Raw genomic sequence first — 61,599 nt, 5'->3', positions numbered from 1 at the left:
ACCAGTAAACAGTAGAACCCACAACAACTAGCTGTATTTAACAAATCAACAGTGTCGAGGCTGGTGTCTCTAAATAGATGACACTCATCACTTACTTGCACATCTAACATTTTTATAAAGCATCTAGCATTGAAATTGGTCATCAATCTGTGTAACTTAAGCAAACAATGCTCATTGTCGAACTTAGTCAAGATATTGTTGTAATGAAACTATACACCAAGTGGGGCACAAAAAAAAATTACAAAGGCGCACATTTTGTTGTAACAGTGATTGCCTGCTACTCTTCCCTTTCAGACCTTATAAAAAACAAAAACGAACTTTTGGCACCGTGTACCTTGTAGAACTCGCCAAAGCTTTACAACTGGATGACTATAATTTGTAACATTCCACATGATATTCATCACCAAGCTCGAAAACATGACCATCATTTCTCAGCTTAGCCGTCCCATTAAGACCTCCAATACCCGTTATCGTTACGTTATTTGCGAATGACGGTGGGCAGTTTATTATTAAATGGTTCACTGCATATCGGAATCCATCTGTGTCTCATCATTTGAATCATTTTGTGAAATAAATGCGCTGTGTGGTTCTATAGATTTGGTCATCTTGGCTCAGTTTTCGAGGTTGGTGACCAAAATCAGACATGCCCACGCTGCGTGCTGAGAGCGACCCCTTTTGTCATGCCAGCTACGCTACTTCTGCAGTGAGCTTGAATGAGGCCAGTGGCAGTAGAGAGTTCAAACGCTGCGTTCTGAGAGTGGGCCCTTTTGCCATGCCAGCCAGTGGCGGCGCCAGCCGTCGGTGATTGGAGGGGCAAAGCTGGGGCAAAGTCCAAGTTTAAGGGGGCAAAGGCACGAGCTTCAACTAGGGGTAGGGGGCCTCCCTCAGAAAATTTTGAAAAACAGGTTGCCAGAAATGCAGCCTGGCAGTATTTCAGGCACTGATCGATGAGGTAAAGTGTCAAACGAACGGACTTGCGAATCACGACGAAGCCCACTCACGAGCGTCAAAGTAGAGAGTCCTCCCCCAGAAATTTTGAAAAATAGACTGCCGGAAATGCTGTCTTACAGTATTCTGTCAGGCACCGATCGTCGAGATAAATAGATCTGCCCAGATACCGTTCGTCGCCTGATCACTAGTTTATCCGACTAGAGAACAAAATGTCAAACCAACGGACTTGCGAACCTCAACGAATTCCCCTTGAGAACGCCAAAGTAGCGAGTCCATTGGGGACCTCGCCAAGAAAATTTTGAAAAATAGACTGTCGAAAATGCTCTACAACATGCAAGTTTATGACTGAGTGGGGATGTGGGATTTATTCACCGTAGAAGGTATTGATTACCGAAACGTATCACAAATACTTATTTTTATTTTCTAAAATTATTGGGGGGGGGGGGGGCAAACAGAGGGCGCCGCCACTGATGCCAGCTACGCTGCTTCCGCATTGGGTCGTGAGTGAAGCCAGTGGTAGGGAAGAGAGAGAGAGAGAGAGAGAGAGAGAGAGAGAGACGGGGTTTAGCGTCCACTCAACACAAACTACGTCATTTCGTGTTTAACATATGGTTTAATTTTGTTTCAATAATTCGCTTGATACCAAACTCGATCGGCACAGGCCCGTGCTAGCGGGGGTTGGGGAGCAACCCGTGGCAAAATCGACACCCTTTCCATTGGACGCAATACGAGGCCAACGACGAACATATCCATATCAGTATGGGCGCCCCATAAAGACGAGTGATATTGCCAATCATTACTATTATTATTATTTATCTTCTATAGCGCTTCAATATATCCGGTGATTTTCTAAGCGCTTACTGCATTGGCCGAGAAAGTTCATCCCGATTTTCCGACGTGGTTTCCTCTTGTCAGTGATGCAGGACGGAGGGCCTGACAAGGACAACTGTCTAGTCCTTCGGATGAGACGAAAAACCGAGGTCCCGTGTAAACATTGGAATGCACGTAAAAGATCCCTTGGCAGTTGGAATTCGATGTAAGAGTAGGCGATAGTGCCGCTGCCCGGGCAAAATTTCCCTCATAGCACACTGTATGGCGTATGCCCGTCTTCATTAGCCCAGTATAGGAGCAGAACAGTAGGACGTTAAACCTCATTTCATTTCATTTCATTTCTAAGCGCTTAACAAATGTAATAATATTTAAACAAGCGTGTTTTTAACTCCGATTTATAGGGAAAGATAATTTTCCTCTGAGTCTCTTGTAAGCAGGCACAGATAGTAAAGTAGTATCTGTGGACAAAAGAAGATTTGGTCTTTCCGGTTTGTAGAATGTGAATAATTGTTTCATGTAGGAGGGAGCAGTATCCGAAAACAAAGCTTTATACACATTTGATAGCACTTTAAAGTCGATCATCGCTTTCACAGGCAGCCAATGAAGACTTTTAAGAGCTTCTGTTACATGATCTCTAGAAGATGACTTGGCAACTAGTGAAGCACAGTTATTTTGTACAACTTGAAGACGGCTGAGGGAGAAATCTGGAATGCCAGCCATGAGTCCATTTCCATAGTCCAGCTGAGATATGACCAGTGCTAATACAACTGTAGCACACGAATCTTTAGTAAGATACCTCCTGATTCTGGATATTGGCTTTAAATCTCATGTACATTTTATTATTGTTAAAGGACAATATTGGTGTCAGTCATTATCACATATGTGATAGAACTAATTAAACACGTTCCAAATATAATTTTAACACAGAGATCATTGCTACGATAGCCGAGAAATACAGGTTTCCTGAATCGGAAGTGACGAACGCCAAAGGAAAACACGAGTCATATCTCTATATAACTGACTGATGTGACGAGTGATAACAGATACACGGCCGAATTTCTGCTCACTAATAATTCCTTCCATGATAGCTGGAGGGGGGGGGGGCCTAGACCCTTATCCGAAGGGAGGCGCGTCCACGGTGCCGTTCGCCGTGGACCGTCAAGTGTAGGTACATCGGCGCCCCCAGAAGCACTTGCCCCCAACATTTTTGGGATAGCCATGGGCCTGCAGCATGGTCTAAGTAACACCAATCATGACAGAATAGAGATGTATTATAGTAGTATAAATGATTTCACTAAGACCTATACAATACCAATTGGGACAACTCTGATAGCAGAGCCCATTACGTTTTTTCTAAAGCAAAGAAATTTCAACTAAATCAACCAATGGCCACAGGGCGCAAATGGAAAGATTACAAAATCATATTCTAACACACAGGAGCAAGATTCTACTTCTCCTGGTTTTTGTCCGCAGACGTAAAACACCAACCAGGGTGTTTTATTTATGCAGCATGCAATCGGCATTCATTTATGAATTCCTCCAAGTCTACGGCCATAGCTTTATTTACAGTCGATACTCCGGTAAACTTGTTGAATCATTTATGCACATAGAGACAGCAGTTCTAATTGCGGTAAGTTATTGCCAGGCTGCTTGAATGTACACAATGGACGTCATTTTATCCGGGTTAATATTCGTTGTAGTCGGTGCATATAACCTCCTAAATGTTTACAGTGTCAATGTGTTATAACATAATATGTCTAATAACTTGACTGCATTATTTAGCCTGTTTTTTTTTAAATATATATCCCGCTTAATTCAGGTTAATGTATTACAGACAGGTAAATATTTGATTGGGCGCTTAGCGTTTTGGTGATGTCTATTTTCAGGCCGGTTGGAAAGATCATGCTTATTGGGGATAAGATTAGGCCTGTTGGGTGAAGGAAGTCAGTTCCATATGTAAATTCCATCTATCGGGAAATTTGGGTTAGGGTTTGGGTTACCCACATTTAATTCGTGTAGTTTCTAACACCGTGTCTTTGAATTCCGGACCTATCTAACCGGCCTGAAAATAGTCTTCCCCCTCTTGTTTATCAATACTCGAAAAGAAAAAAAATAGCGTGTGTATTAATGTCTTTCGTAATACTGCAATCTAGACACAGCTACTTGAAAGGCATTTGCCAATTTTGCTCTACTTTCTCATTCTTCTTATTATAACGAGATGACATAAAGTAGGTTATTTGATCATAACCTACATACCTATTTTAATGTAATAGCTTGCGTTGTTAAAGGGGATTCTCTTGCAAACATTACCACCTCAATGCACGATTAGGTGTACGCCCTACATACAGGACACGGCCAACAACAATAATTGCATAGCACTGATCAGGTAGGCTAAAATTAGCCCATGGAGTCGAAAATTGTTTTAGCTAAGTTTGTCATATCAAATATCACATGCATTATTGGTAAATGTTGACCGACATACAGTGGTGTCCCTTTATAAATAAAATAAGTTATATACTGAACATGCGAAGTCGAATCGTCAGAAGCAGGTACAACAAAGCACTACCTATCTAGGCAATTCATATGCTGTAGGATGGCCAGAGTATAAATTATGGAAGCCTATAACTACCATTCATAATTTCTACTTTTCGCCTCTTCAGAACATGAAAGTCGAAAAGTCGAAAAGTAGAAGTTACGACAAAATGTGAGGCGACAAGACGGTATACAAGCCAGAATGCAAGTCGAAAAGTAGAAATTAAGAAAAAACGGGGGGCGCTATTATCGCGGTGTGTTATTTCTTAATTTCCTATTTTCGAGTTGATTTTGGCTTGTATACCGTCTTGTCGCCTCACATTTTGTCGTAACTTCTACTTTTCGACTTTTCGACTTTCGTGTTCTGAAGAGGCGAAAAGTAGAAATTATGAATGGTAGTTATAGGCTTCCATAATAAATAACCTTGGATATGCATGTTTTATACAATACCAATAACATCTAGTGTTGAGCATATTGATTCTTTTCATTACACACTAAAACGCAAAGGCGTCAACAGGGAAGGAAGGCATACGACAATTTGTTATACCAAGTGACAGTAAGATCTTTTATGATACATACAATGACTATTACAGAAACTTTAAAGACTTTAGTGATAAGTACAATATTAGTTTATTTAGTAATGAGGTATTCAATGGATTACAGTAAACAACAGAATACTGAATCAGTATTCAAGTTACATCATATGTTACTAAATAATAGCCAAGTGACAATTAATGAATATATAGATAGCCCTAAACTATATGGGTCTATTGGTTCCCAAACAGATAGTCCTCGTGATTGTAACTTAGGACTAACCACACACAATGAGGTGTGCTTGAGGTACCCACAAACCCAGCTCCGAGTACATCATTTTAATGACGGTAAAGCGTCGTGTTATGATATTGAATGGCAAGCTTTAAGTTTAGACGTAAAAGAGTTGAGGGATTGTTATAACCTAGGAACAAGTCATTGGTTTGGAGGATTTCAACATGTACGACAGCCATGGCCATTGGAAAAAATCGACATGGAGCAGACCCCTTATGCTTCAGCCGATTTGTTTTTTCACAAAGACAAAACTGTAGGTGGTGTTCAAGAAAGAATTTTCTTTAATTCGGATGGTTATGGTATCTTTATACCCGATGACGTGCCTTTGTACATGAGCATCAACGGATCTAACGACGGAAAGATATGTTTAGCTGCGAAACTCGATGAATATCCATACATAAATAACGTAGGTCCAACGAAACTTTCGTACACGATATGCCAGGCTTCAAATGCAAAGACCGTAAGACGCTTTATGTTGAAAAAATATCTGAAAACACCTATTACCATTCCAGACGAAACGTTATTTACAAAACCAATTTGGTGTACATGGGCACAGTATAATAAACAAGTAAATGAATCTGCTGTAATGGATTATGCCAACACCATATTAAAGCATGGCTTCTCTCATTCACAGATAGAGATCGACGATGATTGGACACCATTTTATGGAGATCTTGATTTTAACAAGAAATTTCCTGATCCCAAAAATATGATAAAAAAATTAAATGCTATGGGATTCAGGATTACCTTGTGGGTCCACCCTTTCATGGAATTAGGTTCTAGATCTTTCGAGGAAGCTGCCAATAAAGGTTATCTCATTAGGAGTAAGGGTGATAGTGTTCCGGCTTTAGTCAAATGGTGGGATGGAGATAGGGCAGGATGTTTAGATGTCACCAATCCCGAGGCAGTCGATTGGTTCATCAATAATCTGAAATATTTACAGACTGAATATGGGATAAGTTCTTTTAAGTTTGATGCTGGAGAATCGCATTATTTGCCGAGAAATTATGAAACTAAAGAACCATTAAAATCGCCTGAAGATTTTGCCAGATTATGGGCAACGGTAGCGTATAGATCAGACACAACCATCAGACACCAAGAAGTGAGGATAGCATGGAAAACACAAGATTTACCAATATTTGTACGTATGTTCGATAGAGCTTCGTCTTGGGATGACATGGCGGGTATTAAAACTCTTATACCCACCATGTTAACATTTGGTGTCATAGGGTACCCGTTTGTTTTAGCGGATATGGTTGGTGGAAACGCTTATGATGACTTAATTTCTTTCAATGGCGGAGCTTACCCAAATCGGGAACTGTTTATACGATGGATGGAGATTAACACATTCTTTCCAACCATACAATATTCAATAGCACCTTGGATTTATGATCAGGAAGTAGTAGATCTATGTAAGAAATATACACAGTTACATGAAGAATACGCACCATTAATGGTTAAATTAGCCAAACAATCTATTGGTTCGGGAGATCCTATAATTAGACCATTATGGTGGATATCGCCTAACGACCAAACAGCATTGACTATAGATTCTCAGTTCTTAGTAGGGGATGAGGTATTAGTTGCTCCAGTTATAGAACAGGGAAAGAGATCACGTGATATATATCTACCTAAAGGGAAATGGAAGGATGTTTTAAGAGGCGGTATTCAGGAAGGTCCTAAATGGTTGCTTAATTATAAAGTGGAATTATCGGAACTACCTCATTTCATTCAATTGTTATAAGCCAACCGAATGTATATTATAAATCATTAAATAAAAATAACAGTTATGGATATATTGTAGAAACTGTTTGAAGACTTTTAAAATGTTAGATTATAGGACAACAGTGTTTATGTGTCTTTCGTAGTTATTGAGACTTTGACATGTAACCGTCTGAGACAGATTAGTACAAATTAAGTCTGCATTCCAAGAGGCGATATACAAACCTTAAAAAAGAGGCATTCCAGATATAAGCTAGATTAATGACTTTACAATTTATAGTGATTTTTTTTTATTTATAGAAAAATAAACTTTTGAATTGATGACACATCTGATGTATAACAATGTATTTTCATTCTAATATAATCAAATTATAATTTACACTTTCAAGTCTTACTCTTTCTAGATCATCTGATATCATTTCTCATTTATACGGGAAGTTTACGTCAGATAGAGAATTAAGTGACTAGGATTTGAACCACCTTTTTACACACCCAAATTGAAACGTGATTATCATCAAAATTTATCATCAGACTGACATGAAATTCATTTCAAGTGTTTATGAGATACGGATTTCAGATATTCACTGTCGATTTACGGCCCTTGATCTTTTAGAAAAGTATTGTGGACACTCTGGGGCTAAGTTATTATCAAATGCACTATATATCTTCGAAAGATTAAATAGACAAAAATGTTAACATAAGCATATTATTTACCTCTCTCTGCTCTTGATCAGTTTTTAGTTTACAATGCTCCCATTACCCACAAAAGAATAAAAATGTGACAACATCTATATGGACTGTAGGTCGACTTGGCTGCTGTTGGCGCATAATTCATTGTGTGGCAAGCTAAGATTACTCCCGAATTTTAAAATTTTCGGTTAAAAATTTCGAAAACGTTTCTCGGGGTTTATTTTTCAAGTCATACATTGGCTTTTAAAGGTCGTAACTGCGATCTTCGTGGGGCAAATCATAGATTTTATGGGAGTAAAATTAAATCTGATTTTAAAATACGACCCCCCCCCCCCCCCTTCAGAACAGGTAAATGCTCTGATTCACTAACGTCAATGATCTTAGTCTATAATTAGAAAAAAATGCATATTTTGCTGGCACATGGTTGCTTATACTCTCACCATTCAAAGATCAGGGCTTGTAGCCAATGATATCGTTTGCCAGATGGCAGTAACCGGTTGTTATTTTTGTTTTTCATTCCATGAATGTTGCGTTCGTCAAACCCAGAAGTAGAGAAGTTTACTGATATTGTCTGATCAATCTCGCTCTACACCCTGTTTTATAACCCCATTATTTCTGCATGTCTTAGATAGCCTTGGCGTTAATTTCCATCCCAAATATGGAATAAACCTCTTTATTTCACAAGACTAGAGGAGGGAACATTACCTTATTTGGTCTACCAACCATAGGTCAATTAACAGATAGAACTTGATGGATATTTTGACAATGATTATGATTTTACCAAAATATCACTGTTTTTTATGTATAACTATACATTCTCGTTTCAAAGAACCAATATTGTCTTAAAGACCAAAGTGTTCCACTTTGGCATGACCATCAAGTCATGACCACGAGCGCTCGTAAAATTTCTTTCAATAAAATCTATTAAGCCCATGCTAAATATGCTTGTTAAAGTCTATTACGTTCATATACAGGAGATAATTAAATTCAGGGGCAAATCTTTCATCTTAAGCTGCTTCTGAATTAAAGAATAACCACAAATTACAAGTCATTGCCCATACTGTTGATCAGTTTGGAATCGGACTTGTAATTAGAAAGTAACTGATCATAGAGAACAGGTAAGCAAAATTTTGGTACTGATATTGGATACATTTAAAGAGAACCCGATATGTTTTTTCGCAGTTTGGTTTAAATCAAAATTTAACCAATAGTCTACCATATTCTTTGCCGAGGATGAAACTTTGTATACTTATTCCTTATATATATATATATATATATGGCGTCAATGGTCTAGACCAAGAAGTTTTAAAGCTTCTTGGTCCAGCCGGTAAAAAAATAAAAAACAACAGATGAGTGAAAATGCAAAGATGAAAAAGTTACAGTGAATTAGCAAAGGCGAAAAGAATAGAGTGGGAAAATCATAACTAGATTTTATACTGATAATTTTGTCGAGTTATTTCTGTTTTAATACGTATATTGTGATTTTCCTGGTGTAAAATATACATTATATGTCTATGTGATATTTACTAGTGAAAAATCTAAAAATCTCAATTTTTATACGCCCACATTGAAATGTGGTCGTATATTGTCCGTCCGTCGGTCCGGCGTCCATAATTGCTTGTGGACGCTCTAGAGGCTACAGTTAATATCCGATTGACTTTAAATTTATACACAGTGTTTAAGGCTATGAGACTTCCGATAATTACTGCCAGAGTTATGGCCCTTGAACACTTTGAAAATCCATGTGGACACTCTAGTGGCTTACTATAGTTAATATCCGATTGACTGTAAATTTATAAGCACTGTTTAAAGAAACCTATTGATTTTCAACTATTTTCGATAATTACTACCCGAGTCATGGCCCTTGTGGGCGCTCTAGAAGCTAAAGTTAATATAAATTGATTATGGTCATGAGACAAACAATGGAAACAAATTGTAATGTTTTCTGATAATTACTTCATGGGTAATTATCGGTACTCGTAATCAGATTTCCATGTGTTGTAAATGTTTTCATTACTGACAAAAGAAAAAATGTGTGACAACACTTCTTGACTGCCCGCTGTGGGCGTATGTTTCGTTGCCTGGCAACCTATCTTTACCATTTTGACTATGTAATTTTAACTTTGATATTACGATTACGATTCGGCGCCATACATAACTTCGCTCAGAATAAGATAATTTGAATGAAACTTTAAATGTGTCCATTTTCTTTTTATATCTATTTTTGAACTCTTATAGCAAGAACGGTCAGCTCTTTATCTAAATCTTACATAATGCATCTTTAAGTTATTTTCTATTTAGTGTAAATGGGTACATAGGCACCAATTCTGCCCGGATCAGTTAATGTTACTACGTCGGATGTAAACACCGCCATAATGATGTGACGTCGCACATTGACCTATACTGCGCGTGATCTTACAAGGTCAGTCTTCTTATACAGAGTTAAAAGAAGGCTTTCGCATTACCGCTATGAAACAGATTCCCAGCAATACTTGACCCTTCAAATCAGATGTTAAATCGGAGCGGTCCAGTGGTTGCAAAGCAGACATTTATATTTCAACAGCAAAACTGAAGATTACTATTATAGTTAGTCTGTGAACTCCTGTGGAAAAACACCGCGTGGTTAATTTATTCCATAATATTTGCAGTTATCATGCGTAATGTGCGGAAAGCACTTCTTGATTAATGTAACTGATACGTTTTGAAGTTGTGCGAAAGTTGTGTCGCTACATTCAGCCGGTTTTGTTTATTTCGACAACACTGTATAAAATTATCTTATTTTGAAGCCAATACAGACATTTTAATTAAAATACACAAAATGAGTTTGCAAGGTGAAACAAAGGGATTCCAATCGTATAAAAACAAACCCATCTGACATAATTTAACATTTTTAGCGACATTCTTGTGGCTACTCGAATCTATAGATGTACTGGGCCCCTTAAGGACACCAGACATGGAGAAGAGTAGACTGGCAAAGTGTGCTCTTCAGTGATGAGAGTCGCTTTCATCTTTATCACGCTGATGGCCGTCAACATGTGTGGAGACGTCTTGGGGAACGTCTTGCAGACTGCTGCGTCTTCGAAACGAATCGATGGGGTGGGGGAAGTGTAATGGTGTGGGGAGGCTTCACATTTCATCACCGGACCGCCCTACACATTTGCAGGGGTCGCGTTAATGCTGTAGCCTACCGTGATGATGGCCCGTGGAGGACACACGCGCAACTGACATCTGTGTCGTACTTTTGGTTTTGACCCCTCTGACTTTGTACCTTTGATTACAGATTAAACATCCATAAGTGTACAAATGTTTTGTTATTGATGTGTTCCCATTTGAATATTGTTCACATTAAGAAGCAAACTAAATAAGATATGTTTACAGGATCATTTTGTTATACGAAAAACTAAATGATGCGTTTTCAATGGCGCTCAGTATATTTAGTTCTAGAAGTTAAACAGCTATGTTAACCATGTACTTTTTAAAAAAATGAAATGGAAGGCACCATGACCTCATGATAGCGTGTATGCGTAGATACGCTGAATATATATTAATAGATAATTTCACAATATAAACAAGCGGTTGGCATACACGATACTACATTTTCGATAGATTGAAGGAGAACATGGACAATCAATAGGGTTGACCCTCTCAATATCCCAATGCTTCATATTGAATTAGAAAAAAAAGGTCTTAAGGACTGTCTAGACGAAGGTATTCCAGTTTTTACCAATATTATTAATTCTTGTATATCATCCTCTACTATTCCCAACGTTTTCAAACAAGCTTATGTTACCCCTTTAATTAAAAAGTCTACACTGGATCCTAATGTTTTTAAAAATTACAGACCTGTCTCTAACGTAAGTTTTATTTCTAAAATATTGGAGAAATGTATTGCTTCTCAGATAAAGGCCCATCGAGATGATAACTGTTTGTATGAACCATTTCAAAGTGCTTATAAACAATTTCACAGTACCGAAACAGCTTTAACCCGGGTTTCAAATGATATTTTAATGGAAATTGATAATAGAAAATGTACATTTTTAATTTTATGAATTTATCTGCTGCTTTCGACACGGTGGACCCTTCCATTCTTCTACGTAGACTTCAATTTAAATTCGGTATTTGTGGCTCTGCATTAAATCTTTTAGAAAGCTATCTTGTGGGTAGAAAACAGTGTATTTTAGTTAATTGTAAATCGTCGCCTGAATCTGTTTTGTCATCTGGGGTTCCCCAAGGTTCTGTTCTTTGTCACCATTAGGTGATATTGTCAGAAAATATGGTCTCAGCTTTCATTTGTATGCCGATGATACTCAATTATATATTTCATTTACACCTAATTGTCCAACTTCTTTCAATTTATAAAAAATTGCAACTTGAGAACTGTATTAGTGAAATTAGAAAATGGATGTCAAAGAACTTTATAAAATTGAATGATGATAAAACCGAATATTTGTTATTAGGCTCAAGGCATCAATTAAGTAAATTTGACATAACCCCCCTCTTGTAATTGTGATATATTTTCATCTTATTCTGCTCGTAATGTTTGATAGTTTCATGCTTATGGGTGCTCAAGTAAATAATATTTGTAAAATGTGCTATTTTAATATCAGGAATATAGGTAAAATACGTAAATGTGTAACTGTAGAGGCCACTAAGTCACTTGTTAATTCTCTGGTCACTTCTCGATTAGATAACTTTAATTCACTTTTAGTTGGTTTACCTTTAAAGCTTATAGATAAATTACAAAAAGTACAGAATACTGCGGCTAGACTTGTTAGTTAACTAAGAAATGTGACCACATAACTCCTGTTTTATATAATTTACACTGGTTACCTGTTAAATATCGAATTGATTTTAAGATTTTATTACTTACTTTTAAATGTTTAAATAATTTAGCTCCTGTTTACCTCTCAGGTCTTTTAGAACTTTACACACCTGGCCGAACATTACGTACATCAGATAAACTACTTTTAAAGCCCAAAACTGTTCAACTAGTCTCTTATGGTCAGCGCTCTTTTATTTATCAAGCACCTGTTTTATCGAATAATCTACCATTTAGTTTAAGATGTTGTACATCTGTCTATATTGTACATCTATCGCTATGCCCTTGAACATGTTATATGAAAGGGCGCACTATAAATATACTGTAATAATAATAATCATAATAACATTAAAGTGTCTGGCGACGGCTACCTTTAAACCCTCCTGATCCAGCATGTCAATAGCTCTGTTCCTGTTTTCTTGTGTAAGGCGTGGCATTTTTCCGAAGTGATGAATGTTGAAATTTTGATCTGTTTTTAAAGGGCAACAGTGCAGGGAATGCACGTGCAAACCTTTTGACATGGGACTGCTTAAAATCGTGAAAAAAAAACAAGTGTTGCGTTTGCACGAACAAACCGAGAACTGATATTGGGTTCAAACCCAGAACTCCACAAAATGAGACCCATCACAAGAAAAGGTTTACCGGAATTATTTCATGAATTAGGCATTTCGTTTTTAATGGCTTTAGAGTATATTTGCCGTACATATCACTGTAACCCACCAGATATATTTACCAAAACCTGGCAGAAAATGTTAATTCAAACCCTCTTCGTCCATTCTTGACCAAAAAATCAACAAAAATGGACATGCAAAAGGGGAGAAAAGAGACAGAGAGAATTGCAATAAAAAGACAAATTACAAATTGTGGTGAAATTTAATGTTGGTCTGCATCCATTTTACTGACATATTGAGAAGGAGTTATTTGCCCATTATTCGATTATTTCGCCATGGATTGAACATTTGAGAGATTTTCAATTTTACAAGAGCCTGTGGTCAGGAAGGTGGGTTTTTTGTCACTTAAATGATTTATTCAAATTCAGCCATTTTATAATTATTCATTCTTTCATTAATAATGCATATTAACTTGATATTATAAGGATAAAAATAAAATCCATGTTCAGAAATTAACAATTAATGTATTCTAAGTTTTATTAACATAAGTATAATAACAATATTCACTGATTATATAATAACATACAAAAAACATTACTCTATTCATATAATACATGTAATAATAACTCTATTTAAAAAGAGCACAAAATTGGGCCAAAGGCCATTCTTAATTACATTTTGCCCTTTGTAATAAATTGAAATTAAAATAACATAAAAACATATCTAGAAGTGTTTTCAATGTTGCATATCCAAATGCCAATATTTGTTTTGCTTCTCAGCCTTGAAGTCGCTTTATTCCAATGGTTCTAACACAGCTCGTATATTCATGGCTGTGTTAATGGACATATTTGATCGAGCATCGGTGGTATTTGTACCAAGATGTGGTAATATAACACAATTAGGTAATGATAAGAGTGGGTGATTAATGGGTAACGGTTCTGGGTCAGTTACATCAAGTCCTGCTGCAGATATTTGACCTTCTTTCAAAGCGTCATATAAATCAGATTGCTGTAACAAGGCCGCACGAGATGTGTTGATCAATACAGCACTGGATTTCATTTTACTGAAAGCCGATTTATCAAAAATATGTCTTGTTTGTGGAGTGAGTGCACAACATACACATAGAAGATCAGATTCCTTCAACAATTCTTCAAATGACACTAATTCTGCACCTACATCATCAGCAAAGGCAGCCTGTGTGACGTCATAATAGATTATTCTCGAGACACCAAATGGTTTGAGACGACGCGCAACACCAAAACCAACTCTACCCATTCCCATTATACCAAGTGTACGATTCAATGATTCAGTTCCCAGTATCCACATTGGCTTCCACTTTCCCCACTCTCCGTTCTTTACAGCTTCAAACCCTTAAAAATATCAGAAAATAGACTTACAGAATGTAAAAGAATAAAACCAAGATAATCCAATTTTAAATATCTGTTGGAGCAAGATTTAAAAAAGAAGCAGATAAACTTACCTTCCAAAAGTCGTCTTGTTGTCAACAGTAACAAAGCAACAGTCAGTTCAGCTGCACTATCAGAAGCAACATCTGGTGTATTAGTAACTTGGATACCACGACGTTTACACTCTTCAAGGTCAATATGATGTTGACCAACTGACATAGTAGCTACTACCTTGAGTGATGGACCTATAAAACAAAATTCAATAGAAACTGTTATTTATTTTAAAATAATGTCTGACACCTGTAATAGTACTACTGCTATAAATAAAGGGAATAAAAATCAGATTTAAAATATGTCACTAGTTTACTAAAAGCCCACTTTTATTTTGTTTAGGTCTGAAATTATTCATGTCCAATCATGATTTCAAGTGTTAGCTTAATATCTAATCTGCCGGAAAGAGTTTTACCAAAGATCTGAATAAAGCCGTGAAAAACAAAATAATTGAGTCATCAGGCATTATAAAGTGATATACAAGAAAAACTATTATACTATTGTATAAAACTATCTATACTCTCAGAATTGTATGCCTTCATTAACGTGGGTATAATATGAATCTACATTCATAAAACCTTTCTTGTGGGTTCGATATTTGGCAGACATATTTAGTTGTTGAAATTATAGGGGATTAGGTGGTTTTCTTAACCCAAACGAAACAGCATATCCCAAAGCAGGCTATACCATTCAATTTGTGATCAGCATACCCCAAAGCAGGTTACACCAAGATCTCAAGATCTTAAACTCTGTGTATCAATCTGAAGTCAATCGGATGATAACTTTAGTCTCTAGAGCGTCACTAGATTTTTCATAACTTTAGCAGTAATTATCGGAAATCGTTGAAAATCAATAGGATTCTTCATCTCATGACCTCAAACACCGTGTATAAATTTAAAGTCAATCGGATATTAACTTTAGCCTCTAGAGCATCCGCAAGATTTTTTGAAGTGATCAAGGGCCATAACTCTGGCAGTAATTATCAGATATCAATAGGCTTCTTCGTCTTATGACCTTAAACACTGTATATAAACTTAAAGTCAATTGGATATTAACTTTAGCCTCTAGAGTGTCCACAAGTGTGGATGCTGGACCGACAGACAGACGGACGGGGGACGACAATATATATGACCACATTTCAATGTGGGCGTATAAAAACGATCAGGGTCACATCGAACCATGGCTCTTCTGAAATGGCCTCCCGGACAAGTACGTCCATCGTACCCTTTACTTGACCTTAACTTGGCTGGTAAAAAAAATGATTCGTATTAAACATCATTTTGAAGTTGTAATTAAACCCACTAGTTGTTCTGTTCGCGTCAAGCATTCTCGTCCAAAAGTCTGTTTTGCCTTTTATATGAAAAGACAAAAATGTCACTTAGATGTTCTTCCTCTGAACTCTTCGAATGTATTTAAAACAAAAAATCACTTGACAAAAGAGGTATCGCAGATTGCGTGTAATTATTGGGTCTTGTGTGTTAATTATGCAGACTGTGGTAAAAACTTGTGCAAGTTTTGAGCTAAATTTAACCATTTTCACTGCATCTGTCTAGCATACAATAACTCAAATGGCATGGTACCTTTTACGTTAATAGAATTCAAAGCGTTGATTGGCTGAGGCATGATCGCGATCTACAAAATACCATTGGTGGATTTCAAAATGGAGTTGTACTTGTGATTAATAGGCCTATAGTTAATAACTGAGAGTGCAATCGTATGGATACATTGCCCTGTGAATTTCAAAACGAAGCTGGGATTTTCGGAAATTAATTGTATCACCGAGACGCAAAATTCTGAACAGTTTTTGCACAACAGAAATAATATTCGAAGATAAATAAAAAGACATGGTACTATCTGCCGATAATTAAACTGATGTGGGTATGGTTTGTTGTTGATAATAATTTTGGGTATTGTATAAAAAAAAATAATGTTATATACTTATTCAATGATTCAATGGCCTAGGCTATTAATTTTGATGAGGCAAATGTAAAATACATCGTCATTTACGGATTTACATCGGCTACAGCAGATTGTTGAGGTTAATTGACAGGACTGCTTAAGTTCATCAGGAAATATTAAAGGAATGTCGTTCTTTTTGTTCAGCACCTGTGTTCAAAAGAAATAATCCCACCCAACTTTCTAACCAAATTATTAATACAAGACAGAAACAAAATAACGGACTACGGGTGTACTTATGTTTGTAAACGCCCAAGCAATAGCTTATTCATACACAAAATCTGAATTGTCGTGAAAGAGCCAAACACCATTTCGATAGACAATCCTTGCCGAGACCCCCTTATACGAAATGATCTGTCCCGATAAGTGATATAATTAGCTGCCATTTTTGTAATTTTCGATGTCCAAGTGTTTGAGGAGTTCAATTTTACAAAAGAGAACTTTTTTATTCGCTGGGATATTTAGTTATACAATGGATTTTATTTAACCGAAGGTAATTTCAAACACACAGGTAAGTTTATAATAACCAAAGTCAAGTAGTTTGTTCATAATCGAAGAAATCTGTTTAAAATTTACGATGGTTCAGGCAGTAATTGAATTATTTTTATCAAATACATAATTTTGTAGACACTTCATTGAAAGTTGTAGATAGGCCTACCTGCTGCATCTAGTATACCAGCATCTATATTGTCACTTATAGTACAGAACAAGGCTGTTATACCAACAACCTTTTCTCGTAATGCTTCATATGGTATTACATCTTCACTATCCCACACATCTACATCATATTTATCTTTTATGATATCTATACCCTCTTGTGGTACTATTCTCGTAACATATATTTTTAACTTCATTTTTTACCACGTTACCTGAAAATATGCACAGAAATGACAATTGCAGTCATCGTTTTGTTGAAAGTAACCCAAATAAAAACAGCTACAGTATTACTATATTATATGGTAACAATAACAATCATCGCTGTGTTTAAAGTACCAGTATCTTAATCCTGATCACTAGATTCTAGATAGATTTACATTTACAGACTAAATTTTTGTTATATAAGAAAACAGAAACCGTACAATATTTTTTATATCATAGCACCATTGCCTTTATTTGTACAACTGTAGTATATGTATATTTACATTCTGTTTAACTTAAAGTTACAGGAGCTAAATCTCTAATATTTGGGACCTACAAATTGATACAAATGGGTCGCAACATATATAAAAATGTAATATGAATGTAAATAAACTGATTTACATTCAATCGTTTCCGTTTTTACTGTAATTTCAAAGCAGTTATGTTCGGCGAAATACGCCAGAAGTCTCAATCGGATGGCAATCTCTAGCGACTGGTTATTCCAGTCTATACCGATATTATTTATTGTGCATACTCTCCAGATAAGAATATGGGATCACCGTTTGACATGACTTGTGGAATATGTCTAACTGACTCTAACCTCGTTCTTCGGGTCGCTTGTTACAATTGCGCTGAAAGGCATTATGGTACACGATTCGTGTACCAATCATAAAATGTTTATTTTGTCATAAATATTGGATATCAGAAGCCCATCTTTTTCGGGTAAGATCACAACACCAATGTTGATTAAAATTGACAAATAATTTGTGTTTTCAATGTCGAAGGTTTTGGATGATACTGAGTTAGAGACTTAGCTATACTTTAAGTGAAAGTCCCAGTGATGTTAGACATGGCACCCTCAGCAATAAAAGTCTAGCCTCTTACTAGCGATGCTAAACGCCGCTAGGAGCGCTGGCTGTACTATTTACAGACATCACAAAAAGTTGACCGAGAAAAGTATACGTCGTGTTACGCCTTGTCATGAATATTCAAAGTGTCAAACATTGACCACGTGATGTTTACCATCGAGAAAAATAGATGAACTTGCTGTCGAGTAGGATTTTGAGAAGCTGAGGTAAGATTTTCTGATATTTTTCATGAATTGAAAATTTGAAGTTGAGAGAAATTTTCGAAAAAGGCCCTCGACGCTCAAGATTTTGGTATATTTGGAAAGCCCAATTCATTAACTACTTAGTTTGACCATTTGTTAAGTCCGTATCCCCCGTAGGAATTCGTAAAATGGCTGAAATTGAACCGCGTGGAATTAAAGGGAGGTAACTCGTGGTTGATCAGGGTTCAGACCATAATTAACCCCCCCCCCCACACACACACAGACTTCAGTGTAAAAAAAATGATGTTAGATTTGGACACGGTTTTTTAATATATTGAATGTTACTAAAGCTACCAACCAAACTTTAGCCAGACATTTCACTAACAAAGGATAAAAATTGTGAATGTTGTTGACCACCTTGGATTTTTTTTTCAGGAACTGTAGCTGAAGAAGTAAGCTACATAATATATACTCATCCAAATCCAAACATAGCCAAAGGCGATCCCTGATATTACTTGGTACAACATAAAATAGACAAATGATGATGATATATAGGCCTACTCATACAATTTGCATGAGGACTATAAAAAGGGGGGCTTGAAACTGACTGTTTCTCAGCATTCTCAAGAAAGTCCATAATTATTATAAGTTTGGTATGAATCATAGAAGTTAGTTTAATTTATTGTTTGAAATCAGTGTTAGTAATCTTATTTTTGTTATTTCAATATTTGTGATAATATTTATTTTATTTTTAACATTTTCTACCTGAAAGAAGTGGCCTGATGCGTCAAATGTTTTTGTTTATTTTGAAAAATATCGCATATGAATAATGTGATTATTTTATATTGTTATTATTGTTTGTTTTTGTAAGATACATGTATTAGAAATCTTATATTTGTTGATAAATGTGATAATGGTTTCTTTTTTTTTTATCATTTATTTTAAACCGGTGGGTGAACATTTTTAATTTCATATTAAAAAGTAACAGATATGAATTTTGATCTTATTGTGATTTTGTTTTTAATATTTTTATATTTTTATGACATAGATAATGTCTCGGCAAGATGTATCACCATCTGAATGTTTATATTGTTTTTATTTTCATGGGATAATGTCTCAACAAGAAAGCTAGACTTCTACCACTGATATTATAATATAGTATATCGTAATGCACATGTATCACAAATTAATTTTTTTAATACTCTTTCATGTAGATCATATCTTACTTTTTATAAGCTTACCTTTTAATTTGGACTCTTTTAAGATATTCAAATGTTTTAATTATGTCTATTAATTATGTCTGTTTTTATTTGAAATTGTAGTGATGTTGATCACAAAAATATAGCTGTTATATAAATCATAGTTTAATTGTTAATTTTCATTCCTGAAACAAACAATTTCAAATTGATGTACATGGCAGCTTCTAAACAACTAAAGCAGTTGGCGTGGCAAAGGCGGCAAATCTGCCAAAAGCTTACAGGTTTATTTCTCATTTTGCCACACACTTTCATGATTTTTAAAAATATCCACAGTATACGTTAGTATAACCGGTTTATAATTGTTGTATGACTGTGAATGGCCAGTGGTCAATGGCCTCGGAACCAGTAGGTGCCCAATTACATACATAAACTTGTTTCTCTTCGACATTGACATCATACAGTCAAAAATTGTGATTTAAGGTGTTGTCATGCAAAAAATAAATAACAGAACAGACTGAAAACACTTTTATGTGTGCTTAATCATTAAAAAATAAGCCTCTGTATTAATGTCAAAGCGCTACAATTTAAGTACACACAAATTTGAAAAAGTTTTTGCTGTGATTTGTGCGAAATCGGCACGGATCCCAACTTTGAACCTCTGTAACATAAAAAGTATATACTAGAATATTATAGCGACAATTTGGCTTTATCAAGTACATCTAGATCTTTAATTAGTGCAATTTTCATAGACCTATCTTGTATAGTTACTGAGATATTGGCTTCGGTCACTTTATTGCGGTTTTTAAAAAAAGCCGTTTTTTAGCGCCTCTGGTTTGATTTCTTTAAAACGCTATAACTTTTTTAATTTTCAATATTTTTTCGAAATTTTTTCAGATTATTCATTCTAGATAGTTCACAATTGCAGTATCGTTGTCATTTTTGAGTCAATGGTTGTATCTGAAAACCCGTTGGCAATGCTACTCTTACTTCATTTATTAGTATAATTTCCGCATACAGTATAACATGTATGCGGAAAAAATATTACCTGTTCTATAGCAAATTAATAATAAACATATTTTTCGATTCAAATTCTGTGAAATTTGCTTTCTTGCAGTTCTGATTCTGAGTGTGATTCATGCTGCTTTGTAATTTTCGTTGCAATTTGCAGTACCGTATATATAATGACAACACTATTAGCCGACTAACATTGATCAGTCTCGATCATCCAACGATTCGTTAACATGAAAACATAATATTACCAAATGTACTAGCTATATATTCAACCGCAACGATGCTTGAGAGAAATCTTCAAAGTCGTTGTTCACGATGACAGGAGACAGCAGAAACTTTAATAACTGACGTCCTTCACCTTTTATCAAGGCTGTTATTGTTATGACCTTTTGAGGACGATCCAATATTTAATATCCATGTTACCCGTCCAAACAAGGGAATTAATTCCTACCAGTTGGAATGAAACCACTAGCCTATTCATTATCTATCTTCTATATATATACTATTCAAAAAATGTAGGGGATATTTGATTTTTAAGTGTTATTAAAGTCACCTAATGAAACTGACGAAGAAACAAATGACAAAATGAAATGAAGTTCACATTCATCGATTTATTCCAAATGATCGTTAGACTAAGTGAGGCACAGACTGACCATTATAAGGGTAAAATGATACGCGGGGTCAAACAGCAAAGTTACCACAGCATCACAACCAAGTCAGTAACGGGTAAATCCTCCTCTGTTTGCCAAACAAGCATTGATCCGACGTGGCATACTCCTAATGAGACGTCTAAGGTCATTTTGGTCCAGATTGTCCCATTCCTGTTGCAACGCAGCAGCAAGTTCTTGGACATGCTCGATGGGGGAGTGGTCGGGACTCAGTGCTGGCCAAGGTAATGAGGTGATGTTCTGTTGTTGGAGGTAACCTGTAACGATCCTGGCCCTGTGACATCTTGCGTTGTCATCCTGGAAGATGAAACGGCGGCCATGACGTCGTGCGAACGGCACAACATGGACTGCCAAGATGTTGTCCCGGTAGTACTGGCCTGTAACACGCCCTGCAACAACATGTAAAGCCGTTCTTCCAGCAACAGTGATGCCTCCCCACACCATAACAGAACCACCCCCAAATCGATCATGTCTGATGACGTTAACGTCTTGGAAGCGCTCGTTTCGACGACGCCACACCCTCCTACGTCTGTCCAAAAAATCAACAGTGAACCTTGACTCATCTGAAAACATCACATTGCTCCAGCGTCGATTATCCCAGTGTTGACGATCCCTACACCAACGACGTCTTGCCTGAATGTGATGATCTCTCAAACAAGGGATCACGCGAGGACGTCGGGCGCGAAGGTGACCCCTATGCAGTCGATTCCGAATCGTCTGGCCACTCACTCTCACACCAGTGTCTGTTTGAAGACGAGCGCTGATCTGATTTGCTGTGATGACACGATTTCTCAAGGCCAAGGTACGGATAAATCGATCCTGGGCTTGAGTTGTCGCCCTTGGTCGACCTGAGCGTGGTCTGTCCTGTACAGATTGTGTATCACGGTATCTGGACCATAGCCTGCTTATGACAGACTGAGAAACATTCATCGTCCGCGCCACAACCGCCTGTGTTGTGCCGATCTGTAGCATGCCAAGGGCACGTAACCTTTCATTTTGGGTAAGCCGACGCATATCAAAATTTGTTTTCTGGTCACTAAAACAATTAAACTGATGTTTCCACCCTGGAATTCAATGCCACAATGACTGTAACATTCAAAGTCAGAGTCGTGCAAATCTTGGGTTGGACCCCCATGATGATCCCAAGCATCACCTGCATTCCATGCGGTAGCTATTGGTGCGTTTGGGCGTCACATGTAACTGGAAATGTTTCTTCTGTTAGGTTCTATAGTGACTTTTTTCGTAGTCATTTGCATATTTTAGTATTATGCCCCCAAAATCAAATATCCCCTACTTTTTTTGAATAGTATATTACATACTAATATTTGTGACTGTCGTTTGTCTGTCTGTCTGTCTATCTGTTTGGGGTTGGCGGCTACCCCGAGTCTGAAATTTGGGGTATAGGGGTAGCTCGGACCGGGGAGTAACATAGGCCAGGTGGCGTTAGTCTACCACTTCCGGTTTCGGAGTTATAATATTATATGACCCCCGAGCGAAGCCGGGTATCCTGCCCCGAGTCTGAAATTTGGGGTATAGGGGTAGCTCGGACCGGGGAGTAACATATGCCAGGTGGCGTTAGTCTACCACTTCCGGTTTCGGAGTTATGACCCCCGAGCGAAGCCGGGTATCCTGCTGGTAATTTAATTATAAATACATAACATTTATTGAAATTAAAGAAGTAAATGAACATAAACATCTTGGTCTTTTCTTTCAGTCTAACGGCAAATGGGATTCGCATGTAAATGGGATTTTTATGGGGTCGGTACAAATTAAAGAAGTAAATGAACATAAACATCTTGGTCTTCTCTTTCAGTCTAACGGCAAATGGGATTCGCATGTAAATTCAATCAGTCAAAAAGGGTATAAACTCGTTAAGTACTTTCGTTCATTGAAATACCGATTAAACAGAAAATCACTAAAAACTATCTATACCTCTTTCATACTGCCACATTTTGACTATGGGGATATTATATGGGACGGTTGCACAGATCACTTGTCCAATAAGCTTGAACATCAGCACCTTGACGCACTCCGCACTATCTGCGGGGCTGTAAAAGGAACCAGCCATTCCGTTCTTTATAGTGAAACAGGTTTCATTACCGGTACTCGTACTGCGTGAGAGACGGAGACGACATAAGCTACTTCTGATGTACAAATTTTAAATAATTTAACCCCGGACTATCTCACTGTTCTTATTCCATCTGGAACTATTTCCTATAATCTTCGTAATAACAATATTTCTGAATTCTATTGCCGAACTTCTCTCTTCTATTATTCGTTTCTTCCGTCTGCACTCACAGGCTTTGGAATTCCCTACCCGATGATGTCAAGCATTTACATCTCTCTAAATCTGATACCTTACCTTCAAACTATTTTGAACATGGCTCTAGAAAACATCAAATAATTCATTCAAAACTCCGCCTTAATATGAGCTATTTAAACGGTCACAAATTTCTCAGACATATTCAACAAAATCCCTCTTGTAATTGTGGGCATCAGTTTAAAGACAGCTATCATTACTTGCTAGTTTGCCCCTTGTATTTGGATGAACGACGGATAACAATTGAGACTCTCCCAACACAACAGAGAAACATAAAAATACTACGTTCTGAAACTTCCGAACTTACCAATGCTACTAATCCATATTTTCAATAGTTCATAATTTCATAGAAATTACAGAACGATTTTAATTGGTTTAGTATTACATATATGTGTGTGTATATGTATGTATGTGCATGTATGTAGGCCTATATATATTGGTTAATATTTTAAAGTGCGTTTCGTCCGTCTTGGGACTATTCATGACTAAGGTCACTGTAAAAAGATGGACAGTATAGAGTATAGTATGTTTTAATATTTATACATATTTACATAGTAACGCTGTGGTTTTAATTGGTTATAGTTACCATTATCTATGGTTACATAATATATCGCTAACACAGAAAACATGTACTCGAATGAGTTAATCTGTAGTACAGGGGTTCAATTTAAGAACAATGAGTGGAAGATCAAAGGATAGATTTAAGAAAATTAATGAAGTTAATGGCCAATTGTTACTTATTTACTATTAAGTCGAAGAACGTATTTTTTTTATAAAATAGTTTTCCATTAATGTCCTTTCCGTGATGTCATCGGTTTTCATTTTATAAAAAAGGAAAATTTGGAATTTTACTTGTAGGTGTTGTGCATATCTAAAGATATGTCTATTTACAAATAAGGGCCCATTTTCAATATTACAATCCCGTCTATATACATGTATATATATGCGTGTATCACTGTATGTGTATGTGTATAATCTTCAAAAAAAAGTAGGGGATATTCAGAAACAATACAAAACTGCGGAAATGCACTGCTGTTTTTATTAGAGGTAACCAGTGTACGTTAATAACAGGCCAATTGCCTACACATGAATATAAACAGTTCATATAGGCAGCTTATCTGACGGCCCCATTTCACTCGCAAACGCAAAGAGATACACTGTCAAAAGTTTTGGAGAACTGGGGTTATGTGACAGTGAGTTTTTGGAAATTCGCTGAAGGCGATTTATTTGATCTTGGGGAAGACCGGTGAGAAAACTAGTATTACAATAATCTAGTTCGGATTGAATTCTGTGTGAGATGATCATGGCGGATGAATTTGATGTTTTTCAAATGACAGTAACATTTTCTACACTGACCATCAACTTGCTTTGTATATTTCTTATTATAGAGACTTTGCCGCATATTTGCTTTTGAAAATAAGAGAAATTTGAATCTATTGAAAAATCCGAACGTTTACATTGTGTGAAACAGGTCAGAGCACAATTATTTGTATACAGTGTCGATGTAAGTTATAAACGTAAAGTAGTCTCTACCAATTTATTGATTTATCGACTGGTTTTTGTTATTGTCGAGAAAAGAAAACTACGGAAGGGTATTAGGGCCAAATAAAAAAAATCTCATTCAGTCCTAATTAGGAGATACCAAGTCCTAATTAGGAGATAGTAACTCCTATTTATGACTTATAACCTCCTAATCTGACCATCTCCTAATTAAGATTTCGTATTACAGTGAAATAAATTTCAAAACATCATAATTAGGACTTGGTATTTTCTGATTATGACTTAGTTTCTCCTAATTGTGACTTATTATCTCCTAATTATGAGATAATAATGATTTTTTTTTTCATATTTGGTGTGAGTAAAAGGATCTTGAGAGGACAACCCCTATTGATATTCAGCGTTAACAATGTGCTTGTGAGGGTAATTTTTTTCAAATTGGTTTTGAGCGACGGGCCATGAGAGGACAAACCCTATCGATATTCTGCGTTCCTTGAGTATCTGTTCCGGACGCACCTCCATCTACGCCACGCCGAAAAGCTTGTAAATGCGATAGAGACTATCGATATTCAGCGTTCCGCTATTTTCCGTGTCGCAGTTACACCCCTTGTCGTAAACTCGATAGGGGCTGCAGTTTTTAACGAATAATTTTTCAAATTTAATGTGAAACACATGGGTCATTCAGTGTTACCTGACCTTCCTTTAGAAATTAACCCCCTTTGCCGAAAATCTTGTGAATGCGACAGAGGCTAATATTTTTTAGCCGATTTTTCTTTTTAAATTGAAATTATTGAGTCATACGAGGACGAACCCTATCGATATTCAGCAACACGCAACCTTCCGGTCCGATATTGCCACTCCTAACGCATCCTGTTGCCGAAAACTATAGTTTTGAATGGATTCATTGAGGTTTTGAGGTGGCAAACCTGATCGATATTCACCGCCCCCACCCGCCACTTTGCAGAGTTACAGTCTAGAACAGGGACGAAGTGGGGCTAAAAAACAGATACGAGGCCAACCAAAACACGGCACATATATTCCAGTGACTTTATCTCATTCGCACCAGTCAGCACGTTTCATTTTTCACTGCGTGGACAAAAAATTATGAACAAGTCGGAAGGCAACATGGCTGGTCGCCATGCGCACGCAGGGAAGAAACTAATAAGCTCCAGACCGGCGCTGCTGGGCCCCAGACCGTTGCAGATAGACCCCGCATACCAACGCCAACTCTCAATCCCAAGTATCATCTTGGCTAATTTTATGGTCGAAAATGTCAGTATGATTGAAAAAAAAAATCCGGATCGCTGGCGCCATATCTCGCACCGGGCCACCTCGTCCCTGGTCTAGAAGCTACATTTTATAACTGATATTTTTCAAAAATTTTGTGTGAATCATTGATCGAAGGACAAATCATATCGATATTCAGCGTTCCATGGCCTTCCGAAAACCCTGTGAACCCAATAGACGCTACAGTTTTAACGGGTTTTTTTTCATAGCTCATGCTGGACCTTTATCAACTTTGTTGACCCATTTCCACGCATTGCGTGGATATTCTTTTTATCTATTTGGCTCTAAAATTATAATTAGGAGATATTAAATCCTAATTATTTATTTGGCCCTAATACGCTTCCGTAGAATACTGACTATAACATAAATGTTTATAGATAAGCCATCTTTGTGTCAATACACACATCAACAAATCCATCGTGTTCGTAAGTATGTAGACTACATCATTATAGACATTATGGTATCTATAGGCCTATTCATTGTCATGCTGGGTTGGGGTGGATTGATTTGTGATTGCAACATATTTTTGAACTGTATTAGTTCTTCTGGGTGTACATGCAACTGGAAAAATCTTTCACTGTATTAAATTTCTTGATTTAGCTGAGCGAGGTTTCGGCGTTGAGGCGTGGGAAAAAGGTGTACTGAATGCATACCTTAAAGTGTAAATATGCCAGGGCCAACACATATTTAAGTTATCTAAGTGCATATCAGAAATATTCAATTTATGGACTAGCCTCCTTGGAGGCTGCAGATAGCAAATGACCGGCCCCGCTCCCCCTAAACCTCTGACGTAAACCAGTTCATATTTCAGCAAATAGAGAAGGTAGAATTGTGAATTGTCCAAGGATTTTCGATCAAATGCAGAGTTGAAGGGGAAATAAACATAAAATGTTTACATATAAGTTGATTTAATAAATAGTTATAAAAAGATAAAGTGTTAAAAGTAAAAGTATAAAAATTGTATTTTAAAATTTCTTTAATCATAAAAAATCAACTGAACAAAGCAGTTACAGTATTTATGCAAGGGTGATGTCTCGGACGGGGCCGGGGCGGGTGCGACAGGAGGGCACTGAAGTATCCCCAGTCTTTGTAATGTTTAAATTAACAATCAATTCTCCATAATATATTTGATTCCAATACAACCACGGATTCTTACAAAGCAATCTGATTAAAACACAGATCCTATTTCGTTTCGTTTTTTATAGTTCAAAATTTCGCTTTACTTGTCTTTGCTAGTCTACGATCTGGAAGAGTTGTTATATAAACCGCATGTGAGGGGTTAGCCAATGAAACGGTCTGTTACGGCGAGTTTTTGGCGTGAGGTTCACGGAACTGTGGGTAACCTACTGGAAACATCAACGCTGACTGGTTAATAAAATGTCTGACGTGATAGGGTCAAAAACCACTCGTATGACCTCTGACGCGAACTTCCATAACAACTGGTCAGGTCTTCATGTAGTGTAGGCCATCAGAAGTATAAAAAAACGAAACGAAATATAGATCTGTATTTTAATCAGATTGCTTACAAAATGTACAGATTTAAAGTGCGACTTCTAGTGGTTATGGGGGTTGGATGGCTGAATGGTTAGCGTGCGCGCGCTGTATCATAAAGTCTGTCATTGAGTCGACTGGCGTGGTTTCGAATCCCCGGTTGTACGTGGCAAGGAGTAGGGTCGCCTGTCCAGCCTCGTGGGTTTTCTCCGGGTCCTCCGGTTTCCTCCCACTGCTAAAGACCCCTACGCGCAAGCGAATTATTGAAATAAAATTAAACCATATGTTAGTCCCGAAATGACCTAGTTTGTGTCGAGTGGACGTTAAACCCCATTTCTCTCTCTCTCTCTAGTGGTTATGTAATAGCTGACAAAATGTGCAGATTTAAATCCGACGTATAGGGGTTACGAAAATTTTTTTAAAGCTGACAAAACAAGCATTTATTTAAAACGATGTTTTAAAAAAGGGAACCTCTGTTCTCCCAAGTTGTTAAGATTATTCTTAATTAGAACAGGGATGAAATATAAACCTGTTAACCCAGGATGTAATAATTACAGCTTTAGTCATATCCTTCACCATTTCGATAAACATTGACGTATTTTTACAAGATGTACCTACTTTTATTTAATAACCAGTCTGAAATATATAAAGCTTTTGTTCCCAAAATCTGCACAATAATTTATCTAACACAGATACAATAAACAAATAATCTAACACGGATTACAATAATCCCGTGTACACGGTCTATATGAAGTTAAAGTTGTCATCAAAATTTATATAGTATTCATCTTGGTCCGATTTTGTTTACCCTTTATATGTCACCATTAAGCGATATTGGGTTTCAGCTTTCATTTGTATGCAGATGATACTCAATCATATATTTCTTTTGCACCTAATTGTCCATCTTCTTTCAATTTATCAAAACTGCAACTTGAGAACTGTATTAGTGAAATTAGAATATGGATGTCAAAGAACTTTCTAAAATTGAAGGATAATAAAACCGAATATTTGTTATTAGGCTCATGGCAGCCATTAAGTAAATTTGTACATGATAACCTCGCGGGTGCGCAGGGTGCCGCTTGGCCGAAACTTTTCTGTACTAAAAGTTGTACTCGACACGTTGAATGTGCACGCTTCAGTGATGTAACTCTAATTGATTTCAGACGAGTTTCGGACTCTCTTTGTGTCTATAAATAGCCACAGCACGTGTAATTACAGGCGTAAAAAATCTATTTTTGACGATTCTGAATAGCAGTAATATTTAGCTTTTTGTTATTACTGCAGCTTTAGAAATTACGCTCGTTTTATTTTTTAAATTGCTTTATCATTAACTAGACCGTGAGGAGTGGCATCTTTTGGTTTAGTACAAATAATATCTCTGAATAACGCGGGTTGGGCAGGAAAATGATACTAGCAGTAGTTTCATTTTACTTTTACAAGGTTCTTAAAACAATTATTGTGTCGCCCACCGGGCGTTATTTGTAAATTCAATTTCTTGTTCTAGCTTTCTGTCATGTTTCGTAAAAAAGTAGTCTTGATTATCCCGGCCTGTCAATCAGACGGAGAATGGTCGGTAGACTGGTTAAGTGAGACTAATTTCAAAACAAGGGCACGTAACCTATTTTTTGCTCAAAAGTGTCTGGATGTCATAGACGACACTCCAAATCATTTTTCAGTGTATTATTTATAGATGGTTAAATGGTCATATCTTATTACGTACAACATGACCGTTTATTTAGTGACTATAATTGTGCGAAACTGATTTAAAGCTTAGTATATATATATAAGTATTGTGGTGTAATTGTCGAGATATTTATTTATGGTGGGGCAGCCTAACAGCCTGTGGTAATTTTTAACTGTGATAGGCCTATTCTTCGTCTTATTCTGCTCGTGATATCGGCGCAATTTTTGATAGTTTCATGATTATGGGAGCTCATATAAATAATATTTGTAAAGTGTGTTATTTTAACCATAGGTAACATGCGTAAATTTTTATACGCCCACATTTTCATGTGGACGTATATTGTCGTCGCCACTGTCCGTCCGTACACAATACAGGTCATAATTTTTATCCGATTTCAACGAAACTTGAAATATAGGTTTTTATTTTATAATCAGTAGTGGAATACCGCGTTTTATCAGTGAAATAAAAGTGTTATTCCACTGGCTAGCAGTAGTCCATGTTTTTACCTAAAATGATTGTAAAATCATAAAATAAATAGAACATTTGTCGTTTTGTCGTGAATAACATATTTTATTTCATCTCTGAGCAAGAAAACGTTTATATTTTCACTCATGCTACGCATTCGTGAAAATATAAGTTTTCTTGCTTCTCGATGAAATAAAATATGTTATTCACGACAAAACGACAAATATCCTCTATATCTTACTAAGATCTCGGTTCCTTTCGATATTGGCATGTATCGGACCGTAACTTCATGGATTATGGCCCCTGATTGTACGAAAAATCAGGTTTTTAGCTTGTGTACCCTACAGAGGTCACAATTTTTATCCGATTTTGTTGAAACTTGAAATGTAAGTTTATAACCCAAAGGTCTCGGTTGCTTTCGATATTCGCGCATATCGGACCGTAACTTCCTGAATTATGGCCCCTGCTTGTACGAAAAATCGCGTTTTTGGCTTGTGGACCCTATAGAGGTCATACTTTTTATCCGATTTAAAAAAAAAAACGTTTGAATATATCACTGTTACACCCTAAGGATGGTTGAGTTCGAATTTCGTAAAAATCGGACCAAAACTGACAGACAAAATGGCCGCCCCTCGTACTCAAATAGCGTAAAAATATGGTATATCAATGTTGTGGACCCTCTAGAGGTCACAATTTTCTTCTGATTTTGATGAAACTTGAAATGTAAGTTTATAACCCAAAGATCTTGGTTCCTATCGATATTCGCGCATATCGGATAGTAACTTCCTGAAAATTTAATATGGCCCCTGATTGGACGAAAAATCGCGCTTTTAGCTTGAGGTCCCTCTAGATGTCACAATTATTATCCGATTTAAAAAAAAAACGTTCAAATATATATCACCGTTACATCGTAATTTTGGTTGAGTTCGAATTTCGTGAAAATCGGACCAAAACTGCCGGACAAAATGGCCGCCCCTCATACACAATTAGTGTAAATATCTGGTTCCTTTCGATATTCAGGCATATCGGATAGTAACTTCCTGAATTAGAGCCTCTGATTGTATGAAAAATCATGTTTTTAGCTTGTTGTAGAGGTTACAATTTTTATCCGATTTAAAAAAAAACATGTGAATATATCACCATTACACTCTAAGATCTTGGTTCCATTTGATAATCAAGTATATCCGATCGTAACTTCGTGGATTATGGCTCCTGATTGTTCGAAAAATCGCATTTTTGGTTGCGGATTCTCTAGAGGTCACAATTTTTTTTTCCGATTTTAAAAACCGTTTAAATATTTCACCATTCCACCATAATGAAGGTTGAATTCGAATTTCGAAATGAAACTGCCCGACAAAATGGCCGCTCTTTGTACACAAATTGTGTAAAAGTATGCAATACGAAGGTTGTGGACACTCTAGGGGTCACAATTTTTATCCGATTCTGATGAAACTTAAAACATATCTTAATATTCCAAAGATCTCAGTTCCTTTTGATATTTGCGCATTTCAGACCATAACTTTCTGGATTATTGCCCCTGATTGTACAAAAAATCACGTTTGTTTTTAGCTTGTTCTCTATCCATCTCTTGAAAAATGTGGGCGTATCCTGCCTGGCAACCGCTGGTTAACTGTAGAGGCCACTAAGTCACTTTTTAATTCTCTGGTCACTTCACGATTAGATAACTTTAATTCACTTTTAGTTGATTTACCTGATAATATTCTATTACTTACTTTCAAATGTCTAAATAATTTAGTTCCTGTTTACCACTCACAAGAGGTAATTTTTCACTATGGTAACCCATTTTAATAGTCCCGGCGGGGGTTAGTAATAGACGAGTGGACTTTAGATTGTCATTGTCAAATGCTGCGAAGTGTTGGTAGCTAATGGTTCATTCTGTCATTAGCCGACAAGCCCATTTTAGAATACCTTCAAGTTTGGAATTACGCAAGGCAATCGTTATTCCAATGGAGCCTGTACAAATTTAACATTGCTTGATTGAGTATCTCAGATATTTGATAAAAATGAACAAAATGTCAATGGACATGGGTGTTGAACATGGGTGTCGGTATATAACAAATAATAAACATGATACGCTTGACTTGTTAAACATTCCATATTTAATAAAGCACAATATAGTATATTTATATAAATATACGGGCAACTCCCCACACAATCTCTATACTTCTATATATACTCACGGAGTTCTCGTACTGTACTAATACCTAATGGTTGTTGAAGGATTTCGGTTCAAATACTTGTAGTGCCTGGTGAGATTTTATACTAATACATAATTTGTCATTTTGGTACCCTTTCTGTTTTGTTTGTTGCCTTTTTTGAAACAATCGAAAATTAAAAATACAATAAGTAATATTTATGCTTAAGTACCGGTAACTCTTGGGGAGACTCACGTTAACATTATTTGACGATACACTTAGTTTATTAGACTGTGACCAATAATCAATGCTGACCCGTTATATACCATACTAGTCTACATACCTTTCTATAAAAGATAAACCGACTGTGTACGTGACTCTATAATAAGGTCGTCGTTTGGAATAATAAGCGATTTATTTTCGTACCCACATTCAGTTTAAGTGCAAATATTGAGAGAGTTAATATTTTAAAACCCAATTTAAGGTGTAAGGGGGTATATGTATATCATTATTCTTTTAGTGTATATAGGACCAGGAATCAATAGTAAGTTCCTAAATTATGTACGTTTGAAATGATCTGTTCGGTTGTTTAGGTAATAATATAACATGTAACTATATTGGCTATATATATCGCATATTTTTGTCTTTTTATAAAATGTATAATACAGCAGGTAGAGAACAATATCAGCTGATTACCACAATGCTTTATATTATATGGTTGATATCTAGTGTAATTACACACCTCCCATAGCAACTATTGATGTTTTACAACCTTCTGTAAAAGTATGCGGCTGCTTATAGCTTTTGTGTTGATGTGTAAGTCAGACAGCAACCTATTTCTACGGCTGATATTCGAAATAAACTAGCGTACTCCGCCCATACGTTTTTTTTTAATATACTATTCAAAAAAAGTAGGGGATATTTGATTTTTAAGTGTTATTAAAGTCACCTAATGAAACTGGCGAAGAAACAAATGACAAAATGAAATGAAGTTCACATTCATCGATTTATTCCAAATGATCGTTAGACTAAGTAAGGCACAGACTGACCATTATAAGGGTAAAATGATACCCGGGGTCAAACAGCAAAGTTACCACAGCATCACAACCAAGTCAGTAACGGGTAAATCCTCCTCTGTTTGCCAAACAAGCATTGATCCGACGTGGCATACTCCTAATGAGACGTCTAAGGTCATTTTGGTCCAGATTGTCCCATTCCTGTTGCAACGCAGCAGCAAGTTCTTAGACATTGGCAGGACGTTGTTGACGTTGACGTAACCTCTGTCCAAGCATGTCCCAGACATGCTCGATGGGGGAGAGGTCGGGACTCAGTGCTGGCCAAGGTAATGTGGTGATGTTCTGTTGTTGGAGGTAACCTGTAACGATCCTGGCCCTGTGACATCTTGCGTTGTCATCCTGGAAGATGAAACGGCGGCCATGACGTCGTGCGAACGGCACAACATGGACTGCCAAGATGTTGTCCCGGTAGTACTGGCCTGTAACACGCCCTGCAACAACATGTAAAGCCGTTCTTCCAGCAACAGTGATGCCTCCCCACACCATAACAGAACCACCCCCAAATCGATCATGTCTGATGACGTTAACGTCTTGGAAGCGCTCGTTTCGACGACGCCACACCCTCCTACGTCTGTCCAAAAAATCAACAGTGAACCTTGACTCATCTGAAAACATCACATTGCTCCAGGGTCGATTATCCCAGTGTTGACGATCCCTACACCAACGACGTCTTGCCTGAATGTGATGATCTCTCAAACAAGGGATCACGCGAGGACGTCGGGCGCGAAGGTGACCCCTATGCAGTCGATTCCGAATCGTCTGGCCACTCACTCTCACACCAGTGTCTGTTTGAAGACGAGCGCTGATCTGATTTGCTGTGATGACACGATTTCTCAAGGCCAAGGTACGGATAAATCGATCCTGGGCTTGAGTTGTCGCCCTTGGTCGACCTGAGCGTGGTCTGTCCTGTACAGATTGTGTATCACGGTATCTGGACCATAGCCTGCTTATGACAGACTGAAAAACATTCATCGTCCGCGCCACAACCGCCTGTGTTGTGCCGATCTGTAGCATGCCAAGGGCACGTAACCTTTCATTTTGGGTAAGCCGACGCATATCAAAATTTGTTTTCTGGTCACTAAAACAATTAAACTGATGTTTCCACCCTGGAATTCAATGCCACAATGACTGTAACATTCAAAGTCAGATTCGTGCAAATCTTGGGTTGGACCCCCATGATGATCCCAAGCATCACCTGCATTCCATGCAGTAGCTATTGGTGGGTTTGGGCGTCACATGTAACTGGAAATGTTTCTTCTGTTAGGTTCTATAGTGACTTTTTTCGTAGTCATTTGCATATTTTAGTATTATGCCCCCAAAATCAAATATCCCCTACTTTTTTTGAATAGTATATATATATTTGGAATAACAAACTCGAAAGTGGTTGCCACCAACTACTTAGTGCTAATCAGTTCATCAGTTAAGTCAAGCATAAATATAAAGATAGTATTATATACAGGTTATCGTATAAGCATATAAATATAAGGAGATGAACATGATTAATGTAAAACATCAGTAAATGGTAAGTAAAATGTTCTATAATTGTATGTTTTCAGTTGTTTGGTTTTTTTTTGGGGGGGGGGGGTCATTTTTACGTTTTTCTGACATATTTTTTAAATATACTGAGACGCAATGAAACTTCTTGACAACATCGGCACATTATCAGGCAACATTTGCAGGATCGCACTGATCTGTTGCTATGCGTCCAAATGACATGAGCTCATGAATGCCGACACTGCACTGACTTAAACCGTGACAGCGGTTAACAATTAGAATGCAAGGCGTGGTTGACATACCTGTAAAAGAAAGTCTAAATTTTGTAATTAGCATAGTATAGTATACAGAGATATCTGGCTTTATGGTCCTTTTCCCACCGGCGATTGACTATTGGGAAGGGTGATATAAACCGGTTTTATTTCACGCGCTGATAAGTAATAGGTAAATGTTAAGGAACATGATATAACATACATGTACATCAACATGTTGGTAAAACAAATTTCTATCTTCCAATACATTATGTAAGATTTAGATAAAGAGCTAGCCATTCTTGCTATTATAGTTTGAAGATAGATAATGCGAAATGAATATATTGATAATTTTATTCAAATTACTCTATTGCGAGCGAAGGTTAAAGGTGTGTGTATTAATTGTAACCATCGAACTGGTTGTTCGAAGCTAAGTCTCGCTTCTCCATCTTTAAATTAAATCAAATATGGCTGAACCGTTCTAATCTACTTTTAAATATTTGAGATATCCGATGTTATCGAGAGTTGATTATGGTCTTGGAATGTTAATAAATGTCTAATTAATAGTTTTTATCACATTACAGGCCGAAAGAAAGACCTGCAAAGAGCAGATTTAACTCTTGCATAATGTATGTTTAATATTATTCCATAATGTATATACATTTAGACAGGTAATTAGACGGGAATTAAAATTACAGTCAATGGGAAAGTTGTTGGTGATCCGAGGACGTGTATTGTAGGGTGGTGAGGGTCGCCTCCGGTCCCTCCGGTGTCCCCCAACTGCTAAAGATCATATGCGCAAGTGAATTATTAAACTGGATTTGCACCATATGTTAGTCCTCAAATGACCAGGTTTGTGTCGATTGAACGTTAAACCCTCTCTCGTCGTGGGGGGTTGGATGGCTGAATGGTAAGCGTCCGCGCGCTGTATCATAAAGTCTGTCATTGAGTCGACTGGCGTGGTTTCGAATCCGCGGTTGTACGTGACAAGGAGTAGGGTCGCCTGTCCAACCTCGTGGGTTTTCTCCGGGTCCTCCGGTTTCCTCCCACTGCTAAAGACCCCTACGCGCAAGCGAGTTGTTGAAATAAAATTAAACCATGTGTTAGTCCCGAAATGACCTAGTTTGTGTCGAGTGGACGTTAAACCCCATTTCTCTCTCTCTCTCTCTCTCTCTCTCTCTCTCGTCGTTTCAAGTGCTTGTATCTGACAAGGAGTAGGGGTTGGGTATACCTCCGGGCTACCCCCACTGCTAAAGACCCCAATCTCTTTCTCTCAACGTTAACTCGTGGAGTGATTAATGACGTTAAGCTGATTAGATTATAAATTAATTTGTAGCAATTGTTGATAATATAAACAAGCACAGGTTGCCAAGTATCAAATAAAGGAACTATTTAAAAGATTTGATAGTAACCCCCATGAAAGAAGAAGAAAAACAATCCTAGTATTCGTATATTACATTAATTAGGCTGAAATATCACTCAAGGTGGAAGCGGGGGTAAATCTATTTAATTAGTATTGTACTAGATCATGTCTAGTTAATTAAAAGGAAACGTAAAGTACTGAATACTTACATGTACTAAGTAAAGTAATCTTCTGTAAACACCATTTCGAAAAAAAATCTTGAGGCTTGATAACTAACACTTAAACGTTATGTAAGTATGTATGTTATTTTAAACGCGTCCTCTTGTTGTTGCCAACTAATTGTACAGTTATCTTCCATAGAAGCTATTTTCAGATGAACAGTGTAACCTTGATATCGCCATATCTCATTATTTTTGGAAAGTTATTTTCGTTGTTTTAGAAAATGACAGCTTTTGATTACTCGAGCTAATACAATACGTTGTTTTCCAAAACATCTTAAATTACCGCTTTTAATATATTCCAACAGGGCTTCATCTGTATGTGGATATATTGTGCACAGGTTCAAGTACATTAAGATATTCACATTGTTGTTTTGTTTGGATCGTCATGTTTTAATATACATTTCAGATAAAAGAAAACTGTATTTGGGGTGTTTTATATAGATAATGGATGTAATGTCTTTATTTCGACGTCCGAAGGTATATGTTACAAGACGAATTCCACAAAAAGGAGTGGATGTGTTGTTACGAGACTGTGACGTATCCATGTGGGATTCAGAAAATACAGTTGTTCGAGGAGAGTTATTATACAATGTCGCTGGTGTAGATGCCATCTTGTGCATGGCCAACGACATCATCGATTCTGTTGTATTAGATGCAGCAGGTAATTAAAATATTTCGTAGTTTTATTCAAAAAGTTATCAATTTAAACAATCAAAAAATCATGACATCAACTCAGTAGTGGTGGCATATTGGGGGTACATGTTGGACCCTCATTGATATAAGACATACCCAAAATACTGATGCTGGACCTCCTGTTTTTATTATGGCAAAGGGAGAAGATGACCCGCCCTCTCTTCTCACGACAGCGATTTTATAAGTGTGTTTCAAGGTGACTTTTTTTTTATACAAGGACTTTTTTATTTTGTGTTTTACCAGTTTTCAGCCTTTTAAGTATGAATAATTTAATTAAATCAACCTATCCATAATATCATATTCATTGTATTGGACGTTAAATCTGTAATAAACAACAACAAACAACTGATGCGTGGGGGATATTTACCTTAACAATTACTATACACTTTAATTCTAATATTATTTAAAGCAATCTAAAAGATGTGTTTTTGACTAGAATCGGAAAGAGAATCTGAATTTGGATTTTTGGCAACACCCTTGAATCTTATAGATTAGGTTTAGTCAATCTGATTAAAATACAGATCTATATTTCGTTTGGTTTTTTTTTATACTTTCGATGGCCTACACTACATGAAGATCTGACCGGTTGTGCTGGAAGGTCGTGCCAGGGGTCGTTCGAGCGACTTTTGACCCTGTGACGTCAGACATTGATTAATCAATCAGCCTTGACGTTTCTAGTGGTTTACCCATAGTTCCGTGCATCGCCCGCCAAGAAATCGCCGTAAGTAACGAACCGTTTCATTGGCCAATCCCTCACTTCAACCAGAACGCCGGTAATATAACAACTCTTCCAGATCCTAGTGTAGTAAAGACAAGTAAAGCGAAATTTTGAACTATCAAAAACGAATTCAGATCTGTGTAGATTGGGGTTCAGTGTGATAAAATATGTTTTTATTTACAGGTTCTAATCTGAAGGTAGTAGCTACAATGTGTAATAGTTTAGATGATATTGATGTAGAAGCGTGTAATAAAAGTGGAATTAGAGTATTATCTTGTCCTAATCTTTGTAGCGAGGGTAAGGCTGACCTCACTGTATCTCTCATGTTATTAACTTTGAAACGAGCTGCAACGGGTAAGTAAAATTTAAACATATTCTATAAATCAAATATTGGAACCATCGACACAAGAGATAAAATTTCACACTTGTTATTAAATCTATTTGTTTTTATCATGTTAGGTTGTTGGTGTGTATATTTTAAAAGGCATATAGCTCTATTCTTTGGAACCTTAAAATAAACGAAAATGTGTCTAAAGCACATATCGAGTGTATATAAAGTGATTAACATTCAATTTCTTTTTAAAATTTGCACCCTATATGTGTTATTCATTCGTTTATAACTGTAGAAATTAACTTTTAACACCTATAAACAAATAATTATCATAAATTGAAAATCAAATATTTTAAAAAGCTAATTTTGACGGATTATATGATTCTCTTTAACAAATAGAATGGTCAACAACGGTTTTTAATAGTAATGATATAAACAAATTATAATGACTTATATTTAATCTTACTCGTATTTTGATATTGTTTACTATTTTCTGTATCCCTGGGAAAGAACTTATATCATATAGGCTTTGTCTGTTGTTGAATCCTTTTCAAATGAATAAAATATTGTTTAAAATGAACTACAGGCGTCCACAGTCGAAATATATAATACATACTTTATTAATAAATGTCATTCTATTGTTATTTTCTAGACCCAAGAAACCTTACAGTTGGATATTCTGTAACTAATTCTGCTTGTTGGGAAAAGTGCGCCAATCAGATTTTTGGTATTTATGGATTAAATACTACTGGTGAAACAATTGCTAAACGATTAAAAGAAGTTGGTGTTAATTCAATAATAGCATTTGATTCGAACTCAAACAAACTGTGGAATAACGTTGAATCATCTGTTAAAGTAGTAGATTTTGCAGATTTATTAACACAGTCAGATGTTCTGTGTATTTGTGATCAAAACGCCGATAAATCAAATACTCGATTTAACAAGGATGCATTTAAACAGATGAAAACAAACGCCGTGATTGTTGTCGGAGAGAATGGGCTATCAGAGAATTTGGACTACATCAGTTTATATGAAGCTCTTCGAGATGGCAAATTCCTGGCAGCAGGAATCAATTCATGCAACCAAGGTCCTGTTCCATTTCAATATCCCTTATCAGGACTTCATAACTGTGTCTTTTTACCCCAGACACAGGAAAGTGCTTTTGACGTACGGCATAAGACCTCTGTAGCGGTGGCCAGTAGACTTCTCACTGAACTTAAATACGTGCAGGCATCAAATTGAAAGGCTGAAATAAACTAAACCCAATTCTCTGATGTAAATATTATGGTTAGATAAGTTTTCAGGTGTTTAATGAAATCAAGGAGATTTGAGTTTGATTGTATATCTCTCTGAACACGTGGGTGTAATACTGAGAAACATAATTTAATAATAATTATTGTAATGTATTAATATAAAATATACTGAAATGTTATTTAATAATTCTTAATACGCATTAATTGTTGCAATTTTGCATTGTGTTATTACACGCTTTATTTCTACTTCAATATACTAAATTCATAAACGCATAATATTTTACACATATTTTACTTTATCCAAGTAACGGTCATTATCATTTAAAATTACTGGCATAAATATGTAAAAAAAAATGTACATTCTTTAAATGCAATTTCTTACATTATATCTAATATATTTTCCCTTTTACACCTTTCATCAAAGGAAAAAAGCCGATATCATAATTCATTCCATTTTGCTGTTTAGCAATGTTTTACTGTTTATATTTATATAAAGAAGTTATTTTTACCACACACTATAGTTTTGGTATTGTTTTCACGATGTTATACGCACATTTAAAAGCGCACAAACATTGAATGTATCCTTGACGTCTATATACAGTGTGTTCTTGTCCATTTTAAGATGCACTAATTGTTCAGTGATAAACGACGCTCAAAACCTTTTCAAAGTTTAATCTTTCTATCTTAATTGAAGTTATTATTTCCCAAAAGGTTCGACAGCTAGGGGCGGACGGCAGATTTGACGGATAACCTATTTCAATCACAATGGTGAAGTTATACCAGTTATAAAAACAAATATATACTTGCGAATTTCCACAAAAATATTGTCCGGATCTAACTCAACATTTTAGGGGGAACATAGGAAGTATACGGATTACTTTCTGACATATTTCGTTTAGGCAAGGGTAGGGGTGGCGGGGGGTCGAGGGCATTAATGTGGTTCTTTGATTACTGCTTTTGTTTTTGGTTCAGATCTTGAAATAAGGCGTGGCAGTTGGTAAATAGTCAGCTCAGCAGTGCCCGAGCATGTCCCACCTCATTCAATATTTGGATAAAAATTCATTACATAAAAAAGGTGATTTTGTTTGTATTTATTTTAATCATATATACACTAACACAACATAGAATTTACTTGTTTTATAATAATAAAATAGCTATCCGTGCTTCTAGATGTCCTTTATAGAATTAATACAATTATTGTAAGAAAAATAGATACATATTTAATATTTGTCAATCTATACGACATGTACAATGAATGATATTTAGTATAGCAAATAAGCTTGCTATACTTCTTAATGTGTGAGCAAAATTCATTATATATAAACAGACAAAAAAATCAGTATACATTAAATACATATATATTATATATGTATAAAAGAGAATAATTGATTGTTACATATGATGTAACGGTTTCCTAAACTCCCACACTTTTACTATTCAGCCTTATTCCGACATGGATAGTCTACATTTTAACACTTAAGCAATATTAAACCAACTATTTCATTGATATAAATAACAATAATATACTATAAATAACAATAACATACTCTAAATAATAATACTATAATTACCGGTAACAAACGGAAAGATTTATTCTTGTTGGACAAGCCATTGAGATTTGGTATACGAATGATATATATATATTATTATTAGGCATGACAAATTCTCAGAAACAATATACAGATCTACCAGTTTCTTCTTGACGCATCTCAGTGAAAAGTTCACACGTAAATCACTATAAAAAATCTCGGCCAACAACGAGATCGAACACGGGACCTCCAGGTTAGGGAGCCAACCCCATACTCGATGAGTCACCATGCCCCCCCCCCCCCTAGAATGTTGTATATAATTTTACACTGGTAATTAATAGAAATGAAATGAAATGGGGTTTAACGTCCTACTGTTCTGCTCCTAAACTGCGCTAATGAAGACGGGCATACGCCATACAGTGTGCTATGAGGTAATCAATAGCAATTTTTGTTAAGGGTATAATTCGATTGACAGAAGACTAATGCCATCCTTAAACAGATAACGCAGCCCAGCACCTTCGTTAACTATAACGGCAATTATAAGTTAACGGAGCTTTCAACAACCGGTCCATGGGCTACAAGTCTGGTTTAGGCCAAAATAAAGTGTTAAAATTGGCTGATAGATTCGTGGCGAAAAAATCTTTACAATAAAATTTGGAAACATTAAGCAGATGTCAGCTGAGCTTAACATGTTGAGAGTAGGATACTAATTTTGATCAAACAGTAAATCTAAAATTTAATGTAAATCAACTTAACAAAGCCAATAAGCATAGTACACTGGCGCTAATTTAACTGACACTTATTGTTTGCCAATTAAAAGAGGTATTGTCATTTTAAAGGAACTAATTAAACTGTTTTAAATTTAATCAAAAGTTTGATAATTGGACTGATTTGTTGCGGGGTACTCTCACTGTGCCAGTTTTTAATCCCTGGATTATCGGATTTTAATTAACAGCCTTAATTGGCTTAATCAAGTGAGCCAATTTTATGGTGTATAGAACTGTGTTCAACAGATTATTCGTTCAGCATATGGCATGTAGACTGTGTTCATCTTATTTTATCATGATGATAAGCAATTTTTTGTTAAAACTTACTTAAGTGGTGAACTCCGTTCAGGGGACACTATATATGGAACCACTGTCATTTGTCAACAACATTGATCTGACAGATATCACAAGATGGCAAACGTTCAAGTAGATGTTAGTTTCATACCAAATGCTCAGGGTGGCCAAAATCTGGTGTATAGAGGGTATAAATTTAGAATTCGAACAGGAAAGGGGATAGGGTCCATTGGAGATGCTGTAAGACTACTTGTCCAATGGTTAATTTGATTGTCCGCAGAGCAGCAGCTCTTCCACTGGTACTACAAAGTAACATAGACGATTACTGGCTGAATGCTCTGGAGGTTTACCGATTACGTGACTGAGCAGTGGGTAGAAGGAGGTGAGCGAGATATGTGGAACCATTTTCAGACAACTCGTCCACGCACAACCAACAACGTTGAAGGATGGCATTCGAAAATGAACAAACTGGTAACCAGCCACCCCAACATATTTCGTTTTATCCATCTAATCAAGCAAGAACAGGCGTTCGTCGCTGTAACCCTGAAACAGCTTGCTGCTGGTGCCTCTAGCAAACCCAGAAAAAGGAAGTACCGGCAGTTGGAAGACAGACTGGTAACAGAAAAGCGGCGCCTCCATGAAGGGCATTAGACCGTCATCGAGTACGGGGATGCTGTCTCCCACTTAGTTGGATTGTAAGATGTATTTTGTTGAAGATGTATTATTAATAGGAAAATGTTTGATTAAATAAAATGTTTAAATGATAACTTGTACATTATATGCTAAATATTTTAAATTAAATATTGTATTTTAGTATAATAATGTGTAAATTAAACTGTTAATCCTCTGGTAAACCCTTAATCCTAACTAATCCCCATTGTTGTATCGTTAATTATTTGATTAATCCCTAAACAATAAAACTGGCACAGTGGGAGTAAATCTTTGTTGCTTCATTTCAAATAACATGGCCCAAGCCATTTATATGTAAGATTAAACATAAGTTGTGTTTCAAAATATTACGTCTTGGGTTCATTGTGGCACACACAATCAGTAATATCTCAGAACTGACTTTATCTTAATTTGACAGATTACAACATTAAACAACATACAACATTTTTAACCAACATCAAGGAGCTCTTGTCATATTTATTAGAGAGATGTGACGGTCACATTAGTTTCTATTGATTACGACTGGCATATTCATATATACTTTTCTTTTATAAAATGTGCCCAAGGATAATAACAGTGTCACAGTACACGATGTTTTTATATTTAAGATATGTGACCAATCTAGCTTACTTAGCATGTACTTCACCCATTGGCTTTTCTTTGTGAAATACAGCCAATATATTTTTGGCGGCGGTAGAAGACATGCTGTTTCGAGATTCCCAAGTATTACTACCCATATGAGGCAGTACTATACAGTTAGATAAAGAAATAAGGGGGTGGCTAGCAGGCAAAGGTTCTGGCTCTGTCACATCTAATCCAGCGGCAGCAATATCACCATTAACCAGGGCTTCGTAGAGATCGTCGTGATGAACCACACCCCCACGACCACTATTTACCAAAATGGCGGATTTCTTCATTTTTTTAAATGTATCCTTATTGAATTTGTGACGTGTTTGAGCTGTGAGATTACAGCAAATGCAAATAAAATCTGATTCTTTTATCAGTTCTTCAAATGTCACAAATTCTGCACCAACATCAGAGGCATAGCTGACGCTAACAACATCGTGGTACAGAATTTTGCGCACACCAAATGGACGTAATCTTCGGGCAACCCCGTAACCAATACGGCCAAGACCGAGAATACCAACAGTGCGTTGTGTCATCTCTGTACCCAGCAGCCACATTGGTTTCCATGCACCCCATTCTCCGTTTTTTACAGCTGTCACACCTAAAATGATGCAAGAAGTAATAATATAAATATTAAATAGTGACGTAATAATATATACTTTTAAGTTAATTAATTTCAGTGTTGGACGAGTAAGTTCCCCTGGATTTTCCACCCTGTTTTCCCCTCGTCAGTCGTGCAGGTCGGAGTAGCGTCTAGTCTTTCGAATGGGACCAAAAACCGAGGTTCCGTGCATATAATGGCTTGATACTTAAAACCGAGGTTCCGTGTACATATTGGCGTGACAAACCCTTGGTACTTGGAATTCAAAAAAGAGTATCCATAAATGCTGCTGTTTAGGTAAAATTTCCCTCATGGCAAACAACCTTAAAAATCCTATTTCATTCTACCTAGTTAACCCTCTTGCTGTAACTAGTTGTATAAAGAAATACCTCCTAGCAATCGCCAATCATCTGAACCATGTAAGTTATAATATCTTCTAGTAATCGTCTAGACGTAAGTAGTATTATAGTATAGTAATATAAATTAGCTTACCTTCTAGTAATCGTCTAGATGTAAGTAGTAATAGCGCAACAGTTAATTCAGCAACACTATCGGTTGAAACATTTGGTGTATTAGCTACGACAATATTCCGTTTGTCACATTCTGCAACATCTATATGCTCAAAACCTACAGACATGGTAGCTACCACTTGAAGTTGTGGTCCTGAAAAATATTAAATACAAAATTACAAGTATATGACTATCAGTTACTAATTGTGGTGCGGAAAGGAAGGTCGCAAAACGTTGAATATCGACAGGGTTAATCCTATCATGACCTCAATGGTTAACAGCAATTTTGGGGAAAAAAATCGGTTAAAAACTGTAGCCTCTATCACTTTCACAAGTTTTAAATAAAGGGGGGCAACTCCGGAACGGAAGGTCGAAGAATGCCGATTATTAATAGACCGCGATACTGATGGATGGACGAAAGGGAACGACGAGAATTGATAAGTTTAATGCTTTCGTGTTCCCAATTCATCATCGTCCGGCACAACAGAAAGTCAACAAACTTTGTTACACATTTTGCGAAAAAGGCAGGGATATTAATCCAAGACAATGCGGTATGATGCGCACCAAAGTCGACTTCATACCAGATCGTTTCACCCGTAACATATTTTCAGTTTCACATGAATCGGACAACTTCGAACCCCTCAAAGATCTTTTGATCCATAACCTTGGTACATGTATTGAAAATGTGGACGTAAAAATATTTCAGTGTATACGTGTATATCATAATAATTATATCATTCTGATTTGTATCAGAAGAACAGCTGAATGAGACCGTAGTGGAAAATGGTTCAAAGAGATTTAAACCCAAACTGATGAATTCTGGTGGATTTTCTTTTACAGTAAAGGTGATAGTTGTAATAATCGAGTATCGTGGCTAATATGTACTCGTTTTTTTATGTTAGACCTTGTTCAAGTCATCAATATCTACATGATGACATTCAGAACGAACGTAAGTTATTTCTGAGCATGAATAAATTATTTAAGCTTTTAATTACTTATTTTACTTGGTTAATATATATATGTTTTTATCAATATAATCATTCATTTCAGGCTGACGTAATAGACGACTTAAAATCATAGGAAACTAAATCAATTACATATTGAATGATTGGTACTAATATTAAAACAAGTAGCTGGATGGTATGCAGTGACAAGTGCTACGGAAAGGCTACTCGTTTAGAAATACATGTAATAACAAAGCAATATTGCCGAAATATTGCATACTAACTGACAAACTTTTCGGGGGCAAAATAACAAGTCAATAACAACAAAAGTGGACGTTTAAAATTGGATGGTCGTTTGTACGGACAAATAAATGGTTAAAATTATAATATATGGAATGTTATGTTAATAAAATATCAAAATATTATTATGATTTTTTTTTTTCTTTTATGGATGAAACGACCCATGCCATTTTAGGATGAACATCCCGGATGTAAGTCACGACTGGGTTAATACGGTTTGCGGATGAAACAACCAGCTCCCCGACGGGGCACATAATAATATAAGCTTTGGAGTCGGGAATGAGCCCCCCCCCCCCACACACACACCCTTTGGATTCGATGAACCGTCCATATTTTATAGCACAAACATCGGGCACAAACTTCAGAGAATGAGACCATATTATATCATAGAAATATAATTGTAAAATGAAATCGTTCGAGGTTTACGATTTAAATGCTATAACACTTAAGACCTCGCACATTAACAATCGTGGAAATCTCTTTTTAGATATTTTTTTTTTGTTTTTATTTTTTTTTTTTTTGGGGGGGGGGGGGTATTTTTATTTCAAGTAGCCTACAACAAAATATTTTTATTTAAAGTACAAGAAGATTATTTTACAACATTGAAAAGCAGTAGCTTATATAAATTCATCTACATGTAAATTATATTTCAATACAATTACTAAAATGAACAAGGTGTACAAAATGTACATGTATATCTTACATATTTACATTGATAAATAAATAAAATAAATCATCACCATCATTTAGTTAATGGTCGATTTATTCGAGTGACAAAGAAAATTTTCGGGAAAATAATCTCAGCCCCCCGCCCCTCAATGACGTAAAGAAATTTCCCATGCAAATTATAATACGGCCCTGAACCTGTATAACTAATGAGACCGCGAACAACCTTGAGAGTGTCACATTGACCCAGTCAAGAGCGACCGTCAAGAGCAGTACCGGGTTGTTGATTGTTTTAAAACAAATTACTTGAACACAATTCTGACCCATCGTTTAAGGGGGTAAATCTAATACTTGGTCCATAATCCTACAGAAGAGCTAAATTTTGTTAGTGATCAACTTGCTCATTGATTTTCCGATTCTTACATTAAATAATAGATTTTTAAAAGTAAAATAAAGTGAGAAAAGTGTCGATAAAAATTAAAATGAGTGTACTAAGACAGAAATGTCCGAGCATATTTAATAAGCTATCATTCTTACCGGCAGCCTCTATCACTTCCTTATTAATTTGATCAGTTAGCATACAAAATAACCCATCTACTCCTCGTACATTCTTCAATAATTCTTCTTGCGGGATTGCTTCGTCTGATTTCCAAAATGTCAGTTCACACTCTTTTTCTAAAATATCTATTCCAGGTTGTGGCACAAGTCTTGTTACATAGACTTTTGGTTTACCTTTGAGTTTGAATGCCATTGTTAGCAATACTGTAGTGCCAATGCCTGTCTAAGAAAACACATGTAATGCCCGTCTATATCCTTTGCTTTATGGATTTTGCAAGCTTTATAAATCTTGCAAGAGATTCCTTTGTAGATTTCATTGGTAAACTGGGAACGACGTGACGTACGTAAAAAAATTGACCAATCGCGCTGCAACATTCAGGGCTTCCCCATGTGGAAGAATCAATTCGATATCTCGATACAAGAATCTTCTAGAACTCATGCAACCGAATCAGGATGTAGGCGATCATGTTTGATCCGACTCCCTTTTCTATTTCCATTACAGGATTAGGGTTAGGGTCAGGTATTTGAGATTTAAACCTATAAATTCAGGGTTAGGGGTTTAAGATTAAAACTAATAAAACCAATGATGAGTACCGTATGACAAAATCTTTAACAACAATGAAATATTGACTTATTGAGACACAAAAATAGGAGTCACATCAAACATGAATGCCGAAAAATGAAGTCAGATAATGCATTTGTCTACTTCTCTTGTTTGTGTGGAGAGACAACCGAACTGTTAAATATGCATAATATTTTATTATCTTTTACATGGGCACGTTTTGTTTTGTATTTCCACAGAGGCCTACTGTATTATGTACATGTACCTTGTAGGTTTTATACTGTCTCTTTATGTGAATGCAGGTTTTATAGGCCCCCCCTACTGCCTATTTATATGGTTGCTCTGAATTTATGCCCATCCATATTTTTGTTCCGGTCCAAATTTCTGTACTTGTGTTTACTTTACTTTGTATATTGTATGCCGTCCTCAAATACTGCTTGGTGTGATCGTCTAATCAATAAATGAAATGAAATGAAATGGGGTTTAACGTCCTACTGTTCTGCTCGCTGGGCTAATGAAGACGGGCATATGCCATACAGTGTGCTATGAGTGAAATTTTGCCCGGGCAGCGGCACTATCGCCTACTCTTATATCGAATTCCAACTGCCAAGGGGTCTTTTACGTGCATTCCAATGTATACACGGGACCTCGGTTTTTCGTATCATCCGAAGGACTAGACAGCTGTCCTTGTCAGGCCCTCCGTCCTGTATCATTGACAAGGGGGAACCACGCCGGAAAATCTGGATGAACTTTCTCGGCCAATGCAGAGATCGAACACCCGACCTCCAGGCCAGCGAGCCAACGTCTTAGCCACGTGATCCCTCGTCTAATCAATAATTCATCATCTTATCAAATCTTAATTTTCTTTCATTATTGAAAATGCACCCGCGTTTGTTTTTTTAGTTTGTTTCTGCATGTTGTTGGGGGTTTTTTGCCAAACATTAAATATTGTTATTTATGACATATTGTTTGCTGTCCTCAATATATATGTTTCGATGCAATAAAATCTTACATATCAACATGTATCGATCTTAATGATTGGTGTTATCTTTTTGCCAAACATCACATATTGTTATTTATGACATTGTATGCTGTCCTCATTGGATGTTTCGATACAATAAAATCTTGTCTATCTATCTATCTTAATGATTGATGTTATCTTTTTTGAGTCACAATGTTAAAGATACATTAGTTAAGAGTTTTATAAAGAGTTGGCCATTCTTGCTATAATTCAAAAATAGATGATAAAAAAAGAAAATGTTGAAAATTTCAGTCAAATTACTTTGTTCTGAACGGAATTGTCACTGTTGGAAGTTTGGACTAGAAATAGGTATCAATTGTGTCTGCACCGTCTATGAGAATTTGCGATCGTTTGATTGACAGACGATAACTCCACCCACATATTCTCAATTATCAAGCTCAATGGCTATGGTAGCCTCGCCTGGCAGGCCTTTCATCACCAGTTTCCGACAGTGACATCAGCGACTAACGGTAAACGTTAGCTTGGTCCGCCATTTATTGATTTAATTTTAAATGGACGACTGTTTAATTCCAAACCGTATCCAAGTCATCCGTGGGTCTACAGAGTTGATTTTGAGCTTTTCGTGTAAATAAAGGTCTAATTAATAATTTCTATAACATCTGAAGCCTAAACAAAGACTTGCAATAGGCAGATTTAGCTCTTGCATAATGTTAAGTAACGAACGTCAATCAATGGTTGGCAACTTGCTAGGGAGGAATAAAACACTTTGTCTCAATACTCTGCTGTCCCCACCCCCGGATGACTGATATTGGATCTTTCAGCTTACTGGGACTTCATTGATCAAAAAGGTATATAACAAAACGCATATAATGATATGCAAAGGCTGCCAGATGAAACGTAAAAATGTTTCCCTAGCGAGAAACGTTAACCATCTGGTACCTAAACTAATTAATTAAAAGACACAGCAGGGCGGGGCGCAGAACTGTCCCCAAAAGGGAAACGCTCCGTCCTACGCAAAACTCAAGTAACAACCAAAGCAGGGTGAGCTCAAACAACATTGCGTCTCATGTATTACACTTTATCACCCAATAATACATTCTACAGTAGATATCGCTTGTGTGGTAAATTTCGTAATCTACAGCGATATCTCCATGAATTTGATTCGTCAATCAAACAGGAACTCCTTTTTTATTTTCAAAGAACAGTTCATTTTTTATTAAATGTAACTTCTTATTAAAAAGGAACTATTTTTATTTAATTGGCCTTGATGGAAACACTTGGTCAATATAAAGGACTTTGGAATAGTTGAATTGCTGTCAAAAAGTGATGTATCACTACCCGTAATGTAATCAGTTTGATTATAAGTGAAAACTATAGCAAAGAATTATATTTATTTATTTATTTGTGCATGTAAGAAGGGATTGGGTGATAAATAAAATCTCCTACTCGTCTTTTTTGATATCAAAAGACTGGTAGGAGATTCTCTATATATTATATATATTTTTATATTGCGATTAATTGTACATCTGTGTAACTATCTTAAATGTTTTATTGTATTTAAATATGAACTCAAAATAAAGATTTCTTTTAAAACCATATAATAATAATAATAATAATAATCCTCTATTTATATAGCGCGAATACTAAAACTAAAGTTTCTATTGCGCTTTTCAAGTTTTCTCTACAGAAGCGTTTCCGTAGTTCAATAAACAGGAACGTCTTTAGCTGAGATTTAAATGCATCTAGGGAGTCAATTGTTCTAATGTTGTAAGGCAGCGAAATCCATACGAGAGGAGCAGAGAACGAGAAAGATCTTTTTGCTATTTCAAAATTCACTGATGGTTGATATAGAAATTTTTTATCTGTGAATCGTAAGAGTTCTTGTGGATTTATATGGGGTAATCTAATCAGATCTTTGATATATTTTGGTTATTGATCATGTAACTCCTTGAAAGTCAACAGTAATATTTTGTATTTTGAACTCGATTCGTTGTTGAACTGAGAGCCAATGTAGATTTTCTAGAATCAGGGTGATGTGGTCTGATTTTTTTGTACTTGCAGCATTTTGAATTCGTTGAATTTGATAATTCGGAAGGGCAAAAAATAAGGCATTATGATAGTATAGTTTATTTGTAATGAATGAATGAATGGAGAGTTCCGTACTCTCAGCATTTAAATATTTCTTTATTTTGTTAATTCTGTGAAGATGGAAATAAGAGGAACAACCAGATTTTATGTGGGAGCTAAAGGACATTGTGGAATCTAGAACTGCACCAAGACTTTCGTGTTGAAATTTAAGAGGTGGTATTGAGAAGTTGTTGTTTTGTTCCAATTACCAGATACTCTTTTTTTTCAGGATTTAGTTTCAGAAAGTGTTATGTCATCCATAACCTGATTTCTTCCAGACAGTGTTCTGATTGGAGGAAGCATATATATGTGTATCATCGGCATACAAGTGAAGATTAAGACCAAACTTTTCAGCAATTTTAGTTAATTGTCGGGTGAAGATAATGAACAGTACAGGGCCTAGAACTGACCTATGGGGCACACCACACATCATAGGGACCTCAACAGATTTGATTTATCGATCTTGACACATTGTTGTCTGTTTTCTAGGTATGCTCGGAACCAGCCTAAAACAGTGCCTCGAGTCCCCATTTCTTCTTGCAGAGCTGAACTTCAAAATAAAAATGTGAGTAAATAAAGTATGATCACTGTGAGAGCGACACAAAACAACTTCATCCCTCCTGCTGCTTCTATAGGAGTTTGGCCAAACTCCTAAGAAAGGCTTGATGTGGTGAAGTTTATTTGTGTTTGCAAGATCCCAAGACCGTTGCAAACAGTCATAGAAAAAAATGGGTGAAAGGTAAAACTAGTATAAAGCTTAATTTGATTAGTTACATCAAATATTATATTAATTCGTTTTATAATTCTTTATTAAAGTTAATATATGCCATAAAATTTGTTTATTTTATATAAAATATTTATAGTAAAACAAAAACCACAATCAACATATACAAACATTCATATATTTGTTTCATTTTAGTCTTGGGCTTATTCTGTTTAAAATTTCATGACTTTCTTTTTACCAATACAGTCATATTTTAGTGATTTGATCCCTATGATCAACCATACAATTTTATTTGCCATAAGCTCATGCTACATTATTACTTCATACCAAATCAATAAATAAACAAATAAATATATTTTTAACATAGTCTGAATATGTTTAGCAGCTGACATCTTTAAAACAGAATGAATTATGATGAGACAGTATTTTATACAGGAAGGGCTTGTTTTATATCTTTTATAACTCTATCTATATCTTCTTCACTTGTTTCTCTACCAACAGATAATCTTAAGGCACTCCATGCTATTTTGTCTGATACACCAATAGCTTGTAATATGTGAGATGCTCTACAAGAAAACATGTATATTATTATACATTAAACTACCAAATTCTCATCCAATCTACTCCACTAACCCCTTGGTCCACTCACGGAGGATATACATATTCAAATCATCCACCCTTGATAATTGTGCTATTTTCATCGAACAATCTTATATTTTTCGACTGGGCGAAGGGAACTAACTCACATTTTATTGCAACTAAGATCAACGAATCGGTGTTGCAAATTTGTCAAAATATTTTAGGACATTGTTTTGACTTCTTTGACATTAAATTTCTTGCAATTCTTTCCATATTGTCATCACCCCTGTCCGTCCGTCCACAATTTTTTGTGGACATTACACAGGTCACAATTTTTACCGACATTGATGAACCTTTAAATGTAGGTTTTTATCCCAAAGATCTCTGTTCCTTTCGATATTGGTATGTATCGGACAATTACTTCTTGGATTATGGCCCCCAATTGTACGAAAAATCATGTTTTTAGCTTGTGGACACTAGAGGTCACAAATTTTATCCTATTTTGATAAAACTTAAAATGTATGTTTATTACCCAAAGATCTCGACGCCTTTTGATATTTGTGCATATTGGACCATAACTTCTTGATATATGGCCCCTGAGTATGAAAAATCGCATTTTTATCTCTAGAGGTCACAATTTTTATCTAATTTAAAAACGTTCAATTATATCACTGTTACACCATATCGATGTAAAAATATGGTATATCAAGGTTGTGGATTCTCTAGAGGTCACAATTTTGATCCAATTGTGATGAAATTTGAAATACACATGTTCATAACCCAAAGACCTTGGTTCCTGTTGATATTCGTGCATACTGTGGCCCTTGATTTTATGAAAAATCATATTAACTTTAGCCTCTAGAGCGTCCACGAGCAATTGTGGACGTCGGACCAACGGATGGGGGCGACAACAATATACGACCACATTTCAATGTGGGCGTATCAAAAACATTCAAATTATATCACCATTACAAATCAATGAAGGTTGAGTTCGAATTTCTTAAAAATCTGACCCAAACTTCCCGACAAAATAGTCGCTCCTAGTATGCAAATAGTATAAAAGTATGTAATACCAAGGATAAGGACCCTCTAGAAGTCACAATTTTGATCTGATTTTGATGAAACTTGAAATCTATGATTATAATCCAATTATCTTGGTTCCTTTCAATACATGTATTTGAGCATATCGGACCATAACTTCCTGGATTATGACCCTCAAGAGTTCACAATTTTTATCTGTTACACCCTACTGACGGTTCAGTTTGAAATTAGTGAATATCGGACTGAAACTGCCTAACAAAATGGCAAATAGTGTAAAAGTATGTAATACCAAGCTTGTGGACTCTCTAGAAGTCACAATTTTGATCCAATTTGGATAAAACTTAAAATATATCTTTATATTCCAAATATCTCTGTCCCTTTTGATATTCGTGCATTTCAGTCAATCGGATATAAACTTTAGCCACTATGCTTGTGGACGCCGGACTGACAGACTAATGGACGGACGGACGGACGGGGGCGACGACAATATACAACCACATTTCAATGTGGGCGTATAAAAATCACCTTGTTTAGCTTGTTCTATATCCATCTCTTGCAAAATGTGGGCGTATCTTGCCTGGCAACCACTTGTTTGATTGGTTTGTAGAATGAACCTTACGATCAAGGGCAGATAATTTCAATGGAACCAGGGGTTAGTGGAGTAGAATGGATGACACCACTGGGGGTACCAAGGATGCCAAATGCTAATCGTTCTTTAGCTGCTATTCATGTATTGAAGAAATATTGTGAGCAAAAGCTTTACAAATTGTAGGGTAAATCACATAATATTTTCAATAAAACAATCTCATTCTGTTTTATATTAGATTAACAGTACTATTTATAAAATATAATTTGTATGATATTACAATGAAAAATAGTCTGGTATTAAAAAGAATATCTGGTGTAGATATTTCTATTGTACACACCTGTTCTGAGAATGACAGGCAGCACCAACACTAGCCTGCACCTGTTTACACCTCTTTAATATTTCATGTCCTAAATTACACATTTCAACAATCAATATACATAGTTCATGAACCAGAATAGTCATTTTGACATTACAAAACATTTATTACAATATTCCATGTGAAACTGTTTAATTATACTATAGTAAATCTGGTTGTATGATCTCAATTGATACTCAGAGTTCTATAAACAAGTTGTACACCATTGTGTAATATTACAAAGCAGAAGTGCACATTCTTAAAAGATGTTCACTGGCAACCTTTCATGATTATTTTTCAACAAGCAACAGATAGCAATCTTGTTCAATTGACAGTAGGCCTACAATATTGTCTAATAATGCTGAATTTACCTTTCAGTTCTGTATTTAGAAAAGAAACATTGCACGTATTTGGAAGTCTTTCACTTGTTGTAAATTTACCATTGATACAGACATCTTTACCAAAAACAACCTGTAATTTCATCATAATTAGAATAAAATTCTATAATTAACAACTTAGCTCAATTTTACACAAACTGAAATACCATTATTTGCATTTACATATTTGACATACATTATAATATATTGTTATTGTGTTTTGTAGCTGCACAAAACAAAGTGTTTCCAATAGAGAAAAGTTTCCAATTGTCAAGTATCAGGCAATAAAGTATCCTATGAAGATAAGTTGCTAGATAAAAAAAAAAAAACGCCCACAGCAGCCAAGTCGTCTGAGCAGTCCACAACAGTTGTCACATATATTCATTTTTATGTACTTGGGGCATTTAAGTAACATACTATAAGTAATTATCAGAACTAATTAAAGATGCATTGGCTAAGATTTTTTTATACAAAATATGTCCTGGTAATCACATGGTAACTTTAGCTGTTTAAGTTATTGAAAGTTGTTGGAAATCAATAGACTTCTACAGATTGATGAAGGGTCAAAACAGTAATTATGAGAAACCATTGAAAATTAATAGGCTTATTTGTCTCAGGAACACAAACAATGAATATGAATTATTGTTGAAAATCAGAAGGCCTCTTCCACTCATGCACATAAACACTGTGTATCAGCAGGATTAAAAACAAGGTATGACCACATTTCAATGAAGCTGCATATAAATACTAAATACAATATCCTACTACTGAAGCCATTAGTAATACAAACATTTCAGTTGTAGAAGTAGATTATATATATAATTATCTTACCAGTAATTGTTCTTCCAGATAATTTCGTGTTTTTAACATAGTAGATTGATATAAATCTAGGTTATCAGCAACTAACTCTGCTGCCTATAATAAACATCATTCACTTTGTTTTAACTATAATAAACAAGGTGTATGAATCAGCCATTGGTTAATCCTTGTATAACATTTATACATATCATATTGTGCGCATGTATATATCCATAAATAAAGATAGATTGCCAGGCAACGAAACATACGCCCACAGCAGCTAAATCATCCGAGTGGTCAACTAAGGTTGTCACATATTTAATCTTTTGTAGGTAATGGGGGTCATTTAAATAATGCATATAACTTTCATATAGGTTAGATGATGACTTGTTGTTCGAGCGTTCACATTGTTAAACAAAGTAAATCAAAGCTCATAACTTGAGAAGTAAATATTGGAAATTGCTGAAATTCAATAGGCTTCTTTGTTTCACCAATTTAAATGATGCATTTAAATTCATACAGATCGAATGATACCTTTCATCATTCGAGCGTTCACAAGGTTCAACAATGTTAACAAGGGCCATAACTCCAGAAGTAATTATTGGAAATTGCTGAACTTCAATAGGCTTCTTCGTTTCACTAATTTAATGATGCGTATACATTTCATACAGATTGGAAGATAAATTTTGTCGTTGGAGCATTCACAAAGCGCAACAAGGGTAATAATTCCAGAAGAAATTAATGGATTCTTTTTTCACTAATTTAAATAATTCATATAAATTTCATACAGATCCGATGATACCTTTTGTCGCTAGTGCATTCACAGGAATCTACAAAGTGAAACATGGGCCATTACTCTAGACATAAATAATGCACATTGCTGAAATTCAACAGGATTCTTCATTTCACTAATTTAAATCATGCAACGACAATATATACGACCACATTTCCATGTGGGTATATAAAATGTTCTGAAGATGTTCAGTATTTTGGTGTCTTTCTTTAATTTAGTTTATATATATATGTCCGAAAAATATTAGCACAGTCATTAAGCTACACTACTTTGTTCCACAGTAAACAATGAAAGGCAAAGAGTGTTGTGGACACAAGCTGGTTTCAACACTGGTTAAATTACATTTTAACATTTTTCCCCTCATCTAGGAGGTTGTCATGAATTATGTTAGAAATATAAACCATTATAAAAAAAAATTTGAACAAGAATATATCTTATCTATTATAAATGGTGAAATAAATTAGTACCAGCAAGTTTACACCATATGCACTGTCATACAAATTAAGCTTTATACATTTTATCCTAGTTGAAAGTATTTGTATAATTGTCATTCTTTTGCATTTTAAGTACACCAAAGCCCTTTCAGCCCATGGGTTAAAAAAAAATTACAAATAAAATTATTATGTAGATAACTATATATAATACTTACCTTTCCTAGACCGGCTATCATCCCTGTATTTTCAGTTCTAAAAAATCAATGATAGTTGAAGTAAAACAAGCCAACAGTGAGGCTGATGTCCCCCACCAAAATCCCAAAATAAATAGATGACACTTATTAATTAGTTGCACATTTATCTTTTTCAAAAGTATCGAGCAATCAAACTGATTATCTATACTTAGTCTAAGCATAAAATGTTCACAATCAAACTCAGTCAAGGTTTTGAAGTACCTGGTAGAAAAACTATACACTAAGTTTCATCTTGTCCCAAAGCATTGACCAATGAAATTACTTAGCTCTGCTTAGCTTATGCAGAAAATGTTAATCTTGAAACTCGGTCAAGACATTCACCTTATGAACATTTACATCAAGTTTAAACATTCTACCTCATTTAAAAGCAGAGTTGTTAGGTTCTAAAGTCTTGACTAATCAAATTGCTTATCGAACTTAGTCAAGGAATCTATACTCAGAGTTTCATCGTTCTCACTCAATTAGAACCAAAGTTATCGTTTTCCATAATCTCAACCAATCAGATTGCTTATCTCTGCTTAGCCGTAGTCGAGAATGTGCATGATCAAACTCTGTCACAGCATTCACCTGATAGACACCTACAGTAAGTTTGAACATTCTACCTCAATTAGGAGAGTTATTGTGTTTCAATGTCTCAACTAATCATATTGAAGTCTCTACTTTGCTTAAGCAGGAAATAATCTTTGAGAGGCATTTAGTAACTGGATAGAGCAATACACAAAAACACATACTTATGGAAAAAACAGGTACTTATTTATTTGGACGACGTTTCGATGAGTATTCTCTCAACGTTATCAAGCTAATAAAGTAATACAAAAATTATGAGGACAATATATACAGAAAGACTATAACAACAATTCATAATTGACCTCATAATTTTGTATTACTGTATTAGCTTGATAACGTTGAGAGAATACAGTCAAGCTACAGCCAAAAAGTTTTGCACAGTTGCTAGTTTTTACATGTACAATAACAAATTTTTTCCAGATTTTTTCAAGGGGTCGATTTCCCACCCTAGTCGACACATGGAATGACCCTTATCTCTGCTTACCCTGAGCAAAAATTGCTCATCTTCAAACTCCATTAAGGCATGCACATAATGAATGTCTACACCAAGTTTGAACATTGTACCTCAATTAGAAGGAGGGATATTGTGTTCCAAAGTCTTGACTTATCAAATTGCTTATCGTTCTCCTTACCCCAAGCAGTAAATGCTCATTATTGAACTTAGTCAAGGTATTGATGTAATTAAACTATACATCAAGTTCCATCACTCACCCTTAACTAAATTTATCATGTTCAAATTATAAGAAGGAGAATTATTGTGTCCCAAAAAGTCTGAAGGACGGACGGAGAGACTTTAATAATCCCCTGCTTTCCTTGAAAGGTGGGGGACAATAACTTTTATTTTAAGAGTTGCAGAAATTAGTCTTTATGGTTAAATATTATATATTTGTAATATTTAATACATGTATATTTAAAAGTTTCTAAATTCAATTTTAAGGATTATATACCAAAATATACTATGATTAGGATGGGAAAATCTATATTTTAATTACATTTACCAATTTGTCTTCAGGACTATTATGTACAAAAGACAATATTGTTTTAACTACTTTAAGAAGTTACTATATATCTAACCCGGAACGAAGATTATATTCCTGTCCACCACCATGTAACATTGCATATAAAGGTGTTTTAACTTGTTGTACATCATTAACATATATAGCTCCTATTCTTGGTCCATAAAACTAAACAAATTTTAAAATATTCTTTAGATACATTACTTTCAAGTCCTTAATTTATAAGATGTTGGCATATAAATGATACCAGTGGTTACCATGCAAGATACGCCCACATTTTCCAAGAGATGGATAGAGAAAAAGCTAAAGAAAAGCTAATTTTTTGTACAATCAGTCCATAATCCAGGAAGTTACCATTCGATATGCACAAATATCGAAAGAAACCAAGATCTTTGGATTTTAATCATACATTTCAAGTTTCATCAAAATTGGACAAAAATTGTGAAATGTAGAGTGTCCACAACCTTGGTATTACATTACATTTTGTCCGGCAGTTTGGGTCAGATTTTTACAATATTCGAACTCAACCTTTATTGGTATGTAACAGTTATATATTTAAACGTTTTTTTAAAAATTGAATACTAATTGTGACCACTAGCGGGTCCACAAGCTAACAATGCAATTTTACGAAATTCGAAGTCAACCATCATTAGTGATATATTTAAATGTTTTTATTAACTCGGATAACAATTGTGACCTCTAGATGGACCACAAGCTAAAAACGCAATTTTTCATACAATTAAGGGTTATAATTCAGGAAGTTACGATCTGATATGCGCAAATATCGACAGGAACCGAGATCTTTGGGTTATAAACATGCATTTCAAGTTTCATCAAAATCAGATGAAAATTGTGACCTCTAGAGTGTCCACAAGCTAAAAACGTGATTTTTCGTTGAACAATCAGGGGCCATAATCCATGAAGTTATGGTCTGATATATGCCAATATCGAAAGGAACCAAAATCTTTGGGAGATAGATTTATATTTTAAGTTTCGTCAAAATTGAATAAAAATTGTGACCTGTAGAGGTGTCCAAAACAAATTGTGGGCGTATAAAAATCAAGAGTCTTGCACAAGGTTCAGTGTGCTTTAAAACAAATTTTAATCGGTAGGTAATTACAATTTTGATTTAGCTCAGATTTTGTATATCTGCAATTGCAGTAACAATTAAATAAAGAGAATAAACAGATTTGATTTATGTGTTTACCTTATGTCCTACTATAGTTAAATAATCCACACCTAAATTATCAACATTTACTGGTATTTTACCTATAGCTTGTGCAGCGTCAGTATGCAACAATATTCGGCTTTCATTCACAGACCTTTTTACTGCATAAAGCTTTTCACTGATTTCTTGAATTGGCTAAAACATAGATGTCAATTATCAATTCAGTAAAACATCCAATTTACTGCCAAGCAGAAAGTGGTGTCGGAATTTATGCAACTACAGTATACTGAATTAACAAGCCAACATTGAGGCTGATGTGCCCCGCCGAAATCCCCAAAATAAATAGATGAGACATATTAATTAATTTCACATTTATCTTTTACAAAAGTACTGAGCAATGAAACTGATTATCTACACTCAGTCTAAGCATAAAATTTTCTTGATCAAACAAAATCAGTCAAGGTTTTGAAGTACCTGGTAGTGAAACTATACAATAAGTTTCTCACTCTCCATCAATTAGAACCAAATTTTTTTTGTCCCATAGCATCGACCAATGAAATTGCTTAGCTTTGCTTAACTTTAGCTGGAAATGTTAATCACTGAACTCAGTCAAGACATTCACCTAATGAACATCTTCATCAAGTTTAACCATTTTACCTCAAATAAAAGCACAGTAGTTATGTTCCAAAGTCTTGACCAATAAAATTGCTTATTACTACTTATAATTAGCCTAAGCAGAAAATTCTCATCCTCAAACTTAGTTAAGGTATTGATATAATGAATCTATACTTAGAGTTTCATCGCTCTCATCCAATTAGAACCAAAGTTATCTTGTTCCAAACTCTCAACCAATCAAATTGCCTATCTCAGCTTAGCCTTAGTGGAAAATGTGCATGATAGCACTCTGTCAAGGCATTCACCTAATAGACTACACCAAGTTTGAAAATTTTACCTCAATTAGAAGGAGAGTTATTGTGTTCCAAAGTCTCGACCAATCAGACTGAAGTCTCTACTTTGCCTAAGCAGAAAATGCTCAGCATCGATCTTTGTTAAGTAAGGTATTGATGTGATGAAACTATATACAAAGCTTCATCACAATCACTCAATTAGAATCAAAGATGTTGAGGCCCAAAGTGTCGACCAATCAAATTGCTTATCGCTCTGCTTAACCTGAGCTGAAAATGCTCATTATCGAACTTAGTCAAGATATTGATGTAATGAAACTATACGCCAAGTTTCATCACTCTCACTTAATTAGAAATAAAGTTATAGTATCTCAAAGCATCAACCAATCAAATTACTTATCTCTGCTTACCCTAAGCAGAAAATGCTCATCTTCAAACTCCATCAAGGCATTGACTTAATAAACACCTACACCAGGTTTAAACATTTTAGCTCAATTAGAAGGAGATTATTGTGTCCCAAAAAGTGTGAAGGACAGACAGACGAAAATAACCATTTTAATAGTCCCCTGGCTGCTTCCTTCGAAAGGCAGGAGACAAAATCTAATCATGTGCAATTTGTTTTTACTGTCTGTATAAAAAGACACCTTTTTGTATAGTCTATTGTAGGACACCAGAACTGGTTCTTTGAAATGCTGAATGTTGAGATACATGTACCACATAAATGATTTTAGAGTTACCAACATAAACAACATATGTAGAGCTCTTGTGTTTCATAGTCGTACATAAATTGTTAACATCATAATACAATTCTTTATAAATAAATTATCAACAAGATCAACATTAAAAAGATCTGGTTGCTAAGAATGTGAGCCGTAATGAGCACCAAAGCAGATTTGATTAAAGTTAAAGTAATTTATCTCATATGATATCAGGGCCAATTAAACTTTTTGAAAAAAATATCTATATTCTACCTGTATTATACCTGTTTCATTATTAGCTAACATAATTGTTATAAGACATGTTGTGGGTTGAATAGCACTTAATATATCATCTACCTCAATACGGCCACTAGTATGTCTAGCTTTTACAAATGTAACAGCTGAAAATATTAGCATATATAGTCTTATTTTACATAAAAACTGTTGAAAATCACATTTTACCATTCAAAAGTCATCCAATATACAGTAGAATTCAATTTAGTACATTGACTTGTAACAATGAAATAACTTGTCTCACTTTATAAGATGAATAAGATCCGTTTATCTGAACCATCCAAATGCAGGGGTCAAAATTCACGACAGTACCCGCGGCAATTGCCGTAGTATCTAGCGAAATTGCCGTAGAAAATAAATAATAACCACGGCATATTTAGCCGTGGTAATT

The 61,599-nt window shown here is 35.7% G+C and overlaps 5 protein-coding genes across 9 annotated transcripts in view; 2 read left to right on the top strand and 3 right to left on the bottom strand.

The window, feature by feature from the left end:
• The first annotated feature begins 4,791 nt into the window (after nt 1–4,791).
• On the top strand, nt 4,792–7,242 carry LOC126827746 (myogenesis-regulating glycosidase). The gene has a single exon (XM_050557256.2). It carries the CDS (start codon nt 4,883–4,885, stop codon nt 6,881–6,883), a length of 2,001 nt encoding a protein of 666 aa, XP_050413213.1. The 5' UTR covers nt 4,792–4,882; the 3' UTR covers nt 6,884–7,242.
• Nucleotides 7,243–13,500: 6,258 nt separating this feature from the next.
• LOC126827371 (glyoxylate reductase/hydroxypyruvate reductase) lies at nt 13,501–20,900 on the bottom strand. Its single transcript, XM_050556663.2, has 4 exons — nt 20,762–20,900; nt 17,053–17,263; nt 14,462–14,632; nt 13,501–14,351 (listed from the first exon to the last, which is right to left on the bottom strand). Exons 2-4 carry the CDS (start codon nt 17,246–17,248, stop codon nt 13,774–13,776), a joined length of 945 nt encoding a protein of 314 aa, XP_050412620.1. The 5' UTR covers nt 17,249–17,263; nt 20,762–20,900; the 3' UTR covers nt 13,501–13,773.
• A 5,755-nt stretch (nt 20,901–26,655) lies between these two features.
• On the top strand, nt 26,656–39,997 carry LOC126826737 (glyoxylate reductase/hydroxypyruvate reductase). Of its 5 annotated transcripts, none has more exons than XM_050555769.1 (4): nt 26,656–26,710; nt 36,893–37,147; nt 38,081–38,251; nt 38,881–39,997. In XM_050555769.1, the coding sequence occupies exons 2-4, from the start codon at nt 36,931–36,933 to the stop codon at nt 39,468–39,470; spliced, it is 978 nt and encodes a 325-aa protein (XP_050411726.1). In that variant the 5' UTR covers nt 26,656–26,710; nt 36,893–36,930; the 3' UTR covers nt 39,471–39,997. The 5 variants fall into 5 exon arrangements, with proteins under 5 accessions (XP_050411726.1, XP_050411729.1, XP_050411728.1 ...); XM_050555772.2 differs by having other exon boundaries at nt 26,698–26,714; XM_050555771.2 differs by lacking the exon at nt 26,656–26,710 and adding an exon at nt 32,178–32,195.
• A 559-nt stretch (nt 39,998–40,556) lies between these two features.
• On the bottom strand, nt 40,557–47,258 carry LOC126826736 (glyoxylate reductase/hydroxypyruvate reductase). The gene is made up of 3 exons (XM_050555766.2): nt 46,925–47,258; nt 44,461–44,631; nt 40,557–43,968 (listed from the first exon to the last, which is right to left on the bottom strand). The coding sequence occupies exons 1-3, from the start codon at nt 47,136–47,138 to the stop codon at nt 43,367–43,369; spliced, it is 987 nt and encodes a 328-aa protein (XP_050411723.1). The 5' UTR covers nt 47,139–47,258; the 3' UTR covers nt 40,557–43,366.
• A 4,155-nt stretch (nt 47,259–51,413) lies between these two features.
• LOC126828345 (selenocysteine lyase) overlaps nt 51,414–61,599 on the bottom strand; it is a 20,487-nt gene continuing 10,301 nt past the window's right edge. The window contains exons 5-11 of the mRNA XM_050558053.1: nt 61,188–61,315; nt 59,351–59,506; nt 58,202–58,311; nt 56,522–56,558; nt 54,276–54,375; nt 53,887–53,956; nt 51,414–51,906 (exon numbers count right to left, since the gene is read on the bottom strand). Coding sequence (XP_050414010.1) covers nt 51,768–51,906; nt 53,887–53,956; nt 54,276–54,375; nt 56,522–56,558; nt 58,202–58,311; nt 59,351–59,506; nt 61,188–61,315 — 740 coding nt within the window. The 3' untranslated portion in view covers nt 51,414–51,767. The remainder of the gene's footprint in view (nt 51,907–53,886; nt 53,957–54,275; nt 54,376–56,521; nt 56,559–58,201; nt 58,312–59,350; nt 59,507–61,187; nt 61,316–61,599) is intronic.

This window comes from Patella vulgata, chromosome 7, assembly GCF_932274485.2.
Source record: "Patella vulgata chromosome 7, xgPatVulg1.2, whole genome shotgun sequence".
Lineage (NCBI taxonomy): Eukaryota > Metazoa > Mollusca > Gastropoda > Patellidae > Patella > Patella vulgata.
This window is presented reverse-complemented; position numbering and strand designations above follow the sequence as displayed.

Bases quoted from the DNA above. Each gene is read 5' to 3' on its own strand.
- LOC126827746 (XM_050557256.2), top strand. From the start codon at position 4,883: ATGATACATACAATGACTATTACAGAAACTTTAAAGACTTTAGTGATA.
- LOC126827371 (XM_050556663.2), bottom strand. From the start codon at position 17,248: ATGAAGTTAAAAATATATGTTACGAGAATAGTACCACAAGAGGGTATA. The intron at 14,633-17,052 runs GTAGGCCTATCT...TTTGTTTTATAG, and splicing joins TGGTATACTAGATGCAGCAG to GTCCATCACTCAAGGTAGTA. The intron at 14,352-14,461 runs GTAAGTTTATCT...GATATTTTTAAG, and splicing joins AACAAGACGACTTTTGGAAG to GGTTTGAAGCTGTAAAGAAC.
- LOC126826737 (XM_050555769.1), top strand. From the start codon at position 36,931: ATGGATGTAATGTCTTTATTTCGACGTCCGAAGGTATATGTTACAAGA. The intron at 37,148-38,080 runs GTAATTAAAATA...TTTTATTTACAG, and splicing joins TGTTGTATTAGATGCAGCAG to GTTCTAATCTGAAGGTAGTA. The intron at 38,252-38,880 runs GTAAGTAAAATT...GTTATTTTCTAG, and splicing joins TTTGAAACGAGCTGCAACGG to ACCCAAGAAACCTTACAGTT.
- LOC126826736 (XM_050555766.2), bottom strand. From the start codon at position 47,138: ATGGCATTCAAACTCAAAGGTAAACCAAAAGTCTATGTAACAAGACTT. The intron at 44,632-46,924 runs GTAAGAATGATA...AATATTTTTCAG, and splicing joins GGAAGTGATAGAGGCTGCCG to GACCACAACTTCAAGTGGTA. The intron at 43,969-44,460 runs GTAAGCTAATTT...GCATCATTTTAG, and splicing joins ATCTAGACGATTACTAGAAG to GTGTGACAGCTGTAAAAAAC.